This window comes from Nicotiana tomentosiformis, chromosome 3, assembly GCF_000390325.3.
Source record: "Nicotiana tomentosiformis chromosome 3, ASM39032v3, whole genome shotgun sequence".
NCBI classification, from domain to species: domain Eukaryota; kingdom Viridiplantae; phylum Streptophyta; class Magnoliopsida; order Solanales; family Solanaceae; genus Nicotiana; species Nicotiana tomentosiformis.
The window spans coordinates 54,641,880-54,713,968 of record NC_090814.1 but is presented as its reverse complement, the minus strand read 5'-3'; the positions used below and the strand labels follow the sequence as shown (position 1 = coordinate 54,713,968).

Below are 72,089 nucleotides of genomic sequence, written 5' to 3'. Positions count from 1 at the left end.
TTACATCCTCCCCCACTTAAACATACGTTCGTCCTCGAACGTGCCAATAGTTGTTCCAAAAGCCATCAAATCATCGTGTAACCTTACCATGCACATACCCGAGGGTGACCTCACGTCACCATATCCCATATAGGCCCGACAACACAGCATAACTATAGTTTCTTAATTCAACCTAGCGTATAAACCTTAGAATCCAATTTCCAACATCCGAAATTTCTATAAGATTAGAATCTCGCATTTACACACTGTATAAGTCTGAACAAGCTGTATCAAGCCTTCACCATAACCCAATATGTAATCACATGATGTACCACATAACTCAAATACTCATAGCGATAATTTCAAATCGCAATAGCTGCTCAAAACAACCCAATACCGGTAATAAATTGCATATCAAACAAAACCTCATTCTAAAACCTTCGTACACTGACGATGATGAAAGAAACACGCAGAACTCATAACCATTCATCATATCAACTAGTCATGGAATTCCCTCTCATTCGACAAGAACTATGGTAAATTCTAAGCCGACTTTTGATATTATCCTTCCAAACATGCTGTAATCAATTCCGATAGTATCCATTCTAGGTCCAATGATCTCATCTCATCCAACAAGACCACTATAGTGACATGCCACATCAATACAATCTGACACCATAACCCATGCAATCCGTGAACCAATAAGCAACCTTCCAAATATACTCAAATCATGGAAAACTGATTCAGATGGGAGAACTGTCCCGCAAGCTCAACAAGTACCACCATAACGCAATGCTAAGACCCTATCACAGACCGTAGAACCAAAACACATGAATCCAACACGGGGGATCATATCTCAACATAACTTTGCTTCAATGCGCGACCCTATCCAAATACTGGTCCATATGAAATACCTCAAGCCAACCTGCTAAAAATCAATAACCATGCGCAATTCGGCATCAAGTACTCAAAGTGCATTACCATAACCACGGAGAAGCAAATGACACAATGTCACACAAAACCCGAAAGAACATAACCAATACTCCATCAACCAAGCAATACCCAATACTCTTCTCGCTCAAATTCCGCTATAAGGCCCCAATAGAACCGCACCATATGTGCATATAACCAACGAATCACAACTCCTCGTAGCATAGAAGAGTAACTCACAGATCATCTTAGAACACGAATAAGCTCAACAACAATCGAATGGCACATCCCTCAACAATAGCAGTATGGAGCTAACTAATCCGGCTCGGTGTAGAATACACATCCTAATTGGACCTACCAATGGTCCCCCAAATCAGCTCTAGTCACCCACAGACAGATAAATAACCTCTGAAAGTCAACAATGACTGAATCATAACACATACTATCATCTGGCTAGCTTCGGCCACAACTTCATAGTCCACAACCATGAAATAATCTGCTCCTAAGAACTCCCAATCTCCAAATCCATAGAACACACGAATCACCATATTTGATCCCAACTCCACCGCCAGAATGTCTAACACATCTCTCATACACGATCATCCCACGAGGAATACTTCTAAAATTCTTCCGTGCCACATAGCAAAATTTGAATATCAGCAGTCGATCAACCAGTAGAGTGCCGTAATACCAATGAAGTATCCATAAATCAAAACACATTGCCCCTTCTGAAATGTATACTCTCATCAAGCCATACTGATTAGTAATATCGTTCACCTAGTCGTCTGAAACCGTCCATGCTGCCTACGAATTTATGTCCTCCCCTTCCAAACTGACTTGTGACCTTGCACATGCAAATTTCAATCCCACACAATACTGCATCTACCATGCCATCCTGTGAAGAGTCCAAGAATCTCATAATCAACTCTGAGTCCCAAGAAGAATACATACCCGATCAGTCAAAAATCTTCCATTTGACCTCATCCCGGAGAAAATACCAATACGCAACATATTTCTCATGTCGGTAGGAAATATACTCACGCAAGTATACGCGGTCGTCAAGTAATAAAGTGACTAAAAGTCGGATGTCGAACCCACGAGGACTTATGATTAACTATTAACTAAATTAGACTATCCTAATTATCTAAACAAGAATTAAACCTCAAAATATTTTATTCTAAACTAATTAAATAAAAAAATATAAATAATGAACTTTGAACAGAGAAAGAGCAGATTTTTATGATATCAATGTAATGAAAACGTTCTAGGGTTATGGGCTATCTAACAATCCTATTGTATTCTTCAATTGAATTGACCGACTAATTTATCTAGCTTATTGGTTGACAGGGTTAATATTGCTCATAAGAATCTATCGAGTTCTTACTCGCCTATTCAAGCTAACCTAACGCCTATATGTCTATGGAGTTAGAATCAACAAGAACGCATGTATAATTCCTGTAAATCAACCACGCAAGGCAATTAGGTATATGTCTATCCTAACCACGAATCCGTTCCCCGATGCCCGAGTTCAAGAACTTGCCCTACTCAATCCTATATGCAATATAGAATTCCCACTTTCGAGTTCAATTCTAGATTCGTAGATAATATTCAATTGGTGATCAAGCAATTAAATAATTAAGTGCAAGATTGAATAAATAAACTAATATGATAAATCAAGAAGTCAAAATCAATATCCGAATAACAATAGTCATGAAAGAACCACAACCCTAGAACGTGAAGTTTAACTCCATATAGACATGGTAGCCAAACAACAAATCATACAAAGAATCATAAAAATTACTAAGTTTAGTGGGAGAAAGAAGAAACTTGATGAATTCCGGCCTCCACAACTTTGTGGCTTTTTTTCCTCTTCCCAATATGTTAGATGCCCTAAAAGAGGCGTTTTTAGCTTATATATTGCGTACAAAAGTCGTGGGCCAAAGTTCTCTTATTCCTAATCCGACTTGGCTACAGGGATTGATGCTGGGGTGGATGCGTCGCATCCACCTCATCCTCCACTTCTCAGCTTCGCATGCTAGGGTGGATGCGTCACATCCACCCTTTGTTCCTCCTTCTCAGCTTTGCCCAGGTGCGGATGCTATGGCGGATGCTATGGGCCGACTTCACTGCTAAGGGTGCACGAAATCCAACCCCTCTTCCTCTACCTAGAGCACCTTTTCTTCATATTTTTATACTCCAAACACCCTAATTCATCACACACAACTCAATTAGTCATAAAACCAATAATTAAACCATGTTGGGCATTTTAAAGATCAAATAGCATCAAAAAGCGGTTAAAACATGGGTAAAGTAACATCAACACATATCGAAATATGCCCAACATCAGTAGGAAATATACTCCTCGAACCGTGGTAAAATCCATTGAGAACTCTTCGAAACCCATTTCCACACAACCAAGCTATCATAACCAAATCTCTCTAACTCACCCCAGCCACGCAGGTCACCAAAACCCAAGAGCATTGCCACGAAACACCTGTGGAGACTAGCCACATCATAAGTACCTAAAGAACCGATTATATCCATTATTGTGCTGATCCAACCTACTACGATGCGGTCCTATTTCTCCAAGTCCCTTCCAAATTACCTTCAAATTGAAACTTCTCTTTGCTGGAACACCACGATCCTTAACCAAAATTCACCACACAAGAGACCCTAGTATAAAACCACAATGCCCTAAGGCCCATAAGCCGTTGACTTCCCTCTTAAGCACCCCAAAGCACCACAACCGTGACACCCACTCTAAAGAGACCTTATGTGAACCTAAAATTGTTTCCTTCACCTTCTTGATGCTAAAATGCATAATCCACAATGGTATAAAAATGCCACAAGTCTCGACACCATCCAATGTAACTCTCAGTTACTAGCCATATACAAATCTTAAAAATTCCAAACTGCTACATATAAATCTTGAATCTATTAGAACCATTCTCGAGAGTCATCTACTCTACTCAAATCTCAATTAAACCAACCAAACAGACCGAACGACATGTGCCCTATTAGCACACCAACCCCCCTCCCAAGGGAGTAACCCACACTCCTAAGCAATCGAGCAAATTCCTATTCCATGCACACTACATCCTTTGCGAATAACCACTCAATTATTTTGTGATTCCCATATACTCATAGAGTGTAATACAACCTGCATCCAGAAATTCCTTTACTCCAGTCATCCTCGATCTCGACCTCTGCAATTCATAACTGATTCACCAGTATACCCCGAACTGAAACCAATACAACACATAACCATGCAATCCACTTGTCGATAGCAGACTCTCCCACTTGGCTCAAAGCCATGGAACCAAACAGTCGATAACATCACGATACCCATACTCTATTGTTGCCAAAATCCCGCACCGAAATTCAACTAAATCCTTCGTAAGCTCATGTAACACAAACCATATAATACCTCAAATCGTCTACAAATCTTGCATGCACCCTCGTGATAGTCAGGTCAACTGTTACAATAGATCCAAACTCAAATCGCACAAACATACCCAACTGGTAGAAAAAATAGCCTCCACACAACATTATAAAAATCACGCATCGGTATATTACCTCGCAGGTTATAACCCACCTGCTTAGCCTCAACTGACGTCTCTTTATACCCTTTCACAACCATAACTACTAAGCAATCACTTAATCTCCCTGAGTCTGATCTCGACAATAATACATGAGAACCTATTTCGTTCCAGTATTAAGCAACAGAAAGGATCCTTCAATACACTCATACTCGAGACTGTACATCACATCAAAACAAAAATCAAGCACCCAATGGCCTTTCCTTTACATTTCAAGGAAACACTTCTCCTCACATTCGAATAATCCGAATAAATCTCACAGTCACATCATACTCACCACATAGCCATTCACCTCTCATCGAGCCACAAATTCCACTCGCAGGGACATTACCGGACGTATAAGTCCCAAAAGCACGTGCTCACAAAATCGAAATCTCTGTGCTCAAGCTACCGTCAAAACCCGACCTCAAGTCCTCCAGACTGGCCCATCATCAGCATGCCAAAATCACATCTCGCACTTCAACCATGGAATCACGAGCTGTCGGCGCACAGCCGATACCGAGAGCTCACATGCGCATACGAATGCGTGAAAGAAATTCAAAAATTTATGCTTAAAGCTGAATCAATGCCGCACGATAAGGAAAGAAAGATGGAAAGTATATCCTAAATGTCATGTAGCCTCTCAAAGATAGGTATGGACCTCTATGCATGTATCTGAAAGATGGGTAGCAGAAGGAAATGCACCTCTATGCATGTATCTCAAGTACGCATGTCAAATGCAATGCATCTTGATGATGAGCTCATGTACTCACACTCTCAGAGTACTCAATCTCACTATCTCGCATTCTCTCTCACTATGCTCAGCACACTCAAAAACTCAGCGTTGTACAATACCCGCTGTGGCGTGCAGCCCGATATCTATTTATAGTCGACTGTGCTCACTAGGGGTGTGCAAACTCCGGAGGGGCTCCTTTCAGCCCCAACGCTATATCGCTGCGGCGTGCAACCTGGCCCAATTATATAAGTAGCCATAAGGCTCGTTGTGGCGTGCAACCCGATCCACAGTCCATAAATATCCATAAAGCTCGTTGCGGCGTGCAACACGATCCTAAAATATCAATCTCACTCAGGCCCTCGATCTCACTCAGTCATCACTCTCCAGTATCGCTCACGGGCTCACCATACAATGAAACTAGCCTGACAAAAATGATATAATGTATCAATAAATAACTGAGACTGAGATATGATATGAATGCATGAATATGACTGAGTACAATATATCAATAAAATCAGTGAAATAACAATAAGAAACGACCATTATGGGTCTTAGCAGTATTGTCATAAAGCCTAAACATGGTATCTAGCATGATTGACAGCCCAATTAATTTATCACATGGTGAAAACACGAACATTAACAAAGTAGGACCGCTATACAGTGCCATGGAAAAAATAGAGTCCCAATTCCCATGGTGCACACCCACACGCCTGTCACCTAGCATGTGCGTCACCTCACCACAAATCACATAACACGTATTTCGGGGTTTCATACCCTTAGCTCCAAGATTAGAAGAGTTACTTACCTCGAACAAGCCAATACCATTGTCGAGCAAGCCAAGCGATGCTCCAAAGATGCCATCACGCGTGTTCCGACCTCCGAACGGCTTGAAACTAACCAAAAACAACTCAAATACATCAAACAATGCTAAAGGAACCAATCCAGGTCGAAAAAGATCAAATCTTGAATCAAAGGCCCAAAATTAGCCAAAAGCCCAACTCGGGCCCGCACCTCGGAACCCGAAAGATTTACAAAATTCAACAACTCATTCAATTACGAGTCCAACCATACTAGTTTCACTCAAATCCGGCTCTAATTCAATGTTCAAAACTCAAAAATTCATATTATAAAACTTTAGGCCAAAACCCCCAATTTCCTCTTTAAAATTCATCAACCAAACGCTAAAATCGAAGATAGATTCATAAAATATAACCAAAACCGAGTAGAGAACACTTACCCCAATTCATAAGGTGAAAATTGCTTCAAGAATCGACTCAATTCGAGCTCCATAGCTCCCGAAATGAAAAGAATGTCTGAAACCCTCAAAATAGAGTACTTTATAATCACTGAGCGAATCAATGAATCACGATCGCGGAAATATCTTCGCGATCACGAAGAAGAAAATGCATTGGCCCTGAAAATACACTATGCAATCGCGTAATAAGCTATGCGATCGCGAAGCACAAGCTTCTTAGTCTCAAAAAGAACCTACGCAAACGCAGCCCCAGGCTCGCGAACGCGATGAAGAAGCCAAGAAGACCTGCCCAGCTCAGCTCTACAATGCGAATGCGATGCTCGATCTGCAGTAACCTATGCGAACGAGGACCCATATTCGCGAACGCGGTGAAGAAACACTCAGCCTCAATTTTTCCCTTACGCGATCGCATCCCTTAGTCCGCGATCGCGAAGAACACTAGGTGCACCAGACATCAGCAGAACCAACAGTGAAGAATTAAGGAAAAATAGCCCGAAACCCATCTGAAACTCACCCGAGCCCCTCGGGACCACGTCCAAACATACCAACAAGTCTCATAACATAACACGGACCTACTCGAGGCCTCAAAACACACATAACAACATCGGAACGGCGAATCACACTTCAATTTGAATTCAATGAACTATGAAACTTCAAACTTCCACAACTGATGCCTAAACCTATCAAATCACGTGTGATTGACCTCAAATTTTGCACACAAGTCACATTTGACATTATGGACCTACTCCCACTTCCGGAATCAAACTCCGACCCCGATATCAGAAAGTCCACTCCCGGTCAAACTTTCCAAAATTCTAACTTTTGCCATTTCAAGCCAAATTCTACTACGGACCTCCAAATCACAATCCGGGCGTGCTTAAAAGTCCAAAATCACCCAATGGACCTACCGGAACTATCAAAACTCCGATCAGGGTTCAAATTCACCAAAAGTCAAACTTGGTCAACCCTTTCAAATTTAAAACTTCTAACTAAGAATTATTCTTTCAAATCAATTTCGAATAATCTGAAAATCAAAACTGACGATTCACATAAGTCATAATATATCATACGGAGCTACTCATGCCCTCAAATAACCGAGCGAAGTGTAAATGCTCAAAACGACTGATCGGGTCGTTACAATTTTTTTGTGTTCTTTCAAATCAAGGCGCATGAGAGCCTCCTCATAACCTCATTATGGCTATTCGCGGTCCAGAGGTCAAATGAAATGACCTCTAGGCATTGGGGCTTTACTCGATGGGATTCTCTTTCAACGATTAGCTTACCTCCACTCAGGTAAAATCCCTAACGATTTTCCCCCGTCTCTCTAATTTTCACTCGCCTATGCTTGTATCATCTAGTTGTGATGACCGAAAAGGTCATCTTATATTTTAGAACTCGAATCTACATTCTTAAGCCTTAAAATCTCATTTTTACCCTCCTCAATTTGTGTGCGCAGTCCGAACAGGTTTCCGGAAAGCTTTTATGTTGAAAACTAATGAAAATAAGAATTTCTACCATAAAAGTTAATTTTAGTTGACTTCGGTCAATATTTTTGGTATACGGGCCTAGATCCATATTTTGACGGTCCCGGTGGGTCCGTATCGAATTATGAGACCTGGGCGTATGCCCGGAATCGAATTCGGAGGTCCCTAGCTCAAGTTATGAATTTTTGATAAAAATTAAAAGTTTGAAAATTAATTGTTTTAAGAATTGATTGGTGTTTGGCATTGTTAGTACCGGGTTCGTATTTTGGTTTCGGAGCCCGATATAGGTTCATTATGATACTTAAGACCTGTCTGAGAAATTTGGTGAGAAATAAAGTTGATTTGACGTGATTCGGACCTTCGGTTGAGAAAATAGTAATTTTAAAGTGTTCTTGAGAATTTCATTCGATTTGGTGCTAAATTCGGAGTTCTAGATATTATTTTGGCAATTTGATCGCGCGAGCAGGTCCGTATGATATTTTTAGACTTGTGTGCATGTTTGGTTTGGAGCCCCGAGGGCTCGGGTGAGTTTCGGATAGGCTACGAGGTGATTTGCACTTAGAAAATCTAAGATTTTTGCTGCAGCAGCTGTTCTGGTGTGCCCTTCTTCGCGTTCGCATAGGTAGTGTCGCGAACGCAAAAGGTAAAATGAGGGCAGGGGAATTTCTTCTTCGCGAACGCGAAGGACTGGTCGTGAACGCGAAGCGTTGGGGGTGGTACCCTTCACAAACGCGATCTGTCTCACGCGAACGCGATAGTTTAAGGGACTTGGGGGAGGTGGTCATGTTCTTCTACGCGAACGCGTCCACAGGGTCGCGAACGCGAAGGCTTGAGGGGAGCTTCCTTACGCAAACACGTAGAAGGACTCGCGAACGCGAAGGCCTTAGGCCGTTGTGCATCGCGATCGCGACAGGCCTCTCGCGAACGCGATGAAGGCATGTCCAGTGACTTAACACAGACTCCAAACATGGGTTTAAGCCATTTCTTCAACATTTTTCAAGAACCAAATGGGTAGAGGCGATTTTCAAGAGTCATTTTCTTCCCCAAAGTGTTGGTAAGTGATTCTAAACCATTTTCTTTCAATTACCCATTACATTTCTTAAATTATCAACCTAAAATCTAGAGTTTCATGGTAGAATTAGGGGTTAGGATAAAAACTAGGAATTTCAAAAATTTGAGGATTTAGACCCCAATTTGAGGTCGGATTCCAAAACTAATTACATATTCGGACTCAGGGGTGAATGGGTAAAAGGATTTTGGTCCGAACCTCGGGTTTTGACCAAGCGGGCCCAGGGTCTATTTTTCGACTTTTTGTAGGAAAATTTGGAAAATTTAATTTATGCAATATAATTGATTCCTTTAGCAATATTTGATATTATTGAGTCATTTTTGAATAGATACGAGTAGTTTAGAGGTGAATTCCAAAGGAAAAGTTGTGATTGAGAATTAAGTGACCTTCGGAGCGAGGTAAGTGTTGTGTCTAACCCTGACTTGAGGGAATTAGGAACCTTAGATTACTTGCTAAGTGAAATTCATGTGAGCGGCGTATATGTGAGGTGACGAGTACTTATGCGCTGCCAATTTACCTGTTTTCCATGTTTCTCTGTTCTTCTTATATTGTCTCATTCCTATGCCAAATTGCTACGTGTTATACTAGTGTTGTTCAATTTATTGTTCTTATCATGTTTACGGATTTTCTGGTGATAATTGAGTTTTTATTTCAAAGTTGAGATTGATATTATGGAACCAAATGTTGAAGTAAGGTTTGTACTTGTTATTCTATCTCCCTATTGTTATTTATGCATAGCATTATGGTAAGGGAGAGTGTTAAAGAACGAAGGGTGATGTCGTGCCATATTGTGAGTGTTAATGCACGAAGGGTGATGTCTTGCCATATTGTGAGTGTTAATGCACGAAGGGTGATCCCGTGCCATATTGTGAGTGTTAATGCACGAAGGGTGATGCCGTGCCATATTGTGGGTGTTAATGCATGAAGGGTGATGCCGTGCCATGATATGAGAGTTAATGCACGAAGGGTGATGTCGTGCCATTTCTATTAATTTTATGGTGAGATTGAGAGTAAAAGCACGAAGAGTGATGTCGTGCATTTTTCCTTACTGTATTCACTATTCCTGTTGATTCATGCTATATTGACTGCTCCGGTGATCATTCTGTTGTAGTTCTTTATCTTGTATTTCCCTCAGTATGTTCCCCTCCCGACATTTCCTGTTTAGTTTTTTATTTCTGTTATTTGTATATACACTGTTAAATTGTACAGGTTGATTTGTAGGTGCCTTGCCTTAGCCTCGTCACTACTTCGTCGAGGTTAGGCTCGACACTTACCAGTACATGGGGTCGGTTGTACTAATACTGCACTATGCACTTTCTGTGCAGATTTTGATACCGGCTCGGGTTGATCGAGATTTTTCTATTGGTCCGCTGTCCGGAGACTCAAGGTAGATCTGTCGACGTTCACAGACCTTGAAGTCCCCGTCTATCTTTTATGTTCTACTATTTCTTTTATTCAGACAGTTGTATTTCTTTCTGACTATTACTTGTAGCAAATTCTAGAATGCTCGTGAATTGTGACTCCAGATCCGGGTGGTAGTAATTAATACAATTTTATGATATTTCGCACTTATTATATTTCATCTTAGTTAATTATTGTTATTTACTGAATGAAAATAAGGAATTGGTTTAATGATTCTCTAACGTTGGCTTGCATGGCAAGTGAAATGTTAGGCGCCACCACAGTCCCGTCGATGGAAAATTTTGGATCGTGACACTAGTAGTCGTTATCTTCCACTACTGAATTTGAATCTGTTGAAACCTAAGCCATTAATGGCACTATAAAAAGGTCTTTCAATGCTCTCACCAATCAGACCTAGGACAATAGAAAAAAACCCTCATATCTTCAACCTACAGAGATAATAGGCCAAAAACTATCACGAAATTACTTAGAAAATCTCGCTTTTAGTTTTGAATAGTAAATTGAGCTAGGGTTCTAATTAGTTTCTGGCTTTTCTCTGATTCTGAGTATTGCACTGTTGGGTGAGGTATTGATCCTATACTGCTAAACAAGAGCCTTTGTTTGGTTTGCTGCTCAAGAGGAGGTTAGTATGCATCCATCCTCTCTCTCTCTCTCTCTCTCTTAATTGCTTCATTTGAAAATCATGAACGTGTTATTATTTTCTGATTAACTGCTTAGTCTAAATGTTTATTCAGCCTTTAATTGTTTATTTTGGTTCAATATGACTTGTTAATGATCTATGATAAATTATTGTGTTTATCTAATGTTAATTAGATAGTTGTGTGATTTTAATGACCTCAATTTCTATATTGAATAGCCTATGTGTTTAAGTTGCTTAACCTGATGATTTCTCACATCTGCCTAGGACCTCAAACCTTGCTCTAATGTTCTGTTGTAATCTTCATGCTGCATTTTGAGTTCTGTTTCACTTAATGTTCTGTTATAACCTTCATGCTCATCATGCTGTATTTTGAATTCTGTTCCACTTAATGCTCTATTATAAACTGTATAATTCATCATGTTATGTTCTCCTGAGTTCTGTATTTAGGTTCTGCTATACTCATCATGTTTAACATGCAGCACCCTTCTAAGTTCAACTATCCTACCTAGGCTTTACTGTTCATCATGTTCTATCATGCTATATTTAGGGTTGTTATTGTAGTCTCCATGTTTAACATGCCATGTTCTCTTAGGTTCTATCATTCTAAACTTAGGATGTTGTTAGATGACTTTAGCTAGGGCATATACGAAATACATAGGATAACCCCGCCCCACTAGGTTAAGGCTTATGAAAACCTGAGTGTTCAAAATGCTTTTATAAATATTTATTAGTCCTTAAGTGTCCTTTGAATCCTCATTATGAATGCTTTACATCCATGTCTAACTGTTAGCTTGTAAACAGTCCTACTAGGATGGATTTTCCTTTGAATATTAGTAGTATTTTTTCATGATCAGTCTATCTCCTGTGAGTCAGACTATAGTTGTGTCCTGTTGATTATTTATGTAATCTTAATATGAATCCATCATGTTTATCTATTCAACCAAGCTTGTGTAGCTGATTTGAGTATGTTAAGTGTGATGTCTCCCTTATCCTTAACCTTTAATGATACTGACAACCTATTTCTTCAATGTTTAGGACTCATCTTGTCTTGTGAGGTCATAGTCTTGATTGAAATCTTTGTATGTGTAGGAGTTTGGTATGAACTTTTGTTTATCCTTCATGACTTTACATTTTGAACACTGTTTTGAACTTATACTCAGTCTTTTCTTTCCTTTATTATTTTAGATTGAATCTGGTGTAAGGGAAACCTTCTACTGTTATTGGTTGAGTGCAATAACCTGTTTGTATCATTGTTTGAATCTGTATTAAGGATCTCAATGGATTTGAGTGATGTCATTAACTTAGGTATATGCTCATCTATGACCAATGTTAAGGCGTTAGTATTTGTATCCTAAAGTTGTTACAATTCCAAACTATGTGCATTATTTATATGTGAGATGTATGGTTCTTGTTGTATGATTTTAGCAATAATAGCATAAGTGTACCTTTTGTCATATATGCCTAGAAGTCTGGTTTTCTAAACATGTTCAAATATGTGCTTCACTCACTTAATGCTGAAATATAGGGATTATTTCTATGTGTCTATTTATGTGTTATTATGCTAAGGAAAGTAGGCTTCTCTAGTAGGAAATGTTATAGTGGATGGTTTGCATTAAAAAGGACTCATTGGCATTCAAATCTATAGGGAAGAGTTAGTCGTTAGTGGTTAAAGGTATTTGGGAGTAGAGTTTAACTATAGGTTGGGCTGCTCTCCCCGGCACAAGCATTGCCCTGGGCCTTGAGACTCTTGAGAATTTTGAAGTGTCTGGATTCAAAGGGGGCATCGGTCTTGAGTAAAACTCTCTCCTTAGCCTTTAATTCATTGAAACTTATTACTCTCTTTGGGTTTGGTATTTAATGGCAACGAAAGACATTCAATATGGATCATTCATTATACACAACCTCCATATTAGTATGATTCCCTTAGCATTTAGGTACTGTTAGTAACCTTTTCTTTTAATGTTTGCTTAGTATAATTCCCTTAGCATCTAAACACTGCCAGTGATTTCTTTTAGTCTTTGTTTGCGAATTTTACATATGGATATGTGTACAATAATGTTATTCTAATGACCTTCTCTTTTATTTTTTGGGCATATACAATGAGTTGGCCTATTGAATTCTTTAGGAACTCAGGCCCAAGTCCAGCTCTACTATGATCCAAGGGTCTACCGTCGCTCATCATTGTTACTGCTGGGCCTGCCTTTTGAGGCCCAAAGCTCCCAGAGTCACTTCTTTCCCTTCACCTCTTTACTTACTATTTCGTCATTCTTCAGTCGCACTATGTCATTGCTCATTGCTGTTTTTTTTTTCTTGTTGTTATATCTCATTGTGTATATGAAAAGTATATATTGGATTGAATGTTTATCCTTATCTTTTAATTCATAAAATAACTTAGGCAAGCCTTAAAGAACTTAGGATTAAAAAGAAGCCTTAGTTAGCCATTAATTCTATAACTACTAATCACGAGCTTGTCATAAGTTCATTATGCCTTGCTAACCTTCTCCTTAAAGATTTTTGAAGTCCAAAGCGTAACAAAGGTGGCAGCCCTCTTTTCAAAGAGAAAAATAGAATTGTCGCGATTTGAACTTACCAAAAAAAGAATCAACTATTTCGAAGGATTAAGGTGTTGCTGCCCTAAAACAAAGGCTTTCAAGTAGTTTTCTACTTCAAAATCAAGGTATATCTTAGGGTCATTTTCATAACACTTTTACCACATTAGGATGACATGAACCTCCATGATATAGGAAACAAAATGCTTTAAATTGGCTTCCATTTCACATGTATACAAACGTTTCCATCTTTCATTTTTTTTTTTTCAAAGCTTATATATACTAACACTAATTTCCTAAAGGCTTTTCTTTAAAGCCATATTCTTTAAACCATACTCTCCCCTTATAGATATTATGTCCTAATATATGGTAAGCTATACCCTTAGAACACTAGTTAAGGCATAGTACAAATAATTAATTTTAAATCTAGTCTAAGTCCTATGTAGCTACCTCAGGTAGATTTTAAGGGGTGCCTAACACCTTCCCCTTAGAAGAACAAGAACCCTTACCAATGATCTCACCGGTTAGTAGACCAATAAAAAATATAACCTTTAGCAATTAAATAGGTACCTTAGTATACCTTTAAATATTAGGTGGCGACTCTCTTTCATCAACAACAGAGAAATCACAAGTTGAATCTTGTCTTGACTAGTGCAAAATAGGGTGCAACATATAGTATGGGCTATAACAATCTCTTCTTTCTTCTCATTCATAGATCACTAGTTCTCTCATTTTTTAAAATTAAATTCACCAACTCCTTTTGCTCAGTGGCCTTAGCTTGTCTAGCAAAGGCTGAATTGCTGTTTGTAGAGGCCAAAATAAAATAAGACTAAGAAAATTACAATTTTTGAAAGAGAGAAAAGGGAGATGGGGTTGTGGTGTTTGAGGATTGATAGCTAGGTTGAAAGATGAAAAAGGTGAGTGATGGGAAATAGATTTGACTTTTCAAAGTGGAAAGAGAAATTAAATCTTGGGGTCGCGATCTTGGGTAGCGGATGTAAATATCCTTTAAAAGGCGGTAGCTAGTATGATTAAAATCATACCAAATATAATATTCGAAAAAGTATATTATTTTAGTAATTAATTCTTTAAAATGGATACATTTTTTAGGTCAAGTTCTACTTTGATCTGAAAAATTAATCAATAGGATTGAAGAAAGACTCCACTTCAACTCTATTTTATTTTCATTCATCAGTTACTAGTTCTCAGAATTTTTTGTTAAATTCACTAATTCGGTTTGGTCAGCAACATCTTCATAGAGAAACGAAGTTCACCTCTACTTGCCTAGCAACATTTGAATGGCTACCAATAGAGGAGAAATGAAATAAGGAATTAGGGTTTTGCGAAGAGAAGTGGAGAAGATAGGGTGGTGGCATGGTGAGGTGGATGCAAATTGCAGATACTCAATACTTTCGCTATAATAAATTTATATATAAAAATATACTAAAATCATAATAGATAATATATATAAATTCATAGTTTTAAATATATAATGGTTTTAATAAGTTGATATATGTTGTTATGAAAATGATGCTGGATGCAATGTTCTAAAAAGGTAGGGAACAAAACAAAACAACCTGAATTTCCCAAAAACATTAGCAAACAAAACAGATCCAAGTAGTGAGACCCACTAGGTAGGAAGTTGGGCAAAGTTCACTTTTAGCCCGTGACCAAAACTATTTATATACAAAATATATAAAATTTGTATATTTTTTGTATATAACATAAATAAATAAATAAATATATATATATATATATATATATATATATATATATATATATATATATATATTTATTTATTTATTTTTATATATATATATATATATATACATTCCATATTTTTATATTTTCCGGCTATTATTTTGAGAGCAGCTATACACTATCATTTTTCATGAGAATTTGGCTCATAACTTTTCGAAAACATCCCAATCATCTCGGTTCCTCTTCGGTATTGGTACAGTTCAGTGAATTTTTCGGTATGTTTTTAAAAATGTCATGCAAGAGTCACTAATTAAAGTTAGAATACGATAATGTGGACTTGCATAGGATTTTGGCAAAACTCTCTAGACATTTTTACTATTTTAAAAATGATGATCAAAGGAACATGAAAGATGTCCAGAATAGAGATTCATCCCACTATTCTATGGTAGCATAAAACAAATTAAGCAAATACAAGAGAAATATAAATCATACGAGTGGAAAGATACTAATGGAGCTGGGACTCAAGAATAGAGCTTATTAAAAGATTAGTATCCAACAAGAAAAATCTATATTATACGAGAGGAAAGATATCCAATACCTTGTGGCTTGCTACTGAAGATCGCCGGAATACCTAGTGGCTTGCTACTCAAGATGTTAGAACTAATTTAGTTTCGATATGAATAGTAGAATATGGTTGAAAGTTGGGACCTTGGATATTAATTATTTGATCACTTGTAGCCATTTCCATAACCCTAAGACCCAAGAAAAAGAATTTCTTTGTTAGTTTTAAACTTAGTATATAAAATATATTTTTCATATATACGGTACGCTTCATTTTTTTTGGGTTTATTTTTATAATATTAAAATCTAACCCTATTATACGGTACGATTATAAGTTTATATAAAAATTTATAATTTTATTAAAATAAACCTCATAATCGATTCGGCACGGCACGGTTCGATTCGATGATCTAATTGGTTTTTAAAGATCCACTTTACCACCGTACTCATATTCCAGTTTGAAGAATATGATGGGCCTCCGGGTCATAAACAGCTTCAATTTTCCAACCCATTACCCACGTCCATGGCGCGATACGTAAAAGTTCGTTGACACGCGTTGGCTCCAATCGAAGTTAACCCGTGCCGGTTATATCCTCCATTTTTCATAAGAAAGCTTCGAGATTAAACAATTCATTAGGGCTCGTCTCGGAAAAACGATTCGATTCTCAGAGAACTCATTAATTAAATCCGCTATCAATTTTGGTATCAATGAGTTTCTGAGAGCTTAGCATTTCAAATTATCTACTGCAAGATCTCCCTCGCATTTCACATTTTACCTACAATGGACGAGTCTTACTCCAATCTTCCTACCAGCCATTTGATCGGCTCTGTCCCGGTTCGTAATCTTCACTCATGACTCTTTTGCGCTTAATTTTTTCTTACTTTATGTATCGATTGCTCTAATGGAGACATTGCTTTTTTTAGCATATTGTGATTTTAGGTCTTGCTTGTTATAGGCTTGATCCGTTTTTGCTCTATTAGCTATTATGAAGAAGTGCAAAACCAAGGAGAAAAAAAGCAAAACTAGAACTTTTCTAGCTCTTTTCTTTGTAACTAGCAAGTCAATTTGTTAAATTTAGTTGTAACAAAATGTCATTTAGTTTGTGCATGCTTTAGCCGATAAGTTTATTTTTGTTTGGTATATTTGCAATCCTTAGCTTTATGATTTAAAAAGCAGCTTCAACATTTACATCTGATTGGATGAAAATGAATTCCAACACATGAATTTTCTAGTTATAGAGATACGATAGTTGGGATTTGATTTACATCTAAATACGGGAGGGATTTGACTCCCTTCTCTAGTGGCGTTTCAAATCCTTAAATTCCTTGACTAAGGTTTGAGTTCCTACTGGTTCAACTATGTAGAAACATTATTTTTGTTTATGCAATCCCTGGATTAAAATATCATCCATGAGATACAGACTTAGTTCAAATCAGCTTAAAAAGGTAAAATGTAATCATTGTCCACGTGTAGTTAGTTTGCAGCTGCTTAGATGTTGGAGTTTTAGCTGAATAGATTGCTTGCATTGTGCAGGCTGTTGTCATTGAAGAAAAGAGCACCACTAACCCTCAAGGTACTTCACTATTTGTTGCATGGAGAGATCTAGGCTTATAGATCCATATGTCATGCTTTCGAGTGTCATATGAAAGGAACCAAAGTAGAGGCTGACATAATGTGATTTAAGTTGATTTAAAATTGTCAAATCCATATTTTCGTAGGTAATATCCAAACAACTGCAAAGGATTTAAGCTTATGAATTTGAAAGAATACGGTCAAATCCGTCCTTTTAATAGGACCCTTAATATTTTCTACTGTTCTATCAGAGAGCCAACTTTTGCTAATCTAATATATATGCAGCTCCTGCAGCAAATTTGCAAATATTTCCTCCAAATAATGGTGCCAGTACAGGGAACGGTTATCAAACTCTCGGAGGAACTAGTGGTATGCCTGTTATTTATAGATTTACCCCCTTTCCATGCATAGTGGCACGGTTGATATTGAGTATTGAGAAATTAGTTGTTGATAAAAAAGGTATTGAGAAACTAATATGATTTGCATCTCATAATAGTAGGTTTGGATGAGTACATTAGTTGGTAAGTGAAATATATATACAAATTTTATGATAAGAGAGCATTTCCTTTCTTTAGTTTGAAGTTCAATTCCTTTTTGTTCACGTTATTGTTGAGGTATTGGAATGTTTATATTAGTATTTCTTTCTAAAGAATGTGATGCATTTTATGATCCTTTGCTAAAGAAAGTGCACATTAAGTAGGATTGAGGGACTATGATGAAGGTGATCTAAGAAGATGGTATCATTGCAATAATAGTCTCTAATCTACTAATAAACAAAAAAGGGTCTCTGATCATGGTGCTCTTCTATGTACAACACCAAGCTTATATTTTATGTGTGGTAGTCATGCTTTAGGATAGAACTATACTATGGGCAACTATTTAAGGAAGGGCAGTGTAGCGTCTAAAGCACCTCTATTTGGTAGTAGAATAATCTCCAATTGATTTTTCTCCTTCATTCTGCATTTGTCTTCCTCCTCTTCTATTTATTTGATTGTCTCTCTTCGATTTTTTCCTCCCAATTGGTGTTCACTGGCCTTCACTTGGTAAATCTACCTTTTATCCTGATGACTGCTCCAGATAAGCTTGGAGAACTTCGTTTTTGATTGATATACATGGAACGTAATTTTGTTAAGATTCACATCCTTCTATTCCCAACCAATTCATGTCATTCTAGAAGTAATACACAATGCAGCTACCACTATCTTGAATTGTAACCACCTACCTCATGCAGAGGCGAATGGGCAGCAATCAGCAAACACCTGGAAAGGAGTATTTAGTGTCTCATCTTATACACAGTATTTCAATGTAGATGAAGATATTGTCATGAACAGATTGATGAGTTCTTTGAATCCTCTCAGTGGAGATTTCTTCAGCAAGATTGATGCCAACCCTGATCTGTAAGTCCTGCATTATCAATTATGAATGTAGGAGGAACAACAAGTTTTGTCAGTTGGAAATACATAGACAATGTAGCTAGGTTTGAGAAATGCTGAACATCTATTGGCTTCATCAGATCCTTTTCTTTGATGTGATATTGACAAACCAATACAATCTAAAAAGTGCTTATTTTGTATCATCATTTTTGTGTTATCTTTTTATGCTTTTTATTTGTGCCGTGGTTAGTCACGGTGCATGCAGCTAGTTATTGCTGTTAAGAAACTGAAAGAGATATCCATAAAAAGGAGGTGTTTTTTTGGTAGTTTAGTTCAAGCTGGCTAGATTTTCCTTTTTTTCTCTTTGATCTGATAAATAAGTAAATTTTATTTCACTAAATCTGCGTAACCTATAATATGAAAAGTAAAGATTCACAGTTTTCGGGTTGTGCAATGAGCTAATAGAGCCTAATTCTTTCCTATCTCATAAACATCTTCCAGCTTGTATCAGGAGGCTAACAATCATGTACACTTACTTAAGTCTAGGATAGAAACCAGTTTTCCTTCAAAGCACCTTTGGTTTCTTTTTCTCCAAATGATCCACCAAATGGAAGGGGGATGGTCTCTCAGAGTTTTATTTTGTTCCTCCTCTCCTCTTCTTTTCCAACAAAGGGTTCGTCCTCTGACAGTTATGGTCGTGACCCATCTGACTTCATAAATGCGTAGAAACATATTCCACAATTGTGGAGTTACTGGGAAGTGCAAAAGAAGGTGATTTTTATTTTCAACTGTCTTTTCACACAGGTGAAATCTACTTCACATACTTGTACCCGTTTTCTGCAGGTTATTCTGAGTTAAGATAGCATCATATATTGCTGACCAGCTAAAGCAAACTCTATCATAGGTGGTATGCAGGTCCTCCATGTCATCTTCTGTGGCCATATAATTAGCTGGCAAGTAGGAAAATTCAAACATTTATTGGCTGAGCTCATGAGAACTTATCACTGTTATGCATTTCCTAATTTAATGCATCAGTATCACCTCACACTCCTTGAAACATTCCAGCAATTGTAACAGCTGCACTAATCTTCCCACTTCCCAATAGTTTCAACTTTCCACAATGTCGCTTCCCGTCCTTGATTTCTATATTGATCAATTTCAGCCAACTCTTTTGTGCAACCGTAAACAGGTTAGGAAACATCGCTTTCAAAAGGGTATGTCCCAACCAAGCATCACAGCAAAAAAGAATTTTCTTACTATCACCTACCTTGAGATGCAGCATACTTGTGAAATCCTCCCACTAGCTTCTGGTATATTTTCACAATCCACAACCATGAGATGTGAAAGCTGTATTAGTACACCAAAAATTTTATCTTCCGAATTTGACCTCTACAACTTTTCAACAATTAATTGCCCTTTTGGATATATATCCATAACCACTTGAATAATGGACTTTTGTTTTGCACATGTAAGTTCTTGATTCCAAGTCCGCATACTCTCTTGCTTATAGTAATGAACTCCTTTTCACAAGTTACAAAGGAGTTCAGCCCCTGCTCCCATGCCACAAAAAATCTCCTCTCAATTTGTCTAGCTTCAACTCCACCTTTTTCTGGCTTTGAAATAAAGTCATTGTATATGTGCATCGAGCACAATGTTAGTAGACACCCCTTACCCCCCAGAAGAAAGCTATTGTTTTTGTTTCAGCTGGAAAACTTGTACTCAATAATTTCCACCAGCCCTTGCCATATTGCTTCCGATTCGTATTTAGCATCTCGTGGGAGTCCCAACTAAGTGGTTAGCTAACTTCCCGTAGTTCACCTAAACGATCAGCTAACACTTGAATACTTTGAACATCGTAACCGAGAGATATGACATTTTTCATATGCCATATGTAAACTTGAGAGAGCTTTAAACACATATAGTATTACCCTCAAATATGTTATGTGATCTTTCTTTTAAAAAAATTCAATCTATCATCAACATAAATTTTTGTGGTATCTGCACGCCTTCCCAAATATTGAAACCCCTAATCCAGCTCATTTGCATGTCTTTTCGTAGCAATAAACTAAGACCCTTCAACCCTTTTTATAAAAAGCCGTGAAAATCATTTGCTTGTGATGGTCTAGTGGTAAGAGGGTAACGTGTGATGTGTGGGTTAGACGCACGTCACAGGTTCGAACCTGCCACGGACGAAATCCTGATATTTAAGTAGAGAAGGGTAGAGGGGCAGGTCCATTGTCAAAGGAGTTCCAAAATGTACGTTGGCCATCAGGAATTCATCCCAAGAAAAGAAAAACATCTTTTTCTGGAGCCTTATCTCCTGCATACTTGTTGATTATCACATACTTTCTCCTCCTCAAAAGGGTATGTAACTGAATGAAGTCTTCTTCTACAATTTTTTTGGAGTTTACCAGGTTGAAAACTAGGCCTCCAATTCCCTTATTCTTTATGTAGAGACATGAATAACTGAATCACTTTATTGGTACCCTCTGTATCTTCTACTAGGTTATCATCTACCACCATATCTTCAATTAAATCTGTGTAGATTAGTCATTTTGTGGAAGAATTTTCTGATTTATCTCCTTGCTTCAGCTAAAGCACTCAACTTTCCCTCTATGAAATTTCCTCACATTTGGCAGTTTCCTCCAATTCCATCTCTCACTCTGTATTTGGCACCATTTCACTATCTGTCAACTCCCTATTTTCCAATATATGTCCAGATTCGGCATTATCTACAAATATCTGATTTCTTCTTTTCCAATCTACCAGAAGTGTTAATATTCCATTCTCTCATACTAATCTTCAATATTTCAATTTATTGGGTCAAATTATAATATGATCTATGTCTTTCAAAAGACCCACACCACTTTTTCAACAACTCCATAAATCCATTAACTTCTAACCATATGTTCTCGAATTTGAATTATGAAGTTTTTCTTTCCACTCCTTATAATGAGGATTGTGGTCTGAAGAGTCTTAGGCAAGGTCAGTTGCCTGATATAGATTAAACTTTTAATCCCACTCAGATGAGAAGATTAAACTTCTAATCTCACTCAAATGAGAAGAGGAATCTATCTTTCCTCGAAGCTTCTTTCGAGCTGCCCCTCTAGCCCATGTGAAACTACTGATACACTATGGCCCATGGATGTTCAACTAAGTCCGTTTCCTCAATAAATTCAGATTTTTTTTCTTAGACTTGGAATAACGCCCCTGAAAAAGGTATTCTATGCCTCAAAAAGGTTGTTCGTTATTGGCTCTGTTTTTCACTAATTTTGTTTCCTCAGCAAATTCAGATTTTTTTCCTTAGACTTGGAATAACGCCTCTGAAAATGGTATTCTATGCTTTAAAAAGGTTGTCTCTTATTGGCTCTGTTTTTCACCTGTGTTACTTTTTTCATTAAAGTCTCCATAGACCACCCATGGTCTAGAGTAGACCAAACTACTCTAACAGCAGCAACTTCGGAGCACAGTTCACTCTTTCCTTTCTTGTGTTTGGTCCATAAAGTCCAGTGAAAATCCAATAAAGTTGTTTGAATTATTCTTTTAACGAATCAGAGACAGCGATTACCCGTTATTACATCATTGAAAGACTAATACCTCTTGTCTCATATCAGAATCATGCAGCCCCTTGTACCATTAGCCTTAAACATACTAAAATGCCATCCATCAGGCCAAGAACTGTGGAATAACTCCATACTATCTTCTTCAATCGTTACTTCTTGCAAACACTAAGAATCAACTTTAAGTTTGACAATTGAAGATCATGCCTTTAATAGACTGAGACATATGCTTTTCTCTCTTGAGAAATGAACCCCTTCTCCCCTCCGTCCAACTTTAAGGTGTATTTGGCTTCTTCTCACCTTTTCTGATCGATCTTATTCAGATTTAATCATTTCCTCTTTCATATGTCTTTATTCCTTTATCCTTTCACTACATCTTACATATTTCTTGTTTCTTTATATAGTCATTTGCTTTGGGTTTCTTAGTTATCGGGATGATCGCCGAGTATCTTAAGCCTAGTATATAGTGACGAGAAAGGTGATCATATTTGTGACTAGGAATTCCTTGCTGTTTCATCCAGTTCAGTAGAGATAGAAAGGAAAGCTTTCTTCATGGCCAGAGAAAAGATTATTGAAGTAAGAGAAACGAGAGATGGTCTATCAGACTGGTTCAAGGTCATTAAAAGAAATAAGTGATACTCCAATAGGATTCATGTGGATAGGAAGAACTTGATGGGGATTTCTAAGGTGCTAAAGGTAGCATCAACATGCACATGGATAATTTGTAAACGATAGAAAAGCCGGGGACATGGATATGCATACTTCATATATCAGAATTGTAACATTTATGAAAGGTAAGTGAGAAATGTATCGATGAATAGTAATAGGAAATCTATGGTCAGCATTCCAGTGATCAACGTGGATAAAGGATGGGCTGATTTAGCCAATATGATACAAGTACAGTCAATTGTTTGGTAGGGTTGCTTTGCCACAAGTCGAACAAAACATCCTTGCTTGGCGGAGGTACAAACATGGACAGATTCCAATTGGGAGGCACCGACATGAGTTAATATCAAGGAGATAAGCAAGGATTTCTTTTTGTTTGAGTTTCCATTAAGAAAGGAAGCTGAAAGAACTAAGTTCGGAGAAAGGTTGTTGAATTTTGGGTGGGGATATGCATCTGGTTTGGCGGTCTCCCATGAACACATGTCAAAGGTACGAATGGGGAACCACAATATTTGTGGATTAGACTTGTAGGCCTCGCTCTAGATCTTTGGTCGGATAACATTTTCAAAGCAGTAGGTGAAAAATGTGGTGGTCCCAGGATTGATAATGATGCAAAAAGTAGAGCACACTTGAAATGAGCTAGGATTTGTATCGACCATAGAGGAGTTATTCCTTCAAGAATGAATTTTTCTATTTAGCGTCTGATCTTCACGGTGCTGGTTTTGGTGGAAGCTGTGACGTGGGTAGAAAGAATAAGCAAAAAGCATGTATTCGGTAGCTAGAATTTCTCATATGGAGTTGTTTAGAAACAAAATGTGCAAAAGTCCTAAGGTGGAAAGTTCTAAAAATGACACGGCACTCACACACATTTTCAAGAAAGGGGAACAACAACATACCCAGTATAATCCCACAAATGGAGTTTGGGGAGGGTAGTATGTACGCAGACCTTACCCCTACCTGGCGAGGTAGAGAGACTGTTTCCGATAGACCCTCGGCTTAAGAAAAGGTGAAAAGAGAAGAAGACGAAGAAGAAAGAAAGAATAAGGGGACAAAGGACGATAAGGAAAAGGGGAAAACGACGTTTTCAAGAAAGGGGAGGAATTTGAATTTTAAATTGATGACGCAGAATAAACCAAATCGGGAGAGGTCTTTTAAACCCAAAAGAACGTAGGCCAAAATAATAAGGGACTAAAGACAAACAAAATAAAATACACACCAAAGCACCATAGACCCATGTCTATTTCAGACCGGATATTACACTTCAAAAATCGAAGCTTTAGAAGTCCCACTTTTGGTTGAAGTCGAAGCTTCGAGACAAATACACCGAAAGGCCTCAAAAGTTTCCCTCTAATCCTGACATGCAGAATGCAAATGAAAGTGTTAGGAGGGTGAAGGTGAAAATATTGCTTTAGTAAATTTAAGAGAGCTAAATCTGTAAGAAACCTCATGTTGCTACACTCCTGGCTAGGCGCACTATCATCGATCCACCACAAAGGTTAATGACGTATTCGACCGAGTTTGGGATGTCGGAACATCAACCGGATCGGAAACCGAATCCTAAAGTGACTTCGGAACAGGTTCTAGAGCTTCGATCGAAAACCTTTCCTATCTAGTGTCAGCTGATCCTTCAACGTCTGCACCAACTAAATCGGAAGCTTAATTCGAAAGATGAGAGTAGGCTCGAGGAGGATCGAAAGACTGATTCTCGGTCCCCTTAAGTTAGAAAGCTGCCCTTTCTTTAATAATATAAGGTAAGCTTTGAAAAGTAAACTCGTAGGGGTCGGGACCCCCACAAAGGGATTCCGATTCGATTTAGCTTTCTTTTAGTTGCTATATCTTTATTTTGAAGAAATGGTCCTACCAATGACAAATACAGAGGTAGGCATGTCGGTCAAGGCTCCAATTTCGATGGTCTACGAAGATTTATCGTCTTAGTCTATGGTGGACTAACCTTTATACATACTAATGCTGCCTTGGATTGAAGGTGAAAGTCAGGGGAGGGCCAACAAGCAATCTCCATCAAAGTGGGTTAAAAGGAATATGTTGAAATTATGTAAGTAGCTGAGTGTTCGTATTAATGAGTTTGAGGATGAGGCTCAAGATCTCATTTTCAGAATTGAGAAAAGCATGATTACAATCAAATTCGAGAAGTAAGCACTAAGTCAATACAATATAGGTCAGAGAGCTGAAATTTTGGAACTTATAGAGTTTGGCATAATTTATGCGGAAAGTAACAAAAATGACAAGAGCATAGAGGAGGAAGAACCTAGATGAAAGAAAATAAAATTGAAGATTTTGATCTAAAATGTTAGAGGGCTTAACCACAAGGATAATTTAAACTTGATGAAGATACATATCTAAAAATAGGCTACAGATATCTATTGTTTTCAAGAAACAAAGGTAAATAAATCCTCACCCACTTTAATTAGACAATTTGGGAGTAGGTGGGCAGATTGGTGGAGGTCGAAAGCGGAGGGATTCTAGTAATGCGAGACCAACGATTATGGGTCTGTAAGGAAAATTTTTGGAAGCCACTTGTTACAATTTTCTTTGAGGATATGAACTCTGAATTCAGAAGGGCTATCATGGAGTATATTGTCCATGTAATAGTAATAGGAGGAAAGGATTATGGTGGGAATTGACAACTATAAGGGGTTTAGGAAATTGGCCTAGGGTTATAGTTTGGATATTAATGTTGTGCGCTTTTTGAAAGAAAAGAAATATAGTCACTACGGCAATGAAAGCATTTTCAAAAATTATTGAAGATCTTGAAGGGATGGATTTGTCACTTCAGAGATGTTAATGTACATGGTTTAGAGGAGATAATGATTCTGCATAGTCAAGAATGGGTAGAGTTCTAATTTCCAGCGAATTGGATGATGCTTTTAAAAAGATAAAACTCAGGGTACTTCCAAGAGCTTCTTTGGATCGCTTCCCAATTCTACTGGAATGTGGTGACTGGAGTAAGTCAAAATCTCACTTCAAATTCAAAAACATGTGGCTACATGCTACTGGTTATGTAGAATTGGTCGACGAATGGTGAAAAAATATGATATTAGGGGAGACCTGATTTGCTTCTTGCTAAAAAGTTGATGAATTGGTCGACGAATGGTGGAAATAATATGATATTAGGGGAGACTTGATTTGCTTCTTGCTAAAAAGTTGAAGATGTTGAGGCAAGATATCAAGAAATGGAAATGTTTGTGGCAGATTGGAAGGCAGGAGGAAATATCTGCTAACTGAGCCGGAAGCACTAGACCATCAGAGTCGGTCATCAATGTTGGATGCAAAAATGATGTGCGGAAGAAATGAAATACTTAAGCAGTTTGAGGAGGTTGCAAGGGTAAAAGAGATGTCGTGGAGGCAAAAGTTAAGGTGTTTACTGATCAAGCAGGGTTGACGAGAAACACAGTATTTTCATATATTGGCAAACGCTTAAAGAAATAATAATATTTGAGAAGCTGGAAATAACAAAGGAGATGGCTCAAAGAGATCAAAAAACACGTTTTGAATTTTTATGAGAAGCTCTTCCGATATAAAGAAAAGTGGATAAGTGGAGACATGCCTGGGAAGATGGCAATATAAAGATGTTCTGTATAAGAGATAGAATGGCTTCAGAGGCCATTCACTGGAGATGGGGTAATTCTACCGGAGACAAAGCTCTCAAAACTGAGTTTCAGTGGCAGTGAGAAAGAGCGGTGAGATTTCTTGCCTTTCTCGGCTATTGTTCAAAGCTTGCTAGTTTTTTTTTTGGTTATGGTAAAAAGAAACTGAGCCTGGTAACGACAACAACAACAACGACCCAGTAAAATCTCACAAAGTGGGGTCTGGGAAGGGTAGTGTGTATGCAGACCTTACCCCTACTCCGATGGGGCAGAGGATGTTTCCGATAGACCCTCGGCTCAGGAAGACGGAAATGAAACAAGAAGAGACAATATATCAGTATCTTTAATAGAAACCATAGAAATAGTACAACATCATAAAAACCATAAAATAGATGGTATGCAATAACAATAACCAGTAATCAAGGCCCGGAGCTATGAAAAACAAAAAGGATAGTGTGGACACAACAATAACCGCTAGCCGTCTAAGAACAACCCTATCAAACCAGCCTCACCCCCAGTATGAAGTAGAAAAAGCTCGACTACCCCCTGGCCTACAACCCTAATGCTCGACCTCCGGACCTTACTACCAATGGCCATGTCCTCGGAAATCTGCAGTCGTTCCATGTCCTGCCTGATCACCTCTCCCCAATACTTTTTATGCCGCCCTTTACCTCTTCTCGTACCCACCAAAGCCAACCACTCACACCTCCTCATCGGAGCATCAAGGCTTCTTCTCCGCACGTGCCCGAACTATCTGAGCCTCGCTTCCCGCATCTTGTCATCCACGGGGGCCACGCCCACCTTCTCCCGAATATCTTCATTCCTAATCTTATCCATCCTGGTGTGCCCGCACATCCACCTCAACATCCTCATCTCTGCTACCTTCATCTTCTGGATATGAGAGTTCTTAATCGGCCAACACTCTGCCCCATACAACATGGCCGGTCTAACCGCCGCTCTATAAAACTTATCTTTGAGTATCGGTGGCACTTTCTTGTCACATAGGACTCCAGATGCTAGCCTCCATTTCATCCACCCCATCCCTGTACGGCGAGTGACGTCCTCGTCGATCTCTACGAGATCTTGTGTATTCAAAAATGATATCCCTCCTATCCAAAAAGAATGACTACATTTAGAGTACAGAGGGATAAACCATCTAATTTTATATCCCAATTTAGAGATTGAACTTTTTAACTTTTAAAACTAAGTTTAATTAGTCAAAAACTACTTAGAAGTACTATAAATCACGATATTCATAATAAAAAATATTTGGAAAGTGTCTTATAAAAGGCTAGTAATATTTACAATTGTTCAGCTCTCCAAAATTGTAATATTGTAGAAAATGAAACAGGTGGAGTTCTACTTTTCTACATGAACTGTGGTTCCAATCTTGAATGGAAGTTTATAATCGTTCTACTACTGTGTTAATATATATTATTATTTCCCCTGCACTGCATATTTGTTAAGTGCCTTTTATTTCAAGAAAGTGAGTTCATGAGAAGTTAGATATAGTTCGATTACTCTTATTTGGGAATAAATAACAATAACCTTCTTGGTTTTCTATTTATGATGAAAGCTTCTATTTACTGGGATTCCAATTGCTGGAAGTTTTACTTCCCTTTATTTTTTTGGTTATGTTTTCATATATGCATTACATATGGTGCTGTGAATTGGAGTATCGAATTTTGTATTTTTCTGTTTTAAATGTTTCTATTGAATCATTTGTGTTTTATTTTTCATGTCTAATCCAGGTGTCTACTATCCAATTATTAGTTTTTTTTTCCAATTGTAAAGTTCTTTGTACCTCCCTCTTCTGATTTAGAAATTTGTAGCTCCGAGTATTAGAGTATGTTAGTTGCTGTAATGTGCTGGAGAACCACAATGTAATAATGTGAAGGATCAAGCTGAAATGGTATTGAGTCAATATAGAACGACTCAAGTTGTCAGCCAACCAGTCTGATAATATCGTGCGCATAAGCAATTGTAACGTTGTATAATCTGTTTCTAATCCGTCTGATATGATAACGTCGGTGGATTTGGTGCTCTTTATAGCTTTCCCAGTCTTTCTGCTGCTTCTTTGATATTAATCTTTTCCCTCATTTTTGTGTATCCCCTTCAGTTATGGGCTTGTCTGGGTGTCTGCTACTTTGATATTTGTCATTTCTTCCCTGGGAAATTGTGCTACTTACCTAATGCATAAAAGAAGTGATAGCAGCAGTTCTTGGTCATTTGATGTCAACTATGTGAACGTCGCGGCAGGCTCAGTTTATGGTTATGCACTGCTTGTGCCACTGGGGTTCTATTTCTTGCTTCAGTACTTGGGTTCTAGTGCTAGCCTCATACGCTTCTGGTGCTTGTGGGGATATTCCCTCTTTGTTTTGACTTTGAGCTCCGTAAGTACTTCTAATATTGCTCTATCTTTTGTCTAGATTATGACATATGCCATTAGTACCTGAATGTCTGATGTAATAGTAATGGATTTCTCTTTGTACCTCTATGGTTGAGAGGCTTATGGTTTTCTTTAAGTCTAGCTATGTGTTTAAAGCAGCATAGAGCTAAAGCATGTTCATAGTAGCTTAAGTTACTCCATCAAACAATAATGTAGAAGTTACGAATCTTTCACATGTGAGGCACCTGTAGCCCATAAACATGACAATGCATGGACAGAATTGACACCGTATGGTTTGCATATTGCAGTTTGATGTAATCTTTTGATCATCCATTGGAGATTACTTCTACTCTTCGGAAACTTGATTGGTTTAGTTCGTCTTTCTAGTAACTTTGTTGACAAGATACTTTTGTTCTGTGTCTCAGTTTCTGTTGGTAATCCCGATCGAGTTTCTTAGGTGGACAATCACAATACTGGCTGGTGCTACTTCAGCTAGCTTCGTTGCTGCAAATCTCAAAATGTATATACAGTCAAATGATCTCACGATTGTATTGGTTGCTGCTTTTGTCCTGCAAATGGGCCTGACAATCTTCATCAAGATGTGGTTTTTCTCTTAAGACTTGGTTTTGTAGGTAAATTGTAGCTCAAGTTGCTCTTCTCAAGGCGGCAAGTAGTTTTGAGTTTTATTTTTCTTGCACAATTTCCCCCCTTTTCTGGTTCGGGATACAATTACAGTGGTTTGTATAGCTGTGAAGCAAAAGAGTATTGGGAAGTCTAACAGAAAAATTGCAGAGAAGTGTCTAAATACTGTCAACAAAGTCCATTGTTGTTCGTGTTGCTTGTTGATTGGTGCTTGAAGAACGTATGCTTCAGGTCTGTAAGTTTAGTAGACTTGTGAGCACAAGATGTAAAAACAATTTCTGTTTCATCATGATCTTTTTTGGAGTTCTATATTTGCAGATCCTTGTACATATAAATCACTTATGTTATTCATTTCCATCCTAATGGCAGTGGTTGAGCAGAAAGCAAAGGATAATTGTACACTATATTCCTGTTTCCGACATCGTTGAAATTTCATATTTGTGAGGCGGATGAATCTAGATTTCTACTTAGACTTCGGCCTTTGATTTTGCTAAGATGTAAATGTCATTGAACTCGCCGCTTTGTTTTGTTTGCTCATTTTCTTATCCTTTTGATCACCTTGTTAACACACACACACACACACTCACACTCATACACACACAGACCCCTCGAGATTGATTTCTTTAAAAAGTGAGAGTTCCTCAATTTCGAGGAGAAGTGCTTTAATTCATTTCATTAGAGAAACCTGACTTCTGAATATTTTAGAACAAGTAGTTGGTGTTTTAGCTTTTTGTAAGATACTCTTCAACCAGAAGGGGACACCTTTTATAAGAAACTTCTCTCACATTCGCTTGCGCACAAAATAAATATAACACTTTTAATAGCCAAGATTATAAGTTTCTAAATGTCATAAGTAATTGTTTGCATCAGTTTTCTTCTCGTTTCTTCTATTTTCTTCGTATCAAACACTCTGTGTGCGTTTAAGAAAATTATGGAAAATATTTGTGGTAAAAAATTTTGGTAATCATTTTGGATTTTTTTTCTTTGTATTTTCATAGTATTGGCATGAGATGAGTTTAAATGGATTAACGTGATCAGGTTTAGATAGTCGGTCCTAACTTATTTGGGATTGGGGTGCAGTTGTATTTTGAAAATTCTTAGTGTTTGCGTAGGTATAAAGATAGGTGATGTATAATATCTTACTAGGTAGATGGAAATAGTGTTCCGGTGATATTCTTTTAGTTTAAAGATTGACAATAATGCTCAATTGTACCAAGTGATATGTAGAGATTTAAGATATTTGTAAACGAATGTGACTTACGTTCATAACGTAGAAGCTTATTCTCCTCTTTTTCTTAGAAATACTTTTAGGAACTTCAGAATATCCAAAAGAGATGAACCTACTTTTTCACTGCTTTATAAAAGTTGCCTAGTCCTGGAGTCGAAATGAATACTACCTTTGCTCTTTTCAAGGTTGGTCTTAGTTTTTGGTTTTTGTTTTTGTTGGCCTTTGGCTTGGATTTGGAAATAAGGTGATCACTGTATAAAGTACTCTCTTTTGTCCCCTTGTTTTGGAGTGTTTATAGAAAGTTATTCTTCAATTGAGATTTGCCATCTTTCTTTCAGTAGAGTAGTATTTTAATTGAACTTCTTAGTACACAATAAAGATAGGGACATTGGCATAACTGTAGCTCTAAATAAATTGGCACTCATTCATCCTCCAGAGGAGAGTAGATGCGAAGGTTCGAATCAAAGATCTTTGTGAGATAGCCCGGGCATCATAGCATGTCAGGAATAAAGGGACATAAATATAATCATTCCTTTGGTTGAGGCCTATAACATCCTTATCCTTTCAATTTTTTGATTCATGTGTCTATATATTATCACCGTTGAAATATTTTTAAAATGATTTTATCAATTTGACTAGTTGTTCTATCGACCCAAAGTGAATTCTAGGGGAAGGGCAAAGCAAACCCTGCAGTAGGCAGACGTTCATTGTTGGAACATGTTCAAACTTGACTGAAGTAAATAAATTAGTTTTGCAACCTGTGGCCAAGAAAAAATTCGGCCAGTGACAACGGTTGCAAAATTAAGCCTCCCCGTTAGAATTTTTCATTATTCGGCTCATAACGAATATAAATTCTATACTTTTAAATTTTAATTTATAGTAGCATTTTGAAAAATTTACACCCTATACCTAACTTATATACTATATTTATCTTAAATAAATACACTTTAGCAAATACCCTCTCTAAGGAGATTTCTAACCCTATCTTGAATACGTCCCTCGTCTCTCTTCCTAGAGATTTCACTCCTCTCCAACTTCGTTGACTTTGAGCCCGTCAATGACCTGGCCACCGCAGCTGACAATTCCTCCATTTTTACTTCCTCTAAACAACCGATTCATGTCCCCGATCCATTTGAATCTCCAGTTTCTCTTCTGAAGTTAATGGGACATTAGATGGACCATAATGGAGAACACGAAATGAGGGTCAAAATCCCCTAGGAACATCCAAAACCAAATCCAAAGTCCGAACATACAAAAAAGTTCAAAATTATCATACAACCCTTTAGGAACCATCAAATCACCAATCTGAGGTCGTTTACACAAAAGTTAAACCTTGGCCAACTCTTCCAACTTAAGGTTTTCAAATTAAATCTAAGTATTCCAAATCATTCCCAAACCCATAAAAATCAAATCACCCATCCCCGTAAGTTATAGAACATCAAATAGATATACGAGAAATATCAATTAGGGGTACGCGGTTCTAATACTCAAAATGACTAGTCGGGTCGTTACATTCTTCACCTCTTAAATAAATTTTCGTTTTCGAACGAGCTTAAAAATGTACCTGAACTTCCGAAAAGAAACGGATATATGCTTTGCATATCTGACTCGATCTCCCAAGTAGCCTCCTCGCTCGGTTGGCCTCTCGAAAGCACCTTCACTGATGCAATCTCCTTAGACATGAACTTCTGAACCTGTCTATCCAAAATTGCCATCAGCTCTTCTTCATCAGGCAAATTCTTATCCAATTGCACCGTGGTACCGTCCAAAACATGTGACTTATCTTCCCAATACTTTCGGAGCATAGAAACATGAATTATCGGATGCACTCCCGAAAGACGAGGAGGCAAAGCAAGTCTATGAGCAACCTCGCCAACTCTCTCCAACACCTCAAATAGACTAATAAACCTCGAGCTCAACTTGCCTTTCTTCCCAAACCTCATCATGCCCTTCATAGGAGAAACTTTAAGAAGAACCCTCTTACCTTCCACAAATGCCACACGTGAACCTTCTTGTCCGCATAATTCTTCTGCCTGGACTGAGGTGTGCGAAGCCTCTCATGAATCAACTTCACATTCTCCAAAGTATCACAGACCAAGTATGTACCCTCACCAAGCTCAACCAGCCAGAAAACGACATTGCCTGCCATATAAGGCCTGATATGGATTCATCTAAATATTGGACTGGCAGCTGCTATAGTAAGAAAACTCCGCCAATGGTTGGAATTGATCCCAATGGCCTCCAAAATCAATAATGCATTCCCTCAACATATCCTTAATAATTTGAATGGTTCGCTCAGACATCTATCTGTCTGCGGGTAAAATGCAGTACTAAGCTCCACTCGTGTGCCCAATTCATACTGAACGGGCCTCCACAAGTGTGATGTGAACTGCGTGTGGCGGTCTGAAATGATAGAGATGGGCACACCATGCAAGCGAACAATATCTCTGATGTAGATCTGAGCCAACTTCTATGAAGTGTTAGAAGTCATAACCGGAATGAAATGCGCCAACACCTTCCGCTGAGCTGATAGCCTACTAGGAGGACTATCAACCTGTCTGTCGGGACATGCGGGCATGAAACCCAGCGTCCCCAAGCAAAAGGGATGTCGGTATGAATAAAGTACCCCATGTAAGGTAGGAAATCATAAATAAGAACAGTAATGCAAAGAGGGATAGAGAAGATACAATCTATAACATCTGAGTGCCTCTGAGGGTGACTGACATGAAATGCATGATACATATATATATGTACATATACTTTTAAAAACATACACCTCTGTGGGAATCATCATCATCATATTGTACCCGGCCTCGAAGAGGACTCGGTAAAAACATACCCGGCTATCATAAGGCTCGGTAGAATCGTACCTGGCCACGTGGAGCTCGTTAAAACCCAATTGATCAGTGGTTGCACAAGAGGTGTCGTACCCGACCGACTATAGTGCTGCTTAGTAGAGTAAAATAGATACATATATAATGCATGCTGGACTTATGGAATCACGTTCTAAACCTTTCGGAGTGACATAAGGTCGTTGCACTTTCGATTAATGTTATGGACATCATACCATAAATATGAACCTCAATAGAATTCAAGCATTATAAATACATGCTTAGAATAACTTTATAAGGAAAGAACAACATGGACAACCTTAGTTAATAGGAGTAGATCCGTTATGAAATAGCATACCGTTTACGTTCATTTCACTTTAGATCATGTCAAAAGAAAGAAAGAAGTGCCTTAACATACCTTTTCAAGGTTCTCTCCAATCATTAACCAAGCTCAATATGATCTTCTTACGTCTACAATGAGTAAACCGACTTTGTCATCATCATATAAGCGTTGTAACTCTCATATTTCAAAACCAATATTCTACAAGAAAATGGATAACACCTCCCCTATATTTCCTACATCCCATAAGTTACTAAAAGTCAAAAAACAGCCCAAACAACAACCAATAGCTATATGGAACACAACCAGCACAATAACACGTCGAGTGGCAAGCTCGGTTCATGTCTAATAACACTATATTTTGAACCCTTTCCCTCTTATTTATATTCAGGAAAATATTGATAATAACAAAACAATATACTCAGGTTATTCCATAAATTTTTCATCTATAAAACACTGCAAGAACACCTCCCAAAACAGTCCAATAATCAACAACATTACTAACAAGCATTTCGATCGATATCTCACAAGTTCTAGCTTTAACGACACGTAACTTGGATAAAATCAAATACATGTAGAGTAAGATGTTCCTTACCTTCAAACATATGGAACAACTCGAGTTTGATATTACTTCACCACAAAGTATCCTTCCAATGCAACCACAAGAACAAGGAAGAGAAACTAGCAAGCACTTAGGGTTTCTCGGTACTAGAATCACTTTGAAATACTTGAAATCACTTAGGGTTGATATGAAACACTTTGGAGAGTATTTTAAAGAATATATACCACCTAAAACAACCCCCCACACGATCTGGAACCACACCAAAATCAGCAATCACAAGAAGAACAAGAAACACACTAGCACGACGGGATTTTCTAGCATTTGATTCATGTTTTTATCTTTGATTTTCACTCTAGAATCATGGAGACTGCTTTGAGAGTGTTTTTGGAGAGTATAAGGTCTGGTTGGTTCGAAGCAATGAACCGAAATGAGCTTTGCCCCGATCTTTAAAGGTTGGAGAGTCATCCACCGCCAAAGTGGGTCCCATTGGAAGCTGCTTGCGCGGTCTCGCACAAATGCGAATATCTCTCTACTACGATATCGTATCGATGAACGTTTAATGAATTGGAAACTAGACTCATGGATATTTAATTTGATATGTGGATCACCCCGTAATTCTTAATATATTGAGAGAAAAGCTCTGCTACATTAGACCTAAGTTTCAACACATTTATGAATGTAACTTGTGATGACCTTTCCCAACTTTTGTTCCACGACTCACTTGACTTCAAAACGTAATACATGATTATCATATGACTAAAATAACTCATAACATAACCTCCTTATCATGTTAAGCACCCTAGTCTCACCCCAAAAGTACATGTTATAACATTCCCAATTTGTCGACTTTCTATGAAACTTATTTTCTACAATTCGTTTAGATTCTAAGCCTTCCAACCCTCTTGGAACTTGTTATTCATGATGTTAACTATTTTTAACCTCCAAGGTAGCATGATTAACTTACTTTATGTACATTCAAAGATTATCTCATTTCTGAGCTTACATCAATTGACTTACTATGTACTTTTACGTACGAAAACATGGGGTATAACATAATTTTTCTCATGGGGCTTTGGCTCTCGTGATGCATAAGCGATCACTCTACCCTCCTGCATCAACATCAATCCAAAACCAACGTGTGAATCATCACAATACACAGTGTACGTCCCAAAATCTGTGTGCAACACCAACACTAGAGCTAAAGTCAAAGCGATTTTAAGCTTTTAAAAGCTCACCTAACACTCATCAAACCATCTGAACTAAGCACCCTTCTGAGTCAGCTTAGTCAATGGGGCTGTTATGGATGATAATCCCTCCACAAAGCGATGATAGTTGCCTTCCAAACCCAAGAAACTCATGATCTATATAGCTATAGTAGGTTCCAGTTTTGAACTCGATCTTCTTGTGATCAACTTTTATACTATCACTTGACATAACATGACCCAGGAATGCAATTGAATCCAACCAGAACTCACATTTTGAGAACTTAGCATAATGCTCCTGATCCTTCAAAGTCCGAAGTACTACTCTTAAGTGCTTCTCATGCTCCTCCCTACTACGAGAGTAAACCAAGATGTCATTAATAAAAACAATCACAAAAGAATCCAATTAAGGCTTGAACACTCTGTTAATCAAATCTATGAATATCGCTAGAGTATTAGTCAAACCAAATGACATCACCAAGAACTCATAATGAACATACCGCATCCTGAAAGCCTTCTTAGGGATATTCGAAGCCCTAATCTTTAACTGATGGTAATCCGATCTCAAGTCAATCTTAGAGAACACCATAACACTCTGAAACTGATCAAACAAATCATCAAGGCAATGTATACTTGTTCTTGATAGTATCTCTATTCAATTACCTATAAGTAATATACATCCTCATAGTAACATCCTTCTTCTTCACAAACAGGACTGGCGCCCCCCAAGGAGATACACTCGGTCTAATGAATCCTTTATCAAGCAAATCTCACAACTGTTTCTTGGTGATGCGATATGGTAGAATAGATATGGGATGAGTGCCCAGAACCTAGTCAATACCAAAATCAATATTCCGATCTGATGGCATACCCAACAAATCCGTAAGAAATACCTCCGAAAACTCCCTCACGACCAATATCGAATCCATGGAAGGAACCTCTATGCTAGAATATCGAACAAAAGCCAAATATGCTAGACATCCCTTATCAACCATATGTCGAGTCTTCAAAAATGGTATCATCTTACTTGTAGAATGACCAAGTGACCCTCACCACTCCAATCTAGACAATCCTAGCATAGCCAAAGTCATAGTCTTGGCATGACATCTAAGATAACATGATATGGTGATAAACATTCCATGACAAGAATAACCTCAAAATCAATCCATGTACAATAATAAGATATCAACCATAGTATCATACCCATTGATAGTAACCACAGAAGAATGATAGACACGATCCACCACAATAGAATATCCAATAGGTATAGACACATAAACAAGAATATCCAACGAAACACGAGGCATATACAAATATAATGCAAAATAGTATGACACATACAAATAAGTAGAACCCGGATCAAATAATATTGAAGCATCTCTATGACAGGCCAAAAAAATACTTGTAATGATTGCATCAGATGCAATCGCCTTAGGCCTACCAAGGAAAGCATAACTACGAGCATGGCCTCCACATCTAGGACGATCTCTACCCGACTGACCTCCACATCTAGCTAAGCTGTGCAGGTGATGTAGCAACTAGCGTGGGAATCATAGTTTGGGTGCCTTGCTAAGATGCACTCATTCTAAGCCTCGGTCAATCCCTCATCATGTGCCTCAAATCCCAATACTCAAAACAAGCTCTCTGCTGACATAGCCGTTGGAACTGAGCATGTGCCAGACAACTGGAATAAGAACTACGTGTAGGAGGTGCACTGAATGATGATTTCCTTGGACGAGTACTCTGAAACCCATAGCTAGTTGGAGAACCACGTGAAGTCTAAATGAACTGGCCTACTGGAATAACCTCTACCATGATGACCCTTGCCCCCATGTAGGCACCATTAAATCCTCCAGTACCACGAGTCTTCTTGGACTCTCTGTCCTCTCTCTCCTATCCCCAGATATGCTCCAACCTACTAGCAATCTCTATAGTCCGGTGAAAGTTAGTCTCAGTCTCAACCTCTCGTGCCATCCCAAACCTAAGAATGTAATTGAAACCCTAGACAAACGTCAGTACCCTCTCCTTCTCTGTAGGAACCAGAAAAGCTGCATAGCGTGACAACTCTGTGAACCTCATCTCATATTGGATAACAATCATACCATCCTACTACAAGTGCTCAAACTAGTTGCGCAACTCATATCTCCTGGTGAGTGGAATGAACTTCTCTAAGAAGAGAGTAAAATATTGAGCCCATGTGAGAGGAAGTGACCTTGCTGGTCTGCCCTGTTCATACGTCTTCCACCACTTCTTGGCTAGCCCTCTCAACTGAAATATGATAAAATCAACTCCGTTGGACTCCACAAGTCCTAATTGCATATAATCTCATGAAACCTATATAAGAACTCCTAAGCATCTATTTTGGGATCAATAATATAACATGGAGGATCTAACATATGGAACTGATTCATCATCTTCTACTTATCCACAGTCATAGTAGGTCTAACCTCGGGTCTAAACGTAGCAGCATGCTGAACTGCCCCAACTGGTGGAACAACTGGAACTTCTGGAGTTTGAAACATAGCAGTGGCCTACTTCGGAGTGTGAATAGTTGGGTTCGATGCTCCCCCTCTAGTCTGAGAAGTAGATGAAATCATAAGGATCATACCGACCTATGCCAAACCATCAAAGTAACTCAAGATCTGGACCATAGTGTCCTGAAGTACTAGGGTAACAATAAAATCCTCGGGAACCTGAGTCGGACTCGGTGGAACATCCTGAACTGGATCTTGATCCTCAATTGGAGCTAATAATGACTCCTCAGAAACTGATCTAGCACGAGCACGAGGAACTGTGATAAGTGTGGATTTTAACCACTTATTAGTATCTTCTTGCTTTAATTTTAGTCCGAAAGTGAAGATTGTTGTACCCGAGTTTAATGAATATAGGTGAATTGAAAGTGTGCTAGAGAATGTAAGCTCAACTAAGAAATTTAACTCAAAGAAAGATGTTTCAGCTCAAATCAGTCAAGAGGAGAAGTGCAAAGAAAAGTGCGATCCACATAATTACATATGCGGCCGCAAAAGCAAATGCATTTCGCAGATAGTGAAATGCGGCCGCAGAAGGAGCCCCGAAACTTCAGAGGATTTTGGAAGATGTGCGGTCGCCGCAAACCAAATATTGCGGTCGCACTTGAAGTTTGCACTGTCAAGACCGAGACAATAAGAGAAGATGCAATAGAACAAATTTCACAACCCAAAATCCCACCGAAAGGATCGTGATGACACCTAGTCTCTACAACTAAGTAAGTCGATCAATTACAACAGTTAAACCAGTTAATATGATATTTTTAACGCAGAGTTTAATATAAATACCAAAATAAAGGTGATACAAACCTGCACGGCTATAATCACAACAATCACCCTAAGAATAGGTAGTACAGAGTCACGAACTCTACTGAGTACAGAAAATAACTCAAAACAAAATACATTACTGTTTGGATAACGAATTAACACTACAATCAAAAGGAAAAGGACCCCAAGGGAATGTGGCGATGGAGTAGCTTTATCTTGAATCCTCGCTATCAAAGAAGCTAACACTACCTGGGTCCACAACCTCTAACACCTAGATTTGCACAAAAATGTGCAGAAGCGTAGCATGAGCACACCACAATTGGTACCCAGTAAGTATCAAGACTAAACTCGGTGGAGTAGTGGCGAGGTACAAGTCAAGACACCTGTTAGACATAATAACCTATGTAGTATATCAGTATGAAGCTAATAATGAGAGCAAGAAATAATAAATGTCAACAAGGAATAAACATGTGGTAAAATAGTAAAGTAATCAAAACACCGTTAAAGTATAAGTGAAACCAAATAAGGAAAACAAATAACAACCAAATAATCAAGCCGACCTAACACAATGTTTACATAGAAACACCCCGAAGTACCACATCTCACAACCACAAGCCACGAGTCCCAAATCACAAATCATATATACATAGCACCTCGTGCCCACATTATCAATCACAGCCGCACGGACAACTCACGTGCTGCATGGACAACTCACGCGATGTATGGACAACTCACGTATCAATATCTCAATCCGCCCGTCATGGTCACAAGATCACTATCACAATCCTCCCGGCATGGTCACATGCCCAATATCACAATGAAAGCAGATATATAAGAATACATGTGCATGATCAATGAATTTTCAAGTTTCATACTCTTGAACTGGTATAAATGAAATTTTATAGTGTATGCATGTGCGAGTGTACTATTACAATCCAAGTCAACAAGTCATATCAAAGACATCGAGTAGTTTATTGGAAACAACACAATAAGTCACATAATGTGCATAACCCACACAAGGTAAACCACACCATCACACGAATATCATCAATAATATGCCCCAAAGCCATCACGTATCAACCCTGACATAGCCACCCTTATCCGACCGCACCGACAATATCGTATTAGCTACCCGTATCGCTCCACCCAGACAATAAACACAATAGACACACACATCTCTCTGCTCAGACAATATATCAATAGCCACCCGTATCACTCTGCCCAGACAAATATATCAATAGCCACCTGTATCACTCCACACAATCAAGAATAGTGAAATGCCACCATTATGCTCCGTATAGAACAAATCAATCCACATAACAAATCCACATGTGCAAATATCACAACACGATAATACCAACTCGTACCACACATAACCATAGGCCACAACATTGCCAAAATCAACAATACCACTGTTACAACAATACATAACCCACGGCTCGACCACAATGTGTACAAGAATCTCAAGAAACAACAAAATGAGACGGGAATTAACTCAACAATGAAGGATACTCCATAAAACAAAAACTTTTAATAAAACAGGTTAATAGCTCTCAATAACTTCAACTTTAATTACTTGCTTAAGAATGAACTTAACAATGAAACGCATGACGTGTACTACCCCTTGGGGTAGGGGTAGGGGTAAGGTCTGCGTACACTCTACCCTCCCCAGACACCACTTGTGGGATTTTACTGGGTTGTTGTTATTGTTGTAAGAGTAACTAGACAACGAAAGATAAAATAGTACTAACAATTTCGGTTAAAGCATATAAGAATAAACTTTACAATGAAAGATATAACATATAATAGTAACTTCAATTAAGACATATAAGTGTAAACTCGACAATGGAAGATAGAGCATGAAATAACGACTACAATCTAAGCATGTAAGAATGAATTCAACAATGAAAGATGTAACAAGTAATAACAACTTCTAATTAAATGCATAAAGTAACCTAAGAGTCTAAACCGGTCAAATTTCCACATATAAGCCCGGGTACACACTCATCACATCATGTACACGTCTTCCACATAATTCAAATAGTGCAAGCAGACCAAATCCTAGAGGGTAGTTTCCCCCACACAAAGTTAGGCAAGATACTTACCTCAAAGAAGCTAAATCAATACTCTAAAAAGTCCCCCCTGTGTGAAACAACCTCCGGATGGCTTGAATATAGCAAAAAAAAACTTAATATCATAAATAAAAGCCATAGGAAACAATTCTGGATAATTTTGCTTTGATCTTGAACAAGAATAAAAAAGTCAACCCAAAAACTCAACCCCGAGCCCACACCTCGGAACACGTCCAAATCAATAAAATCCGAACAACCATTCCAATATGAGTCCAACCATACCAAAATCATCCAATTCCGACTTCAAATCTGCCTTCAAATAATCATTTTATATTTTAGAAAGTCATAATAAAATCCTCAATTTATCCAATTCAAATCATCAATTAAATGATAAAAATAAGGATTGAATCATGAAATATAACCAAATCCAAGTCAAGTATACTTACCCCAATCCAAAACGTGAAAATCCCCTCTAAAATCACTCAAATCCTAGCTATCTAACTCAAAAAGTGATAAAATAACAAAAGCCCTCGAAATAGAGTACTATATAGTCTATCCAGGGGTTCCTCTTTGCGATCGCGGAACAAGCTTCGCGATCGCGAAGCACAACTTCTCTACCCAGGCCAACCTTCTCGAACGCATCCAACACAACACGGACGCGATGAGTAATTCCACCAGCCCTTGCTTCCTTACGCGAACACGGAACTAAAGATGCGAACGCAGACAACAATCACCTGAAACCTACACAAACGCATATCCACTGCCGCGTCCGCGATGCAAAAAATAACCCAGATCCAAGAATCAGTGATCGCAGCTTCATCTTCGCGGTCGTGAAGAACAACTGCAACACCAGAAAACCAGCAACTCCAAACATGGGCGAAATGGACCGAAACCCATCTGAAACACACCCGGGGCCCCTGACACCCCTTCCAAGCACGCCAACCAATCCCAAAACATAAGGCAGACCTACTCAATGCCTCAAATCACACCAAACAATAATAAAACTAAGAATCGCACCTCAATTTAAGCCTAATGAACTAATAAACTTTCAACTTCTGCAACTCACGCCGAACCATATCAAATCAACTTGGAATGACCTCAAATTTGCATGCAAGTCACAAATGACACAATGGAATTATACCAATTCTACGGACCACAATCTAATCCCAAAATCAACAAAGTCAACTCCCAGTTAAACCTCTCAACCTTCTAAACCTTCAACTTTCCAACTTTTGCGAAAAAACATCAAATCAATCTACGAACCTCTGAATCTAGATCCGAACATATGCCTAACTCAAAAATCACCATTAAAAACTATTGGAATCATCAAAACACCTTTTTGGAGTCGTCTACGCAAAAGTTAAACTCCGGTCAACTCTTACTAGTTAAGCTTCTAACACAAGGATCATTTTTCCAAATCAATCATGAATCACTCGAAAATCGAAACCGACCATACATGCAAGTCATAATACATAATATGAAGCTTCTCAAGACTTAAACCACCGAACGAAATGCTAAATCTCAAAACGACCGGTCGAGTTGTTACATTCTCCCCCTTTTAAACAAACGTTCATCCTCGAACGTGCCAAGAACCGTTCCAAAGTCATCAAATCACTGAATGAAATCACCATACACATACTCATAGGTGATCCCACGTCACCACAATCCAGATAAGCCTGGCAACACTATCTCAACTGAAGATTATTCGTTACACCCATACCGATAAATCTTAGAAACAAATTTCAACATCTGATCATCCCCCAAGGACCCGAGTCCTACATAAACACATTACATCAACCTCAACCAGTTTCAACAGCTCATGCATACACCCACAAGGTATAACCACACGACATAATACATCGCCCATATGCCCGTAGTAACACCTCCAGCCACAGTAGCTGCCTATCATCAAACCCGATACCGGTAAATAACCTTATGTGGACTAGAACCTTATTCCAAACCTTACCAACACTACTAGTGACGTAAGAATCATGTAAATCTCATAAATACTCACCCAGTCAACAAGTCACACCCTACGCCGCCTAGACACATACGATGCAATCCGTACTGAACCATCAGTACTCGAATACAACTGAAGATGGAAATAAAGACATATGAGAGAGCTACCCAACATATTCGACATGCACAACACCCTATCAGTGCCACACTACGAATCCATTCCATATGGGAGAAACAAAACATACAAACTAATCACAAAGGATCTCATCCTAACATAACTCCACAACGGCACACAGCTCGGTCAAAACATACTGACCCATATGAAAACACAAGGATCCCATCCTCAGCTCTGAATCACAAGTAGAATAGACATCCCACCAACCGAAAACCTTTCACTAACTCAATTTCGCTGAACAAAATGATAACACGTAATGGACTTCCCATACCAGTAGAGCACCCAAATCATAAGTCGTAGCCAAACCATCTAGAAATCATATCAAAACCTACTGTATTAAGTAACCAAAAGTTCATCCTAGTCTCATAACTCTCAATAGTAAACAAACCAAAATGATAGACACAGGATATCACTATAGAATCTCTCAATAGGGGTAAACATATATAACAGAGATAAGAATCACGAAACACACCTATATATGAAGCAAGATAGGAGGACTCACACCAATAAATAGGACTGGATCAAAATAAGATGGATGCTCCTCTATGACAAACCAAAACCATACTTGTAGCAACACCATCTGGTGCAGTGCCTTAGCTCTACCAGGGAAAGCATATCGATGGGCTGGGCCTCCCCTTATAGGACGCCCTCTAAAAGCCTGTCCTCAACCTCTAGCTGGTTGTGCAGCTGGAGTAGCAACTAGTGTGCAACCTATAGCCTGAGTGCTCTGATGATGTCCACCCCCGGATTCTAGGATAATATCTCATGATGTTCCTAGTATCGCTACACTCATAACAACCTCTATGTGGGCGTGGCAGCTAGTGCTGAGTCTATGCCGAATAACTGGAATAACTATTGTAGGAACCCCATGCATGAGGTGCACTAAAAGATGAGTGCCCCATATGAGTACCATGAGGTCCTTGACTAGCTGGAGCACCACGAGTAGTCTGAAGTGAAGACTGGACTGGCCGGCTGACAGAGCCTCCACCGTGATGGGTCTGAGCCGAAGAGTAGAATCTACTAAATCCTCCAGGACTTCGATGCCTCTTGGCCTCCCTATCCTCCCTCTCCTAACCCCGAACTCTCTCTAATATCCTAGAAATCTCCACAACATGTTAAAATGGAGTATTAGTCTCCAACTCAGCCATGCTGATCTAAGACCATAACTGGGCCCCTCGATAAACCCGCGGACTCGCTCTCTAACGGTAGAAACAAAAATAGGTGCATGCCAGGATAACTCACTGAACCAGATGGTATACTCAGACACCATCATAGTTCCCTGACGGAGTTGCTCGAACTCTATGTGCCACGCATCATGGAGGTTTTGGGGATCAAACTCCCTAAAAACATATCTGAAAACTGAGCCCAAATGAGTGGCGCTACATCAGTTGGCCTACCCGCCTCATAAGCTTTCCACCACCTATATGCTGCTCCTGACAAATGAAACATAGTAAAGGCTACTTCGCTCACCTCTACAATGCCCATGGTGCGGAGAATACGATGACACTTTTCTAGAAAGCCTCTTATTCTCCGTTTTTGATGCCTCTGGCCTGACATCAGGTTGAACTATGATGACGGGCTGCACTGGCCCCACACCCGGAGTATGGCCAACATGATCCTGCTGCTCTGGAGTACGGGCAGCGGGAGTCTGAGCTCCTCCCCCAATATGTGAAGTAGCTGGTGTAACTGGGATCAATCCCGCCTGAGCTAATGTACCAAACATGCTTAGGAACTATGCTAAAAATCTCAAGAAATGAAAAAATAAAATGGGAATTAACTCAAAATGAAGGATAATCCATAAAACAAAAACTTCAACTAAAACAAGTTAATATCTCTCAATAACTTCAACTCAATTACTTGCTTAAGAATGAACTTAACAATGAAAGGCATGGCGTGTACTAACAACCTCAATTAAATACATATAAGAGTAACTCGACAACGAAAGACAAAACATGTACCAACAACTTCGGTTAAAGCATATAAAAATAAACTTGAAATTTAAGATATAACATGTAATAGGAACTTCAATTAAGAAATATAAGAGTAAACTCGACAATGGAAGATAGAACATGAAATAACGACTACAATCTAAGAATATAAGAATGAATTCAACAATGAAAGATGTAACAAGTAATAACAACTTCTAATTAAATGCATAAAGTAACATAAGAGTCTAAACCGGTCAAATTTCCACATATAAGCTCGTGTACACACTCTTCACCTCATGTACACGTCTGCTATATAATTCAAATAGTGCAAGTAGACCAGATCCGACAGGGTAGTTTCTCCCACGCAAAGTTAAGCAAGATACATACCTCAAAGATATTCTTGTACCCATTGTGGTGGAGCCATGGGTTAATATTGTGGAAATATTGATATTGTGGATTGTTGGAAAATTGTGATATATGGGCACACGTGGTGCGAATTGTTATTGTAATGTGTTATTGACATGCATGCAGCGGTATAAGGCTTGGGGTTGATGTGCAGGCAGCGGTATAAGGTGGGATATATGTGTGTGTTTCTTGTAGGGGAACTACGTAAAGCCACGCGAAGTCATAAGGTGGGCTAAAGTGCGTGTAGCTATTTCGGAAAAACTATTTTCAAAACCTATTTCAAATATAAAGCTCACGCGGCGATATACAAAAAGTTTGTGATTGAAATCGAGAAATGTGAATACAAGGTGATACCTCAGTTGTGATTCTTGATCATACAAGGCGGTGCCTCGGTTGTGATTTCATTATACACGAGGTGGTACCTCGTGATTCTTGCTGTTTATTTCATGTTGCAAAGAGTTTTGGTGGGAACATTCCTTGTTGTTTCATTCTTTATTGTTCTAGCAGTTGTTGTCCATATATGATCATTATAGCCCCTTTAGTTGCTTCCTTTATTCTATTTCCATTATTGATTTCTGGTACTAGTTCATGCTATTATCTTGTTTCATATCAGTTTTTTCTTCACTTTCCATTACATATTCATATTACATTTTCATACTTCTTATTTATATCCTAGTAGGTGTCTTGACCTTCCCTCGTCGCTATTCTACTGAGGGCTTGATACTTACTAGGTACCATTGTGGTGTACTCATACTATGCTTCTGCATATTTTTGTGCAGATCCAGGTACGACTGCTCGTGCCGGTCGCTAGAGATTATTTATAGGTGCCTTACGGAGACTTCAAGGTATACCTGCTCGTGCCGATCGCTAAGGATTATTTATAGGTTCCTTAACCAGGCCTCAGAGTCACCTTCCCTATTTTACTTCCTGTTGTATTTCTTTCAAGTAATGTTGTATCAAATATCTTAGTTTTATTCTATAGAGCTTATGACTCCGTTCCACAATTCTTGAGAATTGTATGGTTGCGATTCTGTTTTTTAGAGGTTTATATGAATTTATTACACTGCTATTTAATATTTTGTTAATTACATGTGTTCAATTATATCGAATGTTAGGCTTACCTAGTCGTTGAGACTAGGTGCCATCACGACATCCTACAGAAGGAAATTGAGGTAGTGACAAGTTGGTATCAGAGCTTTAGATTCATAGGTGTTACGAGTCATAAGAAAGTTTAGTAGAGTTTTGCAGATCAGAGAGGCTACATAACTGTTAAGAAAATTTCACTTTATTGTGTGAATTGGTTGACTTCAAAAACTGAATCTTTGACTTTTTATTTTCTCACAAATAGCGAGGACACACATTGCTAGATCCGACGATCAGACACCCGTGCCCCCTGCTAGAGCCGTGAGAGGCCGGGGCCGGGGCAGAGGCAGAAGAGGTGCAAGTGGTGTAGCCAGAGTACCTACCTAAGCTGCGACAGAGGAGCCACCAGTAGCTCCAGTTGGGGGACAGGCACCCGAGGCGCCTGTTTCCACCACAGCACTTCAGGAGTCCCTCTCATAGTTCTTGAGCATGTTCGGTACCCTAGGTTAGGCGAGGTTTATTCCACTTGCTCCGGCCACATCCCATACTGGGGGAGGAGCACAGAATCCCGCGGCCCGTACCCTAGAGTAGTGGGTCCAAGTTGATCAGGTCCCAGAGGTTATACCGGTACAACCTGTTACTCCCCGTTCAGCCTGTGGTTAGGCAGCAACATCTGAGGAGGAGTAGCTTAGGTTCCGGAGGTTCACAAAGTACCATCCTCCTACTTTCAGTAGTTTAGTTTTAGAGGATGCACATGGTTTTCTTGAGGAGTGCCATTGTATTCTCTGCACTATGGGTATTGTGGAGAAGAGTGGGGTTGCTTTTACTACCTTCTAGCTATCCGGAGTGGCATATCAGTGATGGTGAGTGTACGAGGAGGGTAGCCTAGACGAGGCAGCTTCACTTATATGGACTCGATTTTCAGAGTTATTCTTGAGAGAGTTTGTCCCTCAGACCATTCGGGATACATGGCGTACAGAGTTTGAGCAGCTGTGCTAGGGTACTATGCTGGTGTCAGATTAGGCTATCTGATTTAGTGATTTGTCTAGATATGCACCTGCCTTGGTTTCTACAGTCTGAGAGCGAGTCCGTCGATTCATCGAGGGGCTCAACTATGGTATTAGATTCAGCATGGGTAGGGAGTTGGAGTCAGATACTCCGTATCAGTAGGTGGTTGAGATTGCACGAAGATTGGAGAGTATGCGAGGCCGCGAGAGATGATAGGAAGGCCAAGAGGCCTCGAGGTATATAAGGATTTAGTGGTGGTCACACTGCAGCTACAACTTGTCATGGTAGAGGCTATGTGAGCCGTCCAGTTCATTCAGCACTTCTATTGGTACCCGGTTGTTCTAAGGTCTCAGGTTGCACACTTTGCTCAGCCACTTTCTAGTGCACCTCCTGCACGGGGTGCCTTCAACGTCAGTCCAACCTACCAGGCCTGAGCTAGTCCCAGCCACCACACCTATCGAGAGCTTGCTTTGAGTGTGGTGATACTCGCCACATGGTTAGAGACTACCCCAAATTCAGGAGGGGTGCACCTCCACAGGTTTCTCAGGCTCCACGGATTCAGTCAGGTCCATAGAGTTCCCAAGACATGGTTGCTGCCCAGTTGCCGCTCTATCCTTACAACCAGCTAGGTGTTACAACCCATATTCGCGTACGTTAGATCATGCCATAAGTTAGTCGACATAAATTCGAGAAGAGATTATATTTGAGATGATAAAAATTTAATCCTAATGGTCTTAAATGATACAAGGGTGTATAAGAGTGATTAACAAGTATTAGAAGTTAAATAAATCAAGGATGTGATAACCCATATTAGAGGTGCTTAATATTATCATGAGGTCTTGTTTTAAGGTATTTGAATCATATAATATCCGTATCATAAGTCTTTAAGTCAAATGAGTTATGAAACAAAAGTCGACAAAAGTTGTCGCAACTTACGTTCATAATTTTACTAAAACTTTAGGTCAAATGTTACTAATCTTTTCTCCCAACTTACTTGGATTTACGGGGTGATCTACCCATAAAATTGAAGATCTATGACTCTAGTTTCTTATGATTGGTTTTATAGTATCCTTCTCCTTAACCGTCCCAATGACTCCAATTGTACATAATGTAATGAACAAGCTTCCAAAGATACTCCACTTGTAGAAGCTGGCAGTACTTACATTGTTTCCCTTCTTATGGAACGATCGATGTTTATGTTGCTTCTCTTATTATTATGTTATCAATGTTGTTGGTATTTCCTGATTCTTATAATATTCATGATGAAGAGTTAGTCCTAATAATGTGTATGGAGGATACCGACCTTACGTCACTCCGAAAGGTTCCGAATGTGATTCTAATGAGTCAAACATGCATCATATATATGTATCTGTTTTACTCTACCAAGCTGCGCTATAGTCGGCTGGGTACGACACCTATTGTACAACCACTGATCATTTGGGTTTTACCGAGATCCACGTGGCCAAGTACGATTCTACCGAGCTTTATGATGGCTGGGTACGATTTTATCGAGCCTATTACGGCCGGGTACGATATAATGATGATGCCCACATATGTGTATGTTTTTAAAAGTATATATATATATATATATATATATATATATATATATATATATATATATATATATATGGGCATGGGCTAGTGCTTTCATGTCAGTCGCCCTTAGAGGCACTCAGATGTTAGAGGTTGTATATTCTCTATCCCAGCTTGCATTACTCTTCTTATTTATGCCTTCCTGCCTTACATACTCGGTACTTTATTCGTATTTATGTCCCTTTTATTTGTGGATGCTGCATGTCGTGTTGCAGGTCCTGAAGACAGGTAGACGTAGCTCCCCTACCGTAGCAGGTTGTCCAGTTCAGCGGTTATTGGCGAGATCCCTTCTTCGGACTTGCCGTGGTCTAGGTATGCATTTTTGTTATAGACATTATGGGTATGTCGGGGTCCTGTTCCGGCAATGTTGCAACACTTATATTCCTTTAGAGTCTCATAGACAGGTGTCGATTCATGTATAGTTTGGATTGCCTTGTCGGCTAATTTTTGTTGTATAGTCTCTCATGACAGCTTGTCAGCTCGTACCTTATATATAGCTTCATGACAGCCTTGTCGGCCCATGTTATGTATGTTCATGCCATTATCTGTCATTGTTGGTTGTTCATGATTCATGTCTACCATTTATCTGAATCTCGTCGGCCCCTATAGATACTAAGAAAGGTTAGATAAAATGTATGTCGGTTAAAATGTACGTTGGTGTACGGTAGGTATGGTCCGGGTGCTAGTCATGGCCCTCCAGTTTGGGTCATGACAAACTTGGTATCAGAGCAAGTCTATCCTAGGGGTTGTCTATGAGCCGTGTCTAGTACAGTCTTGATTATGGATGTGTAGCGCGCCACATTTATAATAAGGAGGCTACATGATATCTAGGGTTGTTACCTTCTTCCTAAATATAGATCGTGCGCAGAGTTGAGTCGTAATTGTTCATATCTAATAATCACCTAATTTTCTTTTAGCGATGCCTTCGACTAGGAAGTAAGCAATTAGTAGTCAGCTTGATACAACTGGGGAGAGGTACCAGTGAGGTGCCTCCAGCCAGAGCAGTCCAAAGTGAGGCTCAGAGTGAGATGCCGTCTCATACCTTATCTACTCCGTCTCCTCCATAGGATATTAAGAGGGACCCAACACCTCTAGTTCCTCTGTCTGGAACTACAGACCACGATATGCGCAGTGCGGTGTAGTTGTTGACTAGATTGGTAGCTGCTCAGGCTTAGAGGCAGAATACCGATGCTGCTGATAAACCGGTTAGTGCAAGAGTTCATGATTTTACTAATCTTAAACCTCTAGTGTTTACCGGATCAGACCTCAAGGAGGACCCGCAAACGTTTATTGATTAGGTTCATCGTACACTGTAGGTTATCCACGCTAGTGATACTGAGGCAGTAGAGTTGGCTTCTTATTGGTTATGGGATTTAGCACTTTTCTGGTATGATAGTTGGGAGAGATCCAGGGGTCCGAATGCTCCTCCAACTGTGTGGAAGGAATTTCAGAGGCCTTTCTTTGTCACTACTTACCAGTTGAGATACGACGAGCTAGAGCCAATAAGTTCTTGAACCTTCGACAAGGTAATATGAGTGTGTGAGCGTATAGTATGCGGTTTGATTTTTTAGCAAGGTATGTTCCCATATGGTGGCCGAGATGATCGATAGGGTGCACCTGTTCGTGAATGGGTTGGGACCACATCTGATAAATGAGTGCACGACAGCCTCCTTGGTGGAGGGCATGTATCAAGCTTATGCCCAGACACTATAGGATCGTAAGCGCCAGCAAAGGGTAGATAGGGAGCAGGATAAGGTCCAACATAAAAAGGAAAGATTTTCAGGGTATTCTGGTGACTTCAAAGGTAGTATTAGGATCCAGTCTTCGAGGAGTTTGGCGCCACCTGTAGCTAGTGCTCCTTCACAGTTTTAGAAGCCTCGGTTTGATCGATTTACCTATTCTGGTCCAGGTCAGAGTTCGCGAGCATCCATCTCTCAATATCATAGGGATACTAGTCAGACAAGACCCCCAACACTCTGTTGTGATCAGTGCTGTAAGACCCACTTTTGACTGTGCCGTCGAGGTTCCGATGCATGCTATTCTTGCATACAACCTAGCCATATGATGTGGGATTGTCCTAAAAGAGGAGGTGGTGGTATGGCTCAGCCGATTGAATCTATGTCTGGTTTTTCCTCATCAGTTCGACCTCCAGCACGGGGTTTTTAGTAGTCGACAGGTCGTGTTAGAGGTAGAGGTGCAATGCCGAGTTCGAGTGGTACTCAAAATTGAACCTATGCTCTAGTAGGTCGACAGGATCTCGAGTCATCTTCGGATGTTGTTGCAGGTACATTGTCTGTGTTTTATTATGATGTATATGCGTTGATTGATGAGGGATCTACATTATCATATGTTACACCCTTTGTGGCTAATATATTTGGCAATGAACCTGAATTGATAAGTAAACCACTTGCAGTATCCACCTCGATAGGTGATTCTGTGATTGCTAGAAGGGTATATAGAGGTTGCACAGTGATGATTTGTAGTCATCAAATGTCGGCGAATTTATTTGAGTTAGAAATGGTTGATTTCGATGTGATAATGGGAATCGACTGGTTGGCCTCATGCTATGCAAACGTTGATTATCGTATGGAGATTGTTAGGTTTCAGTTTCCTAGTGAACCCGTCATTAAATAGAAGGTGAACATTGCTACGCCAAAAGGTAGGTTTATTTACTATCTTAAGGCAAGGAAGATGATCTCAAAAGGTTACATTTATCATCTAGTTCGCGTTAGGGATGTGGAGGCGAAGCCACCTACTCTATAATCAATCCCCATGGTAGAGGAATTTCCAGATGTTTTCCTAGATGAACTCCCAGGCCTTCCTCTTGAAAGGGAGATTGAGTTTAGCATTGATGTGTTGCGTGACACTCAACCGATATCTATCCATCTATACAAGATGAACCCGGTAGAGTTGCGAGAGTTGAAGGCGCAGTTGAAGGACTTGCTGGATAAGGGCTTCATTAGTCCTAGCACGTGACCTTGGGGTGCGCCAGTCTTGTATCGATTATCGACAGTTGAATAAGTTTACTATAAAGAACAAGTATCCACTTCTAAGGATTGGCGACTTGTTTGAACAACTCCAGGGTGCCAAGAATTTCTCAAAGATTGACCTACATTCAGGGTATCATCAGATGAGGGTTAAGGAGAATGATATTCCGAAGACGGCCTTCTGAACAAGATATAGGCTCTTTGAGTTCTTGGTGATGTCGTTAGGGCTAACAAATTCCCCAACAACTTTTATAGATCTCATGAATAGTGTATTCAGACCCTATCTTGACGTGTTCGTGATCGTATTCATTGATGACATTCTGGTGCATTCTCATTTAGAGGCGAAATATGCGGTCCACTTGCGGATAGTATTACAGACCCTTCATGATCGTAAGTTATATGATAAGCTCTCTAAATATTAATTCTGGCTGAACTCAGTAGCATTCCTTGGCCATGTGATATATGACGAGGGTATTAGTGTAGACACTCAGAAGATCGATGCAGTGAAGAATTGTCCGAGACCTACAACACCGTCAGAAGCTCGTAGCTTCGTGGAGCTAGCAGGATATTATAAGTGGTTTGTAGAAGGGTTTCTTCTATATCAGCACCATTGACTAAGTTAACACAGAAAAATACCAAGTTCCAGTAGTCTGACGCTTGTGAACTTAGTTTTCAGGAGCTAAAGAATCGTTTGACATCCGTTCCAGTGCTCACTCTCCTAGAAGGAACTAAAGGTTATGTGGTATATTGTCATGCCTCAGGTATAGGTTTGGGGTGCGTATTGATGCAATGTGGGAAGGTGATTGCTTATGCATCGAGACAATTGAAGAAACATGAAAATAATTATTCGACTCATGATTTGGAATTGGCTAGATTGGTAGCTACTCAAGCTCAGAGGCAGAATACCGGTGCTATTGATAAACTGGTTAGTGCAAAAGTTCATGATTTTACTAATTTTGACCCTCCAGTGTTTACCGGATCAGACCCCAAGGAGGACCCGCAGACTTTTATTGATCAGGTTCATCGTACATTATGGGTTATGCATGCTATTGATCACGCCGTAACTTAGTCGACGTAAATCTGAGAAGAGATTATCTTTGAGATGATAAGAAGTTAATCCTATTGGTTTTAAATGAAACAAGGGTGCATAAGAGTGGTTAACAAATATTAGAAGTTAAGCGAATCAAGGATGTTGTAACCCGTATTTTTGGGTAAAACTAGAGTGCTTAATATTCTCAAGAGGTCTTGCTTTAAGGTATTTGAATCATATAATATCCGTATCATAAGTCTTGAAGGAAAACGAGTTATGAAACAAAAGTCGACAAAAGTTGTCGCAACTTACATTCATAATTTTACTTAAACTTTAGGTCAAATGTTACTAAGATTTTCTCCCAATTTACTTGGAATTACGAGGTGATATACCCACCAAATTGAATATATATGGGTATAGTTTCCAATTCATTAAACCGCTTGTCTATATGGCATCATAGTAGATAGATATTTGCATTTTTGCGAGACTGCGGAAGCAGCTCTCTATGGGGTCCACATTGGCGGTTGAGATACATTGATATATATGAGATGCCTTAACCCCGTTTTAACTCATCATGTTTCACTCTCTTCAGAACCTAGACACCTAAAAACTCTCTCTCAAGTTTCTCTCATGATCCAAGACCCAAACAAAGGGAAAACAACACAAATCAAGTGTCGGAAATCCCGTGGCGCTAGTAAATTTCTTATTATTCTTGTTGTTGCTGATTTTTGTGTGGTGACAGCTCATGTGGGAGGTTGTTTTAAGTGGTTTATGTTTTGTAAAATACTCTCTCAAGTTTTTAATATCAACCCTTGGTGATTTCAAGTCTTTAAAAGTGATTCTAGTGCCGAAAAACCTGAATTGATTGCTAGGTTCGCTTCCTTGTTCTTGTGGCAGCATTGGAAGGATGTTTCATGGTCAATTAAGGTAAAATTGGAGTTGTTTTATCTATTTAAAGGTAAGGAACCTCTTACTCTACATGTATTTAAGATTATTCAAGTTGCAGCTAGGTCGTTGAATCTAGAACGTGTGAGATTTCTATTGAAAGGCTTGTTAGTAATGTTGTTGGTTGGTGGACTGTTTTGGGAGGCTTAATATGATTATTATTGATGTTGTTTGGGCTGTTTGGTGATTATTTTAACTTGTGGTAAGTCATATAAATAGGGGAGGTGTTGTCCATTTCATTGTAAAATAGGTTGCGGTCGATATATAATAGTTACGACGCTTAAACGATAATGATAGTGTCATTTCTCTTGTTGTAGACTAATTAGTCGTGAAGTTTGCATAGCTTGAGGTTGGGTAGTATATACAAGTTATGTGAGGCTATCCCTTTCCTTATTTTGCACGACTCCAGTTATACATAATGTAATGAACGAGCTTCCCAAGATACTCCACTCTTAGAAGCTGGCAGTACTTACATTGTTTCCCTTCTTATGAAACGATCGATGTGGATGTTTCTTCTCTTATTATTATATTATCAATGTTGTTGATACTTCCTAATTCTTATAAGATTCATGATGAAGAGTTAGTCCTAATAACATGTACGGAGGATACCGACCTTACGTCACTCCGAAAGGTTCCGAATGTATTCCAATGAGTCCAGCATGCATCATGTATATATGTATCTATTTTACTCTATCGAGCTGCGCTATAGTCGGACGTGTACGAAACCTATTGTGCAACCACTAATCAGTTGGGTTTAACCGAGCTCCACCTGGCTGGGTACGATTCTACAGAGTCTTATGATGGTCGAGTCTGTTTTTACCTAGACTATTACGACCGGGTACGATATGATGATGATGATAATGATGCTCACAGAGGGGTGTGTGTGTGTATATATATATATATATATATATATATATATATATATCATGCATTTCATGTCAGTCGCCCTCAGAGGCACTCAGATGTTAGAGGTTGTATATTCTCTATCCCTGTTTGCATTACTGTTCTTATTTATGCCTTCCTGCCCTACATACTCGGTACTTTATTCGTACCAATGTCCCTTTTATTTGTGAACACTGCATGTCGTGTTGCAGTTCCTGATCGACATGTAGACGCAGCTCCCCCACCACAGTAGGCTACCTAGTTCAGCGGTTATTGGCATGATCCCTTCTCTGGAGTTGTCGTGGTCTTGGTATGCATTTCATTTATAGACATTATGGGTATGTCAGGGCTCTGCCCCGGTAATGTTGCAGCACTTATGTTTCTTTAGAGGCTCATAGACAGGTGTCGACTCATGTATAGTTTGGATTGCCTTGTCGGCTGATTTTTGTTGTATAGTCTCTCATGGCAGCTTGTCAGCTCGTACCTTATATATAGCTTCATAATAGCCTTGTACACCCATGTTATGTATATTCATGCCATTATCTATCATTGTTGGTTGTTCATGATTCATGTCTACCATTTATGTTGATCTCGTTTACCCTTATAGAGAATAAGAAAGGTTAGATAAAATTTACGATGGTGCTCGGCAGGTATGGTCCAGGTTCCAGTCATGGCCCTCTAGTTTGGGTCATGAAAATAGGGGTAGGGGACGGGCGGGTAGAGGTTTCCCTAGAGAGGGAGGCCAGGCCAGATTCTATGCTTTTCCGGGTAGGATAGAGGCTGTTGCTTCAGACTTAGTCATTACAGGTATGGTTCCGATTTGCCATAGAGATCCATCAGTCTTATTTGATCTGGGATCCACTTATTCATATGTTTCCTCTTACTTTGCTCCGTATTTGGATATGTCACGTGATTCTTTGAGTTTTCCTGTTTATGTGCCCACGCCTGTGAGAGATTCTATTATTGTAGACCGTGTGTATCGGTTGGGTTTAGTTGTTATAAGTAGTTTTGAGACCAGAGTTGATCTAATATTACTTAGTATGGTAGAGATGTTATCTTGGGCATGGACTGGTTGTCGCCCTATCATGCTATTCTAGATTGTCACGCCAGCACTGTGACGTTGTCCATGCCCGATTTTCCACGGTTAGAGTTGAGGGGTACATTAGATTATGTTCCTAGCAAGGATGTATCATTTCTATAGGCTAAGTGGATGGTCGAAAAGGAGTGTGATGCTTATCTTTCCTTCGTGAGGGATATCAATGCTGGTACTCCTACCGTTGAGTCACTTCCGGTAGTGAGAGACTTTCCAAATGTATTTCCAATAGATCTTCCTGGCATGCCGCCTGATAGGGTTATCAATTTTGGTATTGACTTGTTTCCGGGCACTCAGCCCATCTCCATTCCACCATATTATATGGCCCCAGCAGAGTTAACAGGGTTAAAGGAGAAGTTGCAAGAGTTGCTTGATAAAGGTTTCATTCGGCCTAGTATTTCGCTATAGGGTGTTCTAGTCTTGTTTGTGAAGAAGAAGGATAGTTCTATGCACATGTGTATTGATTATCGGCAGTTGAACAAGGTTATAGTGAAGAACAAGTATCAATTGCCACACATTAATGACCTATTTGATAAGCTATAAGGTGCTAGAGTGTTCTCCAAGATTGATTTGCTATCAGGTTACCATCAGCTGAAGATTCAGGATCTAGATATTCCGAAGACTACCTTTAGTACTCGGTATGGTCACTATGAGTTCCTTGTGATGTCATTTGGGCTGACCAATGCCCCAACAACATTTATGCACCTGATGAACAATGTCTTCCAGCTTTATCTTGATTCATTCGTCATTGTGTTTATTGACGACATCTTGGTGTACTCCCGCGGTCGGGAAGATCATGAGCAGCACTTGAGGATCGTGCTCCAGACCTTGAGAGAAAAGAAGTTGTACGCAAAAATTCTCAAAGTGTGAATTCTGGCTTGATTCAGTGGCATTTTTGGGTCATGTGGTGTCAAGTGAGGGGATCAAGGTTGATCTGAAGAATATTGAAGCAGTATAGAATTGGCCCAGACCGTTTTAGCTACTGAGATCCGGAGTTTCCTTGGTTTGGTCGAGTATTATCGTCGTTTCATAGAGGGTTTCTCATCTATTGCTGCACCTATGACAAGATTGACCTAAAAAGGGTGCTCTTTTTAGATGGTTTGAGGAGTGTGAGGCGAGCCATCAGAAGCTCAAGACTGCTTTAACTATAGCCCCAGTGTTGGTGTTGTGTACGGGCACGCGGTCTTATACTGTGTATTGTGATGCATTGTTTGTTGGCCTTGGTGCGGTGTTGATGCAAGATGGTAGAGTGATTGCCTACGCGTCTCGACAACTGAAGACCCATGAGAAGAATTATCCAGTCCACGACTTGGAGTTGGCAGCCATTGTTCAGGCATTGAAGATCTGGCGACATTATTTGTATGGTGTCCCTTTTGAGGTCTTTACTGACCACGAAAGTCTATAGCATCTGTTCAAACATAAAGATCTTAACTTGCATCGGTGAAGGTGGTTAGAGTTACTTAAGGAATATGATATCACCATTCTATACGATCCTAGGAAGGCCAATATGGTGGCCGATGCCTTGAGTCGAAAGGCAGAGAGTTTGGGTAGTTTAGCATATCTACCAGCAGCGGAGAGGTCATTCGCATTGGAGGTTTAGGACTTAGCCAACCAATTTATTAGATTGGATGTTTCGGAGCTCGGTCGAGTTCTTGTCTGCGTGGTTTCTCGGTCTTCCCTATATGACCATATCAGAGAGCGTCAGTATGACGACCCCCATTTGCTTATCCTCAAGGGCACAGTTATGCACGACGATGCTAAGGAGGTTACTATTGGAGATGACGGTGTATTGCTGATGCAGGGCCGATTATGTGTGCCCAATGTGGATGGTTTGTGTGAGTTGATTCTTTAGGAGGCCCACAGTTTGCGGTACTCCATTCATCCGAGTGCCGCTAAGATGTATCAGAACTTGAGGCAACACTATTGGTGGAAGAGGATGAAGAAAGACATAGTGGAGTATGTAGATCGGTGCCTAAATTGTCAGCAGGTGAAGCATGAGCATCAGCAGCCGGGTGGTTTGATTCAACAGCTTGAGATTCCTGAGTGGAAATGAGAGCGTGTCACCATGGACTTAGTTGTTGGGCTCCCACGGCCTCCAAAGAAGTTTGACGCGGTATGGGAGATATTGGATATGTTGACCAAGTCGGCTCATTTCATTCCGATAGTGACTACCTATTCTTCGGAGTAGTTGGCTCAGGTTTATAACCACGAGATTATCTGACTTCATGGTGTGCCGGTATCCATCATCTTTGATCGGGGTATGTAGTTCACATCACGTTTCTGGAAAGCTGTAGATCATAAGCTAGGAACACGTGTTGAGTTGAGTACAACATTTCAGCCTCAGACGAACGGACATTTTGAGCGCACTATTTAGATATTGGAGGATATACTTCGCGCCTGTGTTATGGATTTCGGGGGTGCTTTGGATCAGTTCTTGCCTCTTGCGGAGTTTGCCTAGAACAACAACTACCAGTTGAGTATTCAGATGGTTCCCTATGAGGCTCTATATGGAAGACGATGTCGTTCTCCAGTTGCGTGGTTTGATCCAGGAGAGGCTAAGTTATTAGGCACGGATATGGTTCAAGATGCTTTGGATAAGGTCAAGATGATCCAGGATCGAGTTCATACAACCCAATCTAGACATAAAAGTTAAGCGGATCGGAAGGTTCGCGGTGTTGCATTCACGGTTAGTGAGCGAGTCTTGCTCCGGGTTTCACCAATGAAGGGTGTAATGAGGTTCGGGAAGAAGGGCAAGTTGATCCCTAGGTATATCAGACCTTTTGAGATCCTTGAGAGGATTGGAGAGGTGGCCTACAAGCTTGCCTTGCCACCTAGTTTATCTGCGGTTCATTCGGTGTTCCATGTCTCTATGCTCCGAAAGTATTACGGTGATCCATCTCATACTCTATACTTCACCACAGTCCAATTGGACGAGGATTTGACTTATATTGAGGAGCCTATGGCTATCTTGGACCAACATGTCCGTAAGTTGAGATCAAAGATTATTGCTTCGGTAAAGGTTCAATAGAGGGGTCATCCGGTCGTGGAGGCGACCTCGGAGACCGAGCACGACATGAGGAGTCGTTATCCTCGACTGTTCACCACTTCAGGTATTTCCTTATGCAGGTTCGAGGATGAATGTTTGTTTTAAGAGAGGGAGAATGTAACGACCCAATCGATCGTTTTGTGTAATTGCGCTCCATTACTCCTTTTTATGCTTCACATATGTGTGTTTATGATTTTATGACTTGCAGGGTCGGTTAGTTTCGTTCCAAGAAGCTTTTGGGTCGATTTAGACCCTTGATTCTTGACTTAGAAGTTTAAATTACAAAATATTGACCAAACTTTGAATTTTGTGAAAACGACCCTGAAACTGTACTTTTATGGCTGTGATAGCTTCGCATCATGATTTCGGACTTGGGCGTATGCCCGGAATTGATTTTAGAAGTCTGTTGGTTGATTTATGTTGATTTGCAAAAATTTGGCAATTTGAAGTTGGACCGTAGGTTGACTTTTAGCTATCGAGCTCGGAATTTGATTTTGGGACTTGGAATAGGTCTGTTATGGCATTTAGAACTTGTCTGCAAAATTTGGTATTGTTTGGAGTTGATTTGGTATGATTCAGACGCTTAGCTGTAATTTTAGAGATTCTTGAACTTTAGTTCGAAATTCATGCATTTTAGAGTTCAATTTGTATTTTTAGATGTTATTTTTGTATTTTTGTCACGAGAGAGAGTTCGTATGGTGTTTGTAGACTTGTGTGGATATTTGGGTTGGACCCCGAGGGCTCAGATGAGTTTCAAACATGTTTCGGAATAGGTTTTGGACTGAAATTGGACTGCTGGTGCTCAGGTATCGCAATTGCGAGCACCAACATCGCAATTGCGAAGGCGACAGTGGGGGATCTGATGTCGCAATTGCGACAACCCTTTCGCAATTGCAAAGACTGCCAGGTTTCACCTTAGTTCGCATATGCGAACAGTTGTTCGCTTTTGCGATGTCCACCAGTTTGCAATTGCGAAGCTTTCATCGTAATTGCGATGTTGACTTGGGCTGTCAGGGCTCACAAATGCGAGCCCCGGTCCGCAATTGAGAATGCGAACCCTGTGTCGCAAATGCAACATCTGCAGCTGGTTAAAGAGCTGGGAGACGGGAATTTTGAACTCATTCTCTCTTTTTTGAACCCCTAGACTCGGTATGAGGCGATTTGGAGAGGGGATTTTCACCTACAAACCTTGGGTAAGTGTTACACCCTATATTTTCGTACGTAAAAGTACGTTGCAAGTCAATTGATATAAGCTAAGAAATGAGATAATCTTTGAAAATACATAAAGTAAGCTAATCATGTTAACTTGGAGGTTACAAATACTTAAGATCATGAATACCAAGTACGAAGAGAGTTGAAAGGCTTAGAAGCTAACCGAATTGAAGAAAATAAGTTTCGTCAAAAGTCAACAAGTTGAGAATATTATAACATGTACTTTTGGGGTGAGACTAGGGACATTAACATGAAATGAGGTTATGTTATCAGTTATTTTATTCGTATCATAGTCGTGCATTCTGTTTTGAAGTCAAGCGAGTTGTGGAACGAAAGTTTGCAAAGGTCATCAGAAGTTACATTCATAAATGTGTTGAACATTAGGTCATATGTAACTGCACTTTTATCCCATTATACCTGGAATTAATGGATTCTCTACCTACTAAATTGAAGATCTACGAGTCTAGTTTTTAACGCATTAAACCATTTATAAATAGGATATCGGAGTAGAGAGATATTCACGTTTTCGCGAGACTGCGCAGGAAGTCCCTATGGGACCCACTTGGTCGGTGGCCGACCTTCACTTGTTTTTATCTCGTTTTTGGGATGGGATTTGTTCATTTTCGACCTCCTTCCATCCCCACACTCTCCAAACCCTCCAAAACAGTTCCCCTATGGCTCCAAACAAATTCCAAAAAAACTACACCATAATCCAACATCAAAGTTAGCCAAAGGTGAAGAATAACCACTCTATGGTGTTGTGATGTGAATAAGGGGATGATGGTGAGCAAATTTAAGCTTAGGTTTCGAATGTTATCTACTACCTAAGGTATGTTTAACATCCTTTTGATGGTGTTTAAGGTTAATTACATGTTTGTTGTGGTGTTGGAGTGAAAGATTACAAGCTAGCACTTGAAAGGGGAAGAGATGTTGTTATCTTTTATTGGGTTGTTTTAAGGCTATAAATATATGTTTTTATGGATGGAAAATAAGGAAAATAACTTGATTATGATATGTTTTCTGTTGTTATGCATGTCTATATATTTATCAAGTGAATTTGTAAAAGAAACATATGAAACTTTAGATTGGAAGTGAAGATTAGCTTAAGTCACTTCTTATGGTGTGGTATTGCCATTGAGGGCTGTTGTAAGCTAAATATAACTTGGATTTCGACTTGAAGCTACTGTAGGAGGTATGTGTATTGTGTTCTTGCATGTGATTAAGGTTATCTTGATGTTGATTAAGTTAAATGGATGGACTAGACATGAGAGAGTGAAAAAGGTTGCTAATTGAGGATAGTTGGAGTTGTGGATTGTTTCCTTTGTTATAAATATATTATATAAGGGTGGAATCATTGATGAATGACTTTATTATCACGTTAATGATTCTGTTAAGTTAAAGTAAGAAGTCTATAAGGGGTGATATGGGTTATACTGATTCCAATCGGAGCTTGGCGCTCGTCATGAAGTAGTGTTGACTTGTGGTTGTTATACGGTTTCTTGTTATTGATATTTATATGTTGCTGGATTTCTATGGTTGATGTTATTGGTATATGGTATTGGAGGAGGCCCTTGTTAAGGGGAGATGCTGTCGAATTTACGTTAACGAGCTAATAACTTAAGTAACAGACTTAGCCTTTACTCCGAACGGATTTTGAATCTCCTTATGCTATGGTAGATTGAATTGAGTTGTTTGAAGAGTTGCTTGAAAGGTATTGACTCAATGAGGTTAAGGTATGTTAAGTTTAAACCTTTCCTTCATTTTGGCATGATCACGCAACTACATGTTTTTGATAACGAGACATAAAGAGAAGTTCATATTCCTGAATTTATGTACATTATCCTAGTCTCATAAGTTATCATATTCTCCCTTATCGGGACTTTATATTCAGTTCAATATTGTCTTCTACCAGTTAAGAGAGCATAGGGTGTGTGTGTGTATATATATATATATATATATATATATATATATATATATATATATATATATATATATACAGTATTACGGTATTTTCACCACCATCGAGCTATAATCGGTGGGCAGGTATTACAGTATTTTCACCATTATCGAGCTATAATCGGTGGGCAGGCCATTATTGGGCAACCTCTGATCAGATGGTAAGTTATATACCGAGCCTACTATGGCTGAGTGCCTATGAGCGGGCCTAGAATGGTCGAGATACAGAGCCTAGTATGGCCGAGCGCCTATGAGCGAGCCTACTACGGCAGAACAGTTACACGTAGCGAGCCTTATAGGGCCAGAAATGTATTTTACTTACTATATTGAGAGAGTTGAGTCAATATCAGCAGGTAATCATATCATCAGAAAATCTTTGACTCCCAATTACTTTCAGTTATTATATTATCAATTCAGTTTCAGCTTTCAGTTATTCTGTTGCCTTACATGCTCGGTACATTATTTCGTACTGACGTCCCTTTTGCTGGGGACGCTGTATTTTATGCCTGCAAGTCCTGATAGACAGTTGGATAGACCTTCCCAGTAGACAGAGTCAAACATCAGCTCGGTTGGTAAGCTCCACTTCCCAGGAGTTACCAGGTTTAGACCTTGGAGTCTATTTTATATATACAGGTTTGATGGATAGGTCGAGGCCCTGTCCCGACCATGATACAGTTCAGTTATATCTAGAGGCTTGTAGACGAGTCCTGTATATTTTTTATGTTAGTATTGTGGCCTTGCTAGCCCTGTGTGCATGTTCAGTTAGTATTGCTGGTTGTACGCATTCATGGCGGCCTCATCGGCCTACACATTTATGTATATGAGCTTCTAGGTATGTTTATCCCTCAAATGAGAGAGACGTTATTTTCAGATGATTCAGAATATGTCCTCATCGGCCTATGTTGAGGGTTACCTCTCCAGAGTTCACAGTTATAGAGTGATACGCTCGGGCCGAGTATGGCATCGAGTGCCAGCCACGCCTCTTTAGGTTTTGGGCGTGGCAGTAAGTAATTCTAATCTATTTTTAATCAAATTCCATCAACACATCTTAGAATTTAACAAAAAAATCATGTGAATCAAAGTGAAAATTTGTGAAACTTTGTCAAGTTTTTGAAAAAAATAAGAAATTGAGTTTTGAGAGTCGATTTGGACTTGGATTTTGAAACTAATCACATATATGAACTCATGGGGTCATGGGTAGATGGAATCTACCATTGGACCCGGGTTTTGACCGGGCAAGCCCCGGGTTGACTTTTATTTACTTTTTGGGAAAAGTGTAAAGATCTTAGGTTTATCTATTGCAATTGAATTCCCTAGCATTGTTTTGATGATTTTAAATCTATTTTGGTTAGATTTGAGTCGTGTGGAGGCGTATTTTTAAAGGAAAAGCTATTTCATAGTTGAGATAAGTATCTTTTCTAACTTCGTGTGGGTTAACTACCCCTTAGGATTGGTATTGTTTGATTCAATGCTAAGTGAAATCCGTGTACGCAAGGTGACGAGTGGGTACACGGGTTATACGTGATATTTGACCGGTTTAGGCTACTTAGACTATTTCCATGCTTTAATTGAATGCCATATCATGTTCTAATTCTCTTAGTCAACCTATACTTACTTGTGTTAGTCTATCCTTACATGTATTAAATGATTTCGTTAACACTTGTTCTACCTCTTAATTGATAATTTGCTCTCACGCTTTAGTTGAACTTGTTGCCTCCTTTATTGTCACATGCTATCTTTTTATTGTTGATTATCATTATTTGAAGTCATTATACATGTTATCTCTTTCGTTAGTGTTTATCATTAATTGAAGTTATTGTTCATGTTATCTCTTTCATTGTTGATTACCATTACTTGAAGTTATTGTTCATGTTATCTTTTTCATTGTTGACTCCCATTATTTGAAGTCATTACTACACATTACCTCTTCCATTGTGAGTTATTCTTATTTAACATCCCGGTTATGCATTGTCTCTCATTGTTAAGTTATTGGTGTTGAAGTGGTGAAAGCGGTTATCACGTTGAGGAAAAATTATTATTGTGGAAACATCTTCCTTTTGAGCATTTTTACTTTCATTGTTGATATTCTTGTACCCGTTGTAGTGGAGCCGTGGGCTAATATTTTGGAAATATTGATATTGTGGATTGTTGGCAAATTGTGATATATAGGCACATGTGGTGCAAGTTGTTATTGTAATGTGTTATTGACGCGCATGCGGCAGTATAAGGCTTGGGGTTAATGTGCATGTAGCGATATAAGATGGGACTTATGTGCGTGTTGCTTGTAGGGGAACTACGTGAAGCCACGCGGCGTCATAAGGTGGGCTAAAGTGCGTGTAGCTATTTCGGAAAAACTATTTTCAAAACCTATTTCAAATGTAAGTCTCACGCGGTGATATAAGGAAAGATTGTGATTGAAATTGAGAAATGTGAATACGAGGCGGTACCTCGTTGTGATTCTTGCTGTTTATTTTTTGTTGCAACGAGTTTTGGTGGGAACATTCCTTGTTGTTTCATTCTTTATTATTCTAGAAGTTGTTGTCTGTATATGATCATTGTAGCCTTTTTAGTTGCTTCCTTTATGCTATTTCCATTATTGATTTCCGGTACTAGTTCATGCTATTATCTTATTTCATATCAGTTATTTCTTCACTTTCCATTACATATCCGTATTATATTTTCATACTTCTTATTTATATCCTAGTAGGTGTCTTGACCTTCCCTCGTCACTACTTTACTAAGGTTAGGCTTGATACTTATTGGGTAACACTGTGGTGTACTCATACTACACTTCTGCACATTTTTGTGCAGATCCATGTACGTCTGCTCGTGCGGGTCACTAGGGATTATTTGTAGATGCCTTACGGAGACTTCAAGGTATGCCTACCCAGCGTCCGCAGGCCTCAGAGTCACCTTCCCTATTTTACTTCCTGTTGTATTTTTTTTCAAACAGTGATGTATCATATACCTTAGTTTTATTCTATAGAGCTTATGACTCTGTTCCACAGTTCTTGGGAATTGTATGGTTGAGATTCTATTTTGCAGAGGTTTATATGAGTTAATTAGACTAGTATTTAGTAATTTGTTAATTACATCTGTTCAATTGTATCAAATGTTAGGCTTACCTACTCGTAGAGACTAAGTGCCATCACGACATCTTACAAAGGAAAATTGGGGTTGTGACACAAATGCGAACAACAACCAACTGAAACCTTCGCGAACGCGTATCCACTGTTGCGTCCGAGATGCTTCATCCTCACGATCGCAAAGAACAACTGAAACACTTGAAAACCAGCAACTCCAAACATGGGCGAAATGGCCTGAAACTCATCAGATACACACTCGGGGTCCCCGGGACCCCATCCAATCACACAAACTAACTCCAAAACATAATGCGGACCTACTCAAGGCCACAAATCACACCAAACAATATCAAAACTATGAATCGCACCTAAATTCAAGCGTAATGAACTAATGAACTTTCAACATCTACGACTTACACCGAACCATATCAAATCAACTCAGAATGACCTCAAACTTTGCGTACAAGTCCCAAATGATACAAAGGAACTATACCAACTCCCATAACCACAATCCAAATCCAATATCAATAAAGTCAACTCCCGGTTAAACCTCTCAACCTTCTAAACCTTCAATTTTCCAACTTTTACCAAAAATTATCAAATCAACCTACAAACCTCCAAATCCAAATTCGGACATATGCCTAAGTCCAAAATCACCATACAAAGCTATTGGATTCATCAAAATACCATTCCAGAGTCATCTACACAAAAGTCAAACTCCGGTCAACTCTTACCACTTAAACTTCTAAAATAAGTATCATTCTTCCAAATGAATCCAGAATCGCCCGAAAATCAAAACTGACCATACACGCAAGTCATAATACGTAACATGAAGCTTCTCTAGACCTTAAACCACTGAACAAAATGCTAAAATACAAAATGACCGGTCAGGTCGTTACGACAAGTCTGAAGCCTCCTCAAAGTGCAGTCCGCACAAAATAGTGCTACCTTAGAAGCTGAAGTGCATCCGCAGAAGCTTATGCCTGACCTTTGAATTCCCTCAACTAAAGGCACTTGCATGATCAACATACCAAAGTGCGGACCGAAGATGTAATTATGCGGTCGTAGAACCCTCCGAAGGACATTTTTGCCAGAAATTTCATAGCACTATAAATATACGAAAACCACTTTTTAGGGCAACACTTTTACTATAGCAACAACTAGCGGTTATCTTTAGCTATTTTGGGAACCTCGGGACTATAATTAGAGAAGATATATTAATTTCCACTTTAATTCTAGTTTTATGACTTTAATTACTTCTTCTTTTTATTTTTCTAAGTTAATTATTATGAGTAGCTAGATTTTATCTAGGGTTGTGATCCAACCCAAGTGTGTAAAACTTATAAGTGTTTAATATTAATGTTTTCTATTGATTGTGGATATTATTTAGCCTTTCTTATGCTTTATGCTTAGAATTAATGATTGCAAATATTGAGTCATGTCTGTTTGACTTAAATCTTACTTGAGAAAAAGGGTTTAGTCTAGCAAAACTTGGCTAACAAGAAATTGAACTAATTGATGTTTTGATTAGTTTGATTACAAGATTTGAACTTGAGTTTGGGACAATCCAACTTGGACTCACATTCAATTGTTTTGTTTGCTACACATTTGGTCTTGAGAAAGACAATTTGGGCATAATCACTCTTTAACCGAGAGGTATTAAGTGGGTACGTGAGCATTGAGAGTCAAAACAAATCCCGATCTATCATGCAAGCATATATTTACTCTACCCATTAGTTTTACACCTAGGTTAAGGTTACAACCCTAGTCCTTTCTATATTTGATAAAAATATCAAAAATATTTCAAACATTATTTGCTCAATAGTTAGTTAAATCTCTTAAAAACTAATTTAGATAACATTTACCCACTTTTGTTTGAAAGCTAAATTTAGTTATTTTGAGTTTCCTTTCTTGAGTATTTACCTCAACACCATCTTAAAATCCTTGTGGATTCAACCCCAACTCGCGTTGGGTTTTATTATTGTAATGATGGTTTTATACTTCTTAATGGGTGTGAATTGGACATGATCAATTTTAGGCGCCATTGCCGGGGAGTTTACGGTATTAGTTATATACTTGAGGTATCTTCTTTTACTTTCGTGATTCTAATTTGTTGAAGTGATTGTAAGTTTCAAATGCCGAACAACGAATTTGGAAACTTGCCATTGGGAGAGGTAGATGGCGAAGATGAGCAACTTGATGAAATCCCTCAAGCTATATAACACAACCATCAAGGCCGTGGGCAATAAGACAATGTGCCTCCACCTCCCCCACCTCAACCACCACCACAACTGCAAGTGCCATAGCCCCCTGCAAAGGGAGAGAAACTTTAAAATTACCAATGTGATGCTTACGTTGCTCGAGCAACAAGGTTATTTCATCGGGCGCCAACTCAAAATGTTTACAAGCATTTGAAAGTTTTTATGAATACGTATTGGGGGAGCAAACAAATAAATATTTCGGAAGATGCTTTGCGGTTAAGGCTTTTTCCCTTCTATCTAAGAGGTAAGGATTTGGATTGGTTTGAACGCTTGCCTAATCATTCTATTCATACATGGGATGAAATGGAGGTGAAGTTTATTTCAAACTTCTTCTCTCCCGGGCACATGGCTACTCTACGGGATGAAATATTGGCTTTCAGGCAAGAGATCAATGAACCGTTGTGTGAAATTTGGGAGAGGTATCAGACAATAGTGAAGGAGTGCCCGAACAATGATATGACTGACAACATGATCCAACAAAATTTCTACCACGGTATTAATACTACAAATCAATGTGTGGTCAATTAATTGTCTGAATACAGATAACAATATGAAAGATATGGTAAGGGGACTCCAAAGGACCACGAGCGATCATGCAGTACTATCTCGAGTCTCCTCTGACAACTACAAGGCTCATTATTGAAGTCCACTACTCCCAATATCCGACACAATGTGTACTCAGTAAGTATTGACGATGTTCAAGTCATGTGATACTTACTAATCAAATAAACCTGTACAATTCATAATTATTCATAAAAGACTATGACAAATGATGCAATATCATCAAATATTATATCAAGAGATACTCAATATGTATAGTTCAATCTCGACTAATAAGTCAAAAGAATATAACAGAGGCATCATGTAGCATGTTAGGATTCAGCATATAAACCATATAGAATGTATAACAAGGCATATGGATTCACTTGAATCGTCAAACCTTCCACCTTTATGATAAAAACTCACCATCATTAGATTCTATATCAAAATCAATCAAACATCTGTCAATTTACCACAATCCATGTTACGCCATCAAGAGAGAAACATGAGAGGGCAACCCTACGGGGGATAGATCTATATCCACATGCTTCACGGTATATAACTCGTGTCATAACAGTAATAATATCATTATAACTGCATGACAAAGACCTCGTACCATAACATCAACGATACCACAATAACCGGACGGTACAAACCCATGCCACTTCCAATTCAATCTGCTCAATATGTCCAAATTTCCATAATCATAGCAATCCGAAATAAATTTTCATCATAAATGAGGGATATTCTCACAAATAATCAATAAGGTGCACAAGGACATAATAATAAAGGTGCGGATGTATGCATGAGAAGTGAAGCCTAACTATGGCTAAATCAAGTATATAAACAATTTCACAAATAGCCCATTTTGACCAATTACGAAGTAGTAATCCTAAACATGGATACTAGCATGAAAGGAATAACTCACATAGTCATACAATTTATTAAAACATGAAACATTGAAGGAACACAACTAAATAAGGCATAATAAAAGCCTAAAGTCTAATTCAATCATAAATCATGTATAGCACCTGTATATATGCCCGTCATCTCACATTTATGTCTCTTTCTACACATTTCAATTGATCAAATAAGGTCATATCTTAAGGGCTATTCTCTCACAACAAGATTAGGCTAGATACTTCTCTTAACAAATCAAATCAGCCCTCCAAAATCACTTTTTCTTTAGAAATCACCTCTAAATGGCTCAAATCTGGCCAAATAATACTTAATAATGTAAAATAATTTTACAAGAATCAATTACAAATAATAAAACTTTAATCTTTAATCAATTCCCGAAAAGTCAACAAAGGTTAACCCGGGCCCACACGGTCAAAGTCTGAGTCTAGAGGTAGAACCCGTTTACTCATAATTCATGAGTCTAATATGTGTTTAGTTTTCAAATCCAAGTCCAAATAATAGCTCAAAACCTCAATTTTCACTCTTTTAAATTGTAGGCAAAACTCCCAAATTTTATCCAAAAAAATTCCAAGTTTTAGGTATTAATAATCCATGTAGATTTTTAAAATATAATCATAAATGAGTAGAAATCACATAGCCCTTAGTCTTGTATAAAAGCCTCCTTGAACAATCGCCCCTCTCCAAGTATAGGATTCAAAATATAAGAGATTAGGTAAAAATCCCAAAAGTTCCACTTAAATACAATGTCCAGGGGTACTCTTCGTGAACAAGGACCATGCCTCGCGTTCGCGAAGGACAAAAATGCCTCTGCCAAAATTTCTCTTTTGCGATCATGAAAATACCCTCGTGATTGTGTAGCCTCACCTGCTACACCTACTGTGAATACTATACACCCGCGGATGCGAGGCTTCCTACCCAACCTGGCTCTACGAGCGCGACCTCCCTCTCGCGAACGCGAAGTCTTCTGCCACGACCCCAATCTCCCACCGTAAGAATGTCGTGATGGCACCTAGTCTATAAGACTAGGCAAGCCTAACCTACATGAATAAATAACAGAAATAATTATAGAACTACAAATTTAAACCAACTAGCTATCATAAAAGAACTTCAGAATACACCTGACAATAACTCCCAAAATCTGGTGAGACTGAGTCATAAGCTCTACACGAATACTGAATCAATCCTTAATACACCACTGTCTAAGTAAAGAGTAAGCAATAGAAAAGAAACAAGGACAAAGGGTGACTCTGAGGCCTACGAATGTCAGCACTTATACTTTGAAGTCTCCGATCTGGAAGCTCTACTCACTGGTGCCTAGCCTGATATGAGGTACCTAGATCTGCACAAAAAGATGTGCAGAAGCGTATTATGAGTACACCACAACGGTACCCAGTAAGTATGAAGCCTAACCTCAGTAGAGTAGTGACGAGGTTAGGTCAAGACACCTACTAGGATAAGAATAAGAATGTAAACGAGGAAAATGAGAGGAAATACAACAAGATAGATTGCAACTGAAGCAATAAATGCAACAAGGAAGGAACAAATAATAAGAACATCAAGGAAACAATGCAGACAAATACAAGTGATGTAAATGAGAGATAACAACAAGAATCACAACTGAGGTACCGCATCGTAATCTCATTTCACAATCACAATCACAATCACAATCTTTCCGTATATCACCATGGGAACCTTACGTTTAGTTTTGAAAAATCATTTTTCCCGACATAGCTACCCGCGTTTTAGCCTACCTTATCATACCGCATGACTTCAAGTAGTTCCCCTACTAGCAACACGCGTATCAAGCCCACCTTATCTCACCGCATGTATATCATCCCCTAGCCTTATACCACCACATGTGTATCAATATCACAACTCAAACCTCAAGTGCCCAAATGCCATAACTTGCTAAAAGAATAACCAATATCAATGTTTCCACAACAAATAGCCCATGACTCAACTACAATATGTACATAACTCTCAACAATAGCTACTGAAAAATGAATATCTCAACAAGAATGGTATTTCAATAATTTAAAACTTTGCCTCAATGTGATCATGGCTTTTACAACTTCAACACCAAAACTCAACAATAAGATATTCCAAGAAGTAACAATTTCGAGTTAGGTAACTCAACAGTCAAATAATTAACAAGGCAATAAAGTAACAATAACTTCAACTAAGCATGTAAGGGCAAATAACAAGTAAGAGATGAGAAAAGTATTAACAATGTCAAAGAAAGCATGTAAGGATAGATTAACGATGATAGATATAACATGTTGTGACAATTCAATTAAAAGCATGAAAAGAATCTACATAGCTTAACCTGGTCAATTACCACATATAGATCGTGTACCACTCATCACCTTGCGTACACGGCTTTCACATACCACAATGACACAAAACAACTCCAATCCTAAGGGGTACTTCCTCCATACAAAGTTAGACAAGATACTTACTTCAAACAATCTAATTAAATCCACTAGTAAGTTTTTTCCGCAAAATATCCAACGCCAAACGGCTCAAATCTAGCCAAAATAACTTTATACCATAAATACAAACCATAGGAAACTATTCCGGATAATAAAGTTGCAATCTTTAAAGAAAATCAAAACGTCAACTCAAACAGTCAACTCCGGGCCCGCATCTCGGAACCGGACCAAACTTACAAAATCCGAACATCCATTCAATAACGAGTCCAACCATATAAAAAGTATTCAATTCCGACTTCAAATCGACCTT

At 39.0% G+C, this 72,089-nt stretch overlaps 1 protein-coding gene across 3 annotated transcripts; it reads left to right on the top strand.

Moving 5' to 3' along the window:
* The first annotated feature begins 16,472 nt into the window (after positions 1–16,472).
* On the top strand, positions 16,473–30,021 carry LOC104107244 (uncharacterized). 3 transcript variants are annotated; one of them, XM_009615985.3, is made up of 6 exons: positions 16,473–16,739; positions 17,439–17,478; positions 17,772–17,846; positions 18,709–18,874; positions 28,801–29,074; positions 29,496–30,021. In XM_009615985.3, the coding sequence occupies exons 1-6, from the start codon at positions 16,686–16,688 to the stop codon at positions 29,685–29,687; spliced, it is 801 nt and encodes a 266-aa protein (XP_009614280.1). In that variant the 5' UTR covers positions 16,473–16,685; the 3' UTR covers positions 29,688–30,021. The 3 variants fall into 3 exon arrangements, with proteins under 3 accessions (XP_009614280.1, XP_009614279.1, XP_070053077.1); XM_009615984.4 differs by having other exon boundaries at positions 17,763–17,846; XM_070196976.1 differs by lacking the exon at positions 17,772–17,846 and having other exon boundaries at positions 16,549–16,739.
* Positions 30,022–72,089: the final 42,068 nt, after the last annotated feature.

Excerpts from the sequence above, each read along its gene's own strand:
- LOC104107244 (XM_009615984.4), top strand. The coding sequence starts at position 16,686 with ATGGACGAGTCTTACTCCAATCTTCCTACCAGCCATTTGATCGGCTCT. Across the intron at positions 16,740-17,438 it reads ATTTGATCGGCTCTGTCCCG|GCTGTTGTCATTGAAGAAAA; the intron begins GTTCGTAATCTT and ends TGCATTGTGCAG. Across the intron at positions 17,479-17,762 it reads GAGCACCACTAACCCTCAAG|CTCCTGCAGCAAATTTGCAA; the intron begins GTACTTCACTAT and ends ATATATATGCAG.